At 31.9% G+C, this 72,089-nt stretch overlaps 4 protein-coding genes across 4 annotated transcripts in view; all 4 read right to left on the reverse strand.

Moving 5' to 3' along the window:
• Positions 1-19,639: 19,639 nt before the first annotated feature.
• On the reverse strand, positions 19,640-37,375 carry DEFB114 (defensin beta 114). The gene is made up of 2 exons (XM_036225315.1): positions 37,318-37,375; positions 19,640-19,785 (listed from the first exon to the last, which is right to left on the reverse strand). The coding sequence occupies exons 1-2, from the start codon at positions 37,373-37,375 to the stop codon at positions 19,640-19,642; spliced, it is 204 nt and encodes a 67-aa protein (XP_036081208.1).
• A 3,686-nt stretch (positions 37,376-41,061) lies between these two features.
• Positions 41,062-42,036, reverse strand: DEFB113 (defensin beta 113). The gene is made up of 2 exons (XM_036236342.1): positions 41,979-42,036; positions 41,062-41,303 (listed from the first exon to the last, which is right to left on the reverse strand). Exons 1-2 carry the CDS (start codon positions 42,034-42,036, stop codon positions 41,062-41,064), a joined length of 300 nt encoding a protein of 99 aa, XP_036092235.1.
• Positions 42,037-60,702: 18,666 nt separating this feature from the next.
• Positions 60,703-65,407, reverse strand: LOC118613644 (beta-defensin 110-like). The gene is made up of 2 exons (XM_036236419.1): positions 65,350-65,407; positions 60,703-60,836 (listed from the first exon to the last, which is right to left on the reverse strand). Exons 1-2 carry the CDS (start codon positions 65,405-65,407, stop codon positions 60,703-60,705), a joined length of 192 nt encoding a protein of 63 aa, XP_036092312.1.
• Positions 65,408-68,835: 3,428 nt separating this feature from the next.
• LOC107512112 (beta-defensin 110) overlaps positions 68,836-72,089 on the reverse strand; it is a 4,661-nt gene continuing 1,407 nt past the window's right edge. The window contains exon 2 of the mRNA XM_016147302.1: positions 68,836-68,990. Coding sequence (XP_016002788.1) covers positions 68,836-68,990 — 155 coding nt within the window. The remainder of the gene's footprint in view (positions 68,991-72,089) is intronic.

A 72,089-nucleotide genomic window follows, 5' to 3' on the forward strand; every position in this document is an offset into this window, starting at 1 on the left:
AGAAGACATTTATTTTTCAGGCAATAACAGTTTTGCAATATATTCTACTTCATTGTCAGTTCTTTCTCCAGGTTTTAGCTGGGCCAACTGTTGGTAAAACTTAGTTTTCCCTGAGAATTTCTAAATAGGTATCATTAGACCAGAGTGGTTTTGGAACAGATATCATATATCCCTATGGCTACCTACTCACCTAATTTTTTCCCCCTATATTTCAAAAGAAATTAAACTCTCAAATAATTTTGACTTTAGGATTCAAAAATGGAAAAATTATTTACGTTGTTTAAATTACTATTTTGCTTTTATCTTTAGGACTCTCTCTTATGAGAAGAAAGAAGAGAACCCTAGCAGACCCTGGGATAAAAAGAGATTTTTTGAACACATACAACAATATGAGGCTAGTCAGGGTAAAAAGCGGTCATTGAGAGTACTAGCAATGCCATTCATAGCCACCTTGAGACACACAGTGAAGAAGGGTGAACTTGGTCACCTGTGGTCAGCGTCTCGTCGTGTTTCATTTTCTTAGAATCCTCTCCTCTGTAAGTACTCAAGCCTGCATTATCACAACATATACCAATTAATGAACTCTTCCATATCAGGCACTGGCAGAAAAGGTGTGGAATAGTGTTCTCTCATTCCCCAGGATCTTGCCATAGAGGACTCAATTGTAATGGCATTGATAACCCAATATATTGATGCCCTCTGATTTCAGTAAAGTTTGTTAGCATAAAATTATTACTTTGGATAACTAACTACACTTTATAGAAAAAATGTTAAACCCATATTATATTGCCATATAATTGATTTTATTGTGATTGTTGTTCCACTATAAATTAATGATGTCTCCTTATTTGTATTATATAGAGAGATGTTATTTATTGTCTTTAATGCTAGAGGGAAAAGACATGATCTCAATGGCTTAAAAATGCATCTTAAAATTATACTGTCCTACATGAGGGGTGTGAAGCACATCTATATTGACTTAATTGGAATTTACAAAAAACAGAAGATGACAGCTGTCAAGCACCAGTTTGAGAAAAAGTAACGTTATTTAAGTGGAATTGTAAATTAGCATTTTTCAACTAGTAACAACAAAAATGACTTCTCTCTAGATAACAGCTATTGCATCATACAAAAATTCATATTTATGCATAAGAAGAACTTGCAAATTTTTCAACTTTTAGGTGAAACCATGCACACATACAAGCCTTGTACGTTTCTGAAGATACTGAAAATGTAATGAAGGTTTTCATTTTTTTTTTTCAAAAGCAAGTGACACTAGGGACACATGTAAGTCATAATAACTGGAGGTAATATTTTATTATCCAACTGTAGTCATCTTACATAGTAGTCTTCTCTATTTTAAGAATAATTCCCATTTGGGGTTAGTAAAAATAAAATCTGGTTTTAATTCAATTTGTCCTGAATTTAGAAGGATGTAATACAATAATCTACATAATTTTTATCTGAGAAATTTTATTTTAATTATAAAATAATAGAAACCATTTGAAAATTTTATTCAAAATACTTAGGTGTTTTATTTTTTAAATTTACTCAAAGATAAACTTATTTTTAGTGCACTTGATTTCATCTGTGCTACTAAAAGATTGAATTGGAGTTCGAATAGTAAACTATTGAAGTTCTAGTCCCCTCCTAAATTAGAAGTGGCTAGACTTTTCATTTCATATGTTTTGCTTTGGAGATAGTGAAATTATTTTCTTGGGTATATGTTTTAACAGTGTTCTTGCATACACAAGAAAAAATACTTTTCTTATTTCAAGGAGTCTGAAATGTGTCAAAACAACTCTTCTAATTATCCCCATCAAGACACATTTTTTTTTTTTTTGGCTACTAATCCAACCTAAGAGTAATGAATACACAGGGAGGGTGCACAACCCGAGTACATGCAATCCAACAGGGCAGATATTGCCTGCATTGTCTCCTATAATAGTTGTCAAAGAAGATAATCGTCAAAGAAGAGTCTCTTCCTCCTAAGTGAGGCACTAAGAGGTTATTTTCTAAGATATTTCAATACAACGTAAAAGTAATATTTATGAAGAACCTCATGTATCCATAGTCTATATTAAACATTTTACATATTCACTTTTTATTAATTCTCATGATCATTCTCTAAGGTATACTTGTTATATTTAATTAGCAAGCCCAGAAATTAATGTTGAAAGAGTTTAAATAACATGGTAGACTTATACAGCCAATTAGTGGCAGAAACCAATCTGAACTCAGGTATCATTAACTGCAATAACCATATTCATTTTATTATCTGGTTAATATTAATTATCATTTAATTAGACATAATGTAATAAAGTTATTAAAATGCTCTTAAACTCTAAATCAATGAAAACAGCAACTTTTTAAAATTAGAATTATCAAAGTCAATTTGCAACATAATATAGCCAAATTTATCATTATTATATATTAGTAGAAAACCCACTGTTATTGTACTACGCACAATGACCCATTATTTCTCAAGGATCCAGATGAATATACTTTGATATCCTATCTAGCTTGCCTTTCTGGACAGCCCACTCAGACTGAGCACAAAGCATTTGATCAAGTCCTTAAACTGTCTCCCATAATGATATGATTCAGCAGAAGCTCTTACTTTTTAGGAAGATCATAAGTCTCTTCTTGTGCTTTACTTCTGGGACCATCACAAACCACTCTTGGTAATTTAGTCACTCCTATACCTCCAGTTAACATCAACCAAGACTCCTCTCTCCAGAAAAATATTTTACCTACTCAATTAATATTTTACCTGGTGGCAATAGGGCCAAAAAGAAAAATAAAACAAAGAGAAGGACAGGAATCTTCATGACCGGAGAGAGTCAGTCAAATCAGCAGCAGCAGCTCTGGAGTCTTTCTGTAAAAAAAAAAAAAAAAAAAAAAAAAGTAGAAAGTGTGTCTTTTTATATTTTTTCCCTACAGTAGTATGAATTTAGTCATTATATTTATCAAAAGTGAACACTCTTGCTTAGCAGTGCCTGGGGCAAAAATGCTGGACATTGCTTTTTTTTTTTCTTTTCTTTTTTTGTTTATCTTAAGAATGTAAAGGGTTAATGAAATTCCCAGCAAATTATTATAATTTTTAATAACTAATTGTCTAAGAAATTTTATAGCTTTGGACATTTTCTATAGGAGGTTCGAGGAATACAAATATGAGAATTTAATCTTTCTCTTCTTTTTTCTATTTCTTATAAAAGCTATGCAAAGTAAATAAGCTTCTGAATTTTAAAAGTAGCAGAAATTCTTGTCTCTTAATTTATTTCTTTTGTCACTAGACTCCTTTTCCTCATGATCTATAGTCATTATTAAAACTCTCTCTACTCTTTATGAAATAATTTCTTTTCTCTCATATGCAATGTAGATCTTAGAGAAACAATAGCTACAAGAGAATTCCACAATAAATATACACACTCACACACATATACAAATAATAATGCATGTAATGTATTTGCAAGTGCCAAATGATGACACCTTCAATAAATAGTAAGTAGTTTTAATAAAAGAATGAATTATTTTGGTGTCCGTAAGGAGCTATTTTAGTTATGGTTATAAAAAAGAATGTTTAGCAAAATCCAAGTTAAATTTTGCTTTGTTTTACTTTGGGTGTTCCTTTTATCAGATTATTGGAAATGGTGGTTAATAAGGTCCATTAAAGAGAATAATAAAATGCCCATTTAAAGGTATCAGATTTCTCCATTATTAGTGAACAAGAAAATTTTTCTATGAAAGATAAAAAAATTTAACAAACCTCATTATGCTTAATTGCTGAATCAAAAACATGGAAACTGCAAGATGATTCAGTGGCTATTATATATTAAACTGTTAATTTCCTTAAATCGATCTCTGTCTGCAATTAATTTACAAATATTTGGGTCCTCAGAGCTATCCTTGCTCTTAGGTCAGGTTCGAAGCCTTGGTAATTATTCAGAATGAAGGTGGATAGTTCTAGATTCGATGTGACTCAGTTCAAAGAGTGCTATTAAACCTTTGGTGCTCGTCCAAGCTTAATGTTTTTAGGACATATTCCTCATTCTCAGCACACTAGTTATTGCAAAGGCTGTCTACACTGCTCCAGAGACACAGAAACAGGTTAAAAAAGGAAACTAGCATGAAAATTACAAAAGCTCTGTCCTTTTCAATACCTCCTCCTGTGGTAGGCTTCTTTCATGAACTGTGCAGCCTCTTATGTATCTGGGAAGAGTACTTGTCTAGGAGTTATGGTACCTGATATCTTTTCTATAAGCTACTGACTTGTGAAGAAACATTTTTATCAATTCACCTATCTGGGCTTTCCGTCCCTTTATCACTGAATAATAAGAGCTAACATTTGTTGATCATTTACTATGTTGGCACTGCTTTGAACGCTTTATGTACATTAACTGATTTAACTCTTATAACATCCTATAAAGTAGGAACAATTATTTATTTTTTTAATTAATTCTTTTATTAATTTTATTTATGGTGACATTGATTAACGAAATCCAATGTTTCAGCTGTACACTTTAACGGTAAGGCATATATATATATATTTATACTAAGTATTCACCTCTTATAGTTAGATTTCTTTCTGTTGCCACATATTTGACTCCCTTTACCCCGTCTTTCTCTCCCTTCTCCCCACCCTCTGGTAACCACTAGTCTATTGTCCATGTCCATGGGTAGGTACAATTATTATCTCCAACTTATATATGTTTCCACATATATATTGAAAACTTATGTGTGTTTCCACATATATGTCGAAAATATATTTTGGAAATAATAATTGTATTTACCTTATAAAATGTTGTAAGAATTAAAGGAGTTAATGTACATAAAGTGTTCAAAGCAGTGCCAATGTAGTAATTGATCAATAAACGTTAGCTCTCATTATTCAGTGATAAGGGATGGAGAGCCCAGATAGATGAATTGACCAAAATGTTCCTTCACAAATCAGGATGTTGGATACCAGAGTCCCATCTCTTGACCACTTTATACACTATACAATGAATGGTCTGATTAAATTATCTCGAAATTTTCCTAGTAAAAACACACTTTAGCTCTGATTTCTTTCATTGCTTCTGGTATGAAACATAGATAAAAATATTTGTAAATGTAAAATACTAGATAGTTATATGTGATATTATTACTATAAAATAGTTTAGATAGTTAATCCTGTTAATAAGATTTTCAAAAATAATTTCATAATTTCTATAATAAATTTGTTGAGCTCACTGAATATTTTAAACAATAATATCACATCACTTAAGCTGATATTCATAAAGTAAAACATTGCAATCATGTAATCATTTAATTGCCAGTCCAACGAATGTGCTAAACAAAAGTACAATAACAAAATCTCTATTCTTTAAAACAAAATTTTTTAAGAACCCAAAGAAGTGAGACTCGCTCTGTGTGATATCAGAGTTGTAGCATTGATTTCTGATACTAGAACAGATAGGATCGAGGGCATCTAATAAAGATTAACCTCAGAAACAACAGAAAAAGGATGTATCTTTTCAGGTGTCATAATATACTACAAAGTTATAGCAATAAAAATAGGATAGTATTTCTTAAAAATATAGGTAATTTGATCAACAGGCCCACATGTATACTCACAAGTTTAGTTTTTAATAAATATAGCATCTCAAATCAACTTAGAAAATATGACATATTCACAAATGATATTGGGATTTGCAACCTATTAGGAAAAAGTGTGTGAAAACAGCCGCATTTCCTAATATATACTAATTCCAAATAAATTAAATTATATACTTTAAAGTAAAAATAATCAAATGTAATGTAAAATATATGTGTGTCTGTGTGTATATGTATGAACATACATATATGTGTAGGTAGAATATATCAAAAATTTATAAAAACATTTTATAATCTTATCACAGGGAGGGCCTTTCCAAAAAGCTAAAAGCCTTAGAAGTCACACAAAGGATTATATGATTTAACTATATATGAATTTACAGTTCTTTATAAATGAAAGACAAGCAAAGTTGAATAAAATATTTATAACATATAATAGCCACAGGTGGATATAAGTATATACATAAAAAACAACTACAAAATTATTTTAAAAATACAAAGTCTTAAAGAAATTTAAGTGATAGTAATGAAAAAGAGTCACTAGAGAAGAAATACAAAAGTCTAATAAACATTTAAAATATTTAACTCACTGGGACTTAGGAAAATATAAATGAATATAATTATGAGTTCTTTCATAATCACATTACATTTTTTGTTGTTGTTGTTTAAAGAGCAATTATGAGTTGTGAGTCCCATGAGGAAAACCAGGAAAGTCAACCTGGCTGTGTACAAATTACAAATTCACATATACTTCCACCTGGGAATTCTGAAACTTCACATGCCTTCTTCAGAGAGTGTGCAGAAAACCATATATGAAAGTGTATGTACAGATGTCCAGTGCAACATAATGAAAAACTGGAAGAATTGAAATAAGCATAATTGGGGAGTGGTTAAAACTAACAACTTATAATGAATGGTTCATGCCTTGATGAGCTATGTAGTCACTGAAAAAAAAAAAGCGAACGTGTATAGAGAGAGAGAGAGAGAGAGAATCATTTGTAATATCTTGAGTAGTTTGTGAATTTGGACATATCAAAGAAAACTGAGGTCATACATAAATTTCTGTGAATAGTCTATGTCCCCAATATGTGTCCTACATACCTCAGGGGATATTCAGACTCCCTCTTGGCCACTTTTGTGTTTCCAGTCTTTCTACCTACATGTTTACTTTCTAAAAGTGACATAAAAAGTAGAGTGATATAGAAAATAGAGTAATATAGAAAAAAAAACAGTAGATTTTTAAAAAAGCGTTCCTTGCTTTTCCTGCTTTCAGATCTCAGATACTCCCCTGAAAGCAGTGATTTTACAGAATGTAAAGAGAGAAGAAGATAAATTACTAATTAGGAGTTGAAATACCTAGATATGGTGAAGATAAGTATAAATATAGCAGGTGATAAGTTTCTTTTGCCATATTACATTACACTAGAATTTAGAATCATATTGATATTGTGTCAAGAAAAGACCTGGCTCTGGACTCCCTCACCGCATTTGTACTTTGGAGTACCTTCCTAGAATATTTCAGAATCCCTTGGATCATTCAAGGCTGGAAAACAATCTATTGAGTAAGGTTCCCCACATCCTGAATGCCCCTGAGTAGGCACTGGTGCTGCTCCTTCTCTTGGGGCAGGTTCTTGACTCTCTGGCTTCCCGCATAATGCTTGGTGCTGACCAGATGTCTTAGGGAGCTCTGGATTTCATGCCTAAAAATCACTCATGGGACCACACAGTTAGGCCCTGTTTGAGTATGAGGCCTGAATTGATACTGCTGGTGGGTACAATACTTATTCTGCAAGATAAGAAGCAACTGGGCTGTTAGAATGGTATTAACACCCTAATATTGCACAATTCTCATTCAGGTGGTACATTAAAGAAATTCAGAGCTTAGAGCTACCCTTAGATTTGAGCTGCATATTTGGGCGTATGGGGTGGAGGCTTCTTTCTCTTCCATGTTTTCATAGCAATGCCAGCTCCAGTCTATAGCATCCAAAAGCAGCAAGAATGGTGGTAGATTTTCTTCGTGCTCCACTACTGCATCCTTCTCCTCTATCCGCTGATATTAAAGGTGATCGTTCTACTTCCTACCTCCCTCCTCAGGAGTACCAGTTATCAGTGGGTCCTGAGAACAAGTAATCTTATCTTCTGAGAATTTTCTAGATTTATGCTCCTCATTTTGAAATGCTGTTGGGTCCTTTGATCAGTAAATGTTTTTTCTTATTTCTAAAGGATGTGATGGCATCGAACTCCCCCTGGTTAGTCATAAGCACTACTGAAGGAGAGATAACATTCCTTGCTCAGTTCTTGTTCCAACAACAGACATTTCTTTGATCTTTTAATGCAGGGTACCCTAACCCTAGGCAGCAGACCAGTACTGGTACGTGGCCGATTAGGAACCATCCTCACAGCAGAAGGTAAACAGCAGACTAACGCGCAAAGCTTCATCTGTATTTGCAGCCATTGTTGGCCTCACCACCTCAGCTCCACCTCAGATCATCAGGCATTAGATTGTCATAGGAGGACCGGTTCCTGGTTTCAAACAGGTTGGGGACTGCTGTTTTAATGAGATTGCGATGTGTGGAAGCCAGAGGAATAGTCAAATTAAAACAGTTTATATTCTAGAAATGTGGTGATTGAGGCCTAAAACTTTCAAGAAATGGTTAGACAATGTGTTGTACAAACTACAGGCTATACAATTTGGAACAATAAATTTGACAAGACCAGAAAGCCAATTATTATTCACACTTTCCTTCACATTGTGGGTAAAACTTGAACTCATAACCACCGAAAAGCTCACAATAATATTTGGGATAGTCATTGGAAAACAGAATTCAATGGCAGCAAAATGCGTGATTCAGCATCATGAAATATTTATTTTAATGCAAATAGTTTCTGAAGAGTCATGACATTGTGCATTCCTGCCTTTTGTATATGTGCAGGAGACACAAAATTCATGAGAAACAGGTAATTGACAATAATGGATATGAAGAAATGTCACCTGAACACTATGAATAGTCTTCACAAGCACTGATTAGATAATAAACAAATCTATTACATTCTCTACTAATTATTATCAATCTTCATTGACATATAACTATACTTCACGTGGACATATGGATGTTGTATTACATTTTCAAATCAAATAATTATGTAAGCAGGCACTATGTAAGAAATATTTCCTGGGATCCTGCACGCACAATTAGCAGCTCTGCTAGAACATTGTTTTTGTACTTGAGATACTTCTCCTCAAATTCGATTGAGAATTATCGTATAGGAAAAAATTATTTCTAAGAACCAACATCAAATTTATGCATTATTTCACACAAACTTCTAGCCTCCTTAATTGAGTTAGAGATAACTACTCTCTTGTTTCCTTTATATTTTTAATGATTTTGTGCAATACTAGAAATTTTTATTTCTTATACATTTTGTAAAACCCACCAGTAAAACTATCTAGTCATTGGGTTTCTTTTTGAGAAGAATTTTAACTAAGATTCTATTTATCTAATAGCTATAGTATTATTCTTTAAAAATTTTTTTTTTATTTCTTCTCTCAGGTTTGTTGTATTTGTAAATATATATATATTAATAGCATAAATTTTCAAATTTATCAACATTAATATTACTTTTATGTTTTTTGTAATAGACTATAATTTTGGTTTTCTTCTAATCTTTTTTCATGTCTTACTGGAAGTAATGGAGGTTTGATGACACCGAGATAAAAAGGGGTGGAAGCATAGAACTGGACATCTAGATTTCTAGGCTTAATAATAGCATGAGTATATTCAGCCAAGGCTGCTTCCATACTACCATCAGTTTCATATTTTTTTCCCAGCTTGTTTGAGATATATTTGAAAAATAATATTGCATAAGTTTAAGATAAAGAACATGATGATTTAATTCATATATAATGCTTTTATCAGTATTATCAGTTAATATCTCCATTACTTCAGATAATTATTTTTTTCAGTGAGAATACTTAAGATCTGTCTTTCTTAACTATTTAAGATTCGTAATTCTTAAATATTGCAGCTTTCAAGTATATAATACAGTACTGTTAACTATAGTCCACACACTGTACATTGGGTACCCAGAACTTACTCGTATTATAATAAAAGTTTGCACCTTTTGACCAACATCCAATTTAACTCACCCTCTAGCCTCTGACACCTTTCATTCTACTCTCAGTTTCTATTAGTTCAGCTTTGTTGGATTCCATATATATGACATCATACAGTATTTGTCTTTCTCTGTCTGACATTTCATTTCGCATAATGCCTTCATGGTCCATCCATTGAAAATGGCAGAATTTCCTTTCTTCTTGTGGCTGTGTAATATCTCACTATATATATATATATATACACACACACACACACACACACTCACACACACACACATACATATATAATATCCCCTTATATATAATATATATTATATATGTATATATAATATTCCATTGTATGGTTTTCTATTTCCCTTTAGGGAACACCTAGCTCTTTTCTTGTGGTTCCCAAGACCTCCTAGTCCAGTCTTCAAGTCACTTCCTGTTGCTTATCCTACTCTAGCTTTGCTGTAATGTTTCAGTTCTCATGCACTCCCTCATCTCTGAGCATTGCATGTGCCTTTCACCTCTTTCAGAGCAACTGTAGACTTAAGATAAGTACTTCTCATCTTTCAGGAATCTTTTTCCTCTCAGAGACCCTCTTATCCCCTGCTCAGATAGGGACTCAATCATGCCGCAACTTGTTTCCCAAGTTTCCCAAATCTTAGCCCTCATGCTCCTATTATATGTACATGCTTGATGCCTTCACTACCTGCTAGGCAACAAGACCTGCACTGGATTTTCAGCTCCCAGCACAGGGCCTGACACACATACACACGCGCACGCACGCGCGCGCACACACACACACACACACACACACATAATTTTTTTTTTTTTATCGATTTTCTTCAGATGGATATGTGGGTTGTTTCCATATCATGATTATGGTGAATAACGTTGCTATGAACATGAGAGTTTAGCTATTTCTTTGAGAACCTATTTTCATTTCCTGTGAATGTATATCCAGAAGTGGGATTGTTGGGTCACATAGTACTTAAAATTTTAATATGTTGAAGAATTACAATACTGTTTTCCATAACAGTTGCATTTGTTTATATTCTCATCATCAGTGCACAGGGGTCCTTTTTCTCCCCCTATTTGCCAGTACTTATTATTTCTTGTTTGATAATAGTTATTTCAATGGGTGTGAGGTGATATCTCATTGTGGTTTTGATTTGCAATTCCCTGATGCTTAGTGATGCATAGTAACTTTTCATGTACTTGTTGACCATTTGTATGTCTTATTTGGGAAAACATCTATTCAATGCTTCTGCACATTTTTAGATGAGTTGCTACTGAGTTGAATAAATTCCTTATATGTTTTAGATATTAAGTGTTTATCATATAGATGGTTTGTAAATATTTTCTCTCATTTCACAGTTGGTCTTTTCATTTTGTTGATTGTTGCTTTTATTGTGCAGAAGCTTTTTTGATTTGATATAGTCCCATTTATTTCATTTGCATTTGTCGCTTATGTTTTTGCCATAATATACAAAAAACAAAAAGTTGCCAAGACCTGTAAAAAGTTTCCCCCTATGTTTTTTTCTAGCAGTTTTACAGTTTTAGGTCTTAGATTTCAGTCTTTTTTTTTAAAATAAATATCTATTTTATTTGAGCCATTGTACAATTTTGAATCTATCTCGTAATAGCTAGCATTGCCCTAACTAATACAACGTGAAAGCACATCCCTCCATATTCCAACTAGGGAATTTGACTCCCCGCCTTTTATTTTATGTATTTTACTTCATCTTTATTGAAATATAATACATAATTAGTTGCTTTCATTTACATTGTACAATTCGATGAGGTTTTTTTCAATTATAGTTGGCATACAATAATATACCAGTTTCAGTTGTACAGCATAGTGATCAGAGATCTACATAACTCACAAAGTGATCACCCCACTAAATCTAACACTCTTCTTCAGCCTTACATATTTATTACAATAATATTAAACGTCTTCTCCATGCTACACTCTACATCTTCATATCTATTCTGCAACTATCCATTTGTACTTAATCCCTTTGCCTTTCTTGTGTCCCCCCCAAACCCTTTCCACCTAGTATCTGTCTAAATATTCTCTGTATCTATGAGTTTATTTCTGCTGCTGCTGCTGTTGTTGTTGTTGTTACTTTTGTTATTGTTGTTGATTATGTTCTTCAGATTCTACATGTATGTGACATCATGTGATATTTGTCTTTCTCTACCAGACCCATTTCATTCAGCACAAAACTCTCTAGGTCCATCATGGCAATATCTTTTTCCATCCCTTTCCTTTTAGTCTGTGTGTGTCTTTAATCTGAAGTGAGTCTCTTGTAGGCAGCATATGTAGAAGTCTTGTTTTCTTATCCATTTAGCCACTCGATCCTTTGGTTGGAGCACTTAACTCTTTTCCATTTGAGGGACTTGATAAGAATGTAGTTATTACCATTTTTATTCCTGTTTTTGATACATGCTTTTCTTCTTAAAGAAGTCCCTCCAATATTTCCTGTAATATTGGCTTGGTGGTAATAAATTTCGTAAACTTAATTTCACCTGGGAAGCTCTTTATCTGTCCTTTGATTCTAAATGATAGCTTTGCTGGATAAAGTATTCTTGGTTGTAGATCCTGGGTCTTCATCACGTCGAATATTTTGTGTCAAGCCATTCTGTCCTGCGTAGTTTATTTAGAGTAATCAGCTGCCAGTCTTATGAGTGCTCTGTTACAGGTAACTAACTATTTTTCTCTTGCTGCTTTTAAGATTCTCTCTTTGTATTTAAACTTTGGCATTTTAATTATGATATGTCTTGGGGTGGGCCTCTTTTGGTTCCCGGTTTTGGAAACTATCTGAGCTTCCTGGGGTTGTATGTCCATTTCCTTCACCAGGTTAGGGAATTTTTCTATCATTATTTCTTCAAATATATATTCAACTTCTTGTTCTCCTCTTCAAGTACCCCTATGAGGTGTATATTTTTACCTTTAACAGTGTGCCATTCTATAGACTCCTTAAATTTTTATTATATTCTTGGCTTCTTTTTTCTTACTATTCTGATTGAGTGTCCTGGGCTTTCTTGTCTTCCAAATAGGTCAGTTGATCGTCTTCTTTATTCACTTTGTTTATTCCATTTAATACACTTCTCATCTCAGATACTGTGTTCTTCATTTATGAGTGGTTCCCTTTTATAATTTCTATTTCCATTTTTATGTTTTTTATCTCTTTGTTGAAGTTTTCACTGAATTCATCTGCACTTCCCACAAATTAATTGAGCATCTTTATAACTAGTGTTTTGAACTCTGCATCTGTTAGATTGCTTGACTCCATTGTTTCTGGATCTCTGTTCTGTTCTCTCAGATGGTTTCTGTTTCTTTGTCTTCCCACTTTAGCTGTCTTTCCATGTCGGTTTCTATGTACCAATCAAGGGTCTTAAGTCTCCCTGTCATATTAGTGTGGATTTGTGTGGTAGGTGTCCAGTGGCCCAGTCCTGAGAGGGGTTCAGCTGCCGGCCAAATTTAGTCCAAGCCTCTGCCCCTCCAGGGCCACCTGTTAAGAGTCAGCAAGCAATCCACAGATGTTGCACTTATAGTTATCTCAAAAGGCCACACCAGAAACTGAGGTCAGCTGTTGCCCGTGTGAGTCTAGGTGCTGCTCAGCAAAGGGCACCTGGTTAAGTGAGCACACACCTGGATGTGACTTGAATGGGACCCTGTGTTAGGGGAGGTGGAGTTTCAGAGAACCCTCTGGGCTGGGTAACCTCTGTTATCTAGTTTAATGACGTTTCTGCTATAACAGCACTGCTGCACACTGGGAGTAGGGAGGGTGCAACAGAGGAACAATGGATACTGCTGGCGCTTCTGTACAGAATGCGTCTCGTCTTGGCCCTCCCTCACTCTGACAACTCAGTGTTCCCCTGTAAGTCCCTGTGCTCCTCACGCAGCTAAACTGGCACCGGTGCTCAGAGAAAGTAGGTGCCACGGCGGAAGTCCACTCGCAGACACAGCCCCTTTAAGAGATGTCTGTAGCTGCCACAGCCTCCATCCCATTCAGTTGCTTCGACCAGGCAGCCTCACGTCCTCACCTAGACCTATCTTCTGCCATTGCAAGGTGATTTCTTAGATTTCTTCCTAATTGTATGGCTTATTCATCTAGATTCCAGGCGATTTTCCTTGCTGTTTGCCCCTTGTTTCTGACACAACTTTGATTTGGTTGTCAGTACGATACTGCTTTTTACTGCATTCCATAAGTTTTGGTATGATTTTCTGTAGTGACATGATTTAATTCCCTTCTCTTATATTTTGTGTATCTATTGTAGGTTTTTGCTTTGTGATTACCACTAGAGTTATAGTAAACATCTTATGAGTCTATTTTTATGCTGATAACCTTGATTGCATACAAAAACTTTATTCTTTTACTCTTCCCTGCTTTTATCTTTGCGATGTCATAATTTACCTCTTTATTAGTGAATTTGGGTATTCACTAATTATTGTAGCTATAGTTAGTTTTTGTTCTTTAATCTTTATACTAGAAGTAAATTATTTATGAACCACCATATTATAGGATTAGAGTATTCTGAATTGACTAAATAATATCTTTACCAAGTGTTGTATATTTTCAAATGTTTTCATGTTACTGATTTGTGCCCTTTCATTTCTATTTGAATAATTCTTTTCAGTATTTATTATAAGTCAAGTCTAGTAGTGATAATCTACCTCACATTGTTTGCGTATGTTCTTTTCTTTCCTTTACTTCAAAAGGACAGCTTTGCTGGATAAAGTATTCTTTGTTAGCAATTTATTTTTTATTTGGGACTTCGAATGTGTCATCCTACTCTGTCCTGGTCTTTTTCTATTGAGAAATCTGTTAATAGCCTTATGGGGATTCTCTTGTAAGTTACAAACTTCTTTTTTTTGCTGATTTTAGGATTCTTTTTTTGTCTTCAATTTTTGACAGTTTTATTATAATGCGTGTGTGTGTGTGTGTATGTGTGTGTGTGTGTGTGTGTGTGTGTGTTTGAGATTTCTTCAAGTTGAATTTGTTTGAGGACCTATAAGCTTTGTAAATTCGGACATACAAATTGCTTGGCAGATTTAAGAGGTTCTCATCCATTACTTCTTTAAATAAGTTCTCTGTTCCCTTCTTCCTCTCTTCCCTTTAAAGAACTCCAATAATATACAGATCGTTTTCTTTAATAGTATCCTGTAATTCACACAAGCTTTCTTCACTCATTTTCATTTTTTTTCTGCAGAATTTGAAAGTCCTATCTTTTACTTGATAGATTCTTCTATTTGATCCATTCTGTTATTGATGCTGTCTATTGAATTTTTATCTAATTCATTGTATTCTTCAGCTGCATATTTGTTTGGTTCTTTTTATGATTTATGTCTATTTAATTTCTTATTTTGTTCATGTATTACTTTCTGATTTTGTCTAATTGTATTGCTATTTTTCCCCCCTTATTGAGCCTTTTAAAAACCGCAATCTTGAATTCTTTATCAAGTAAACCACAGATCCTTCTCTTTGGAGTCAGTTGCTGGGAAATTATTATGTTCCTTCAGTGGTGTCATATTCTTTTAAACTTATAAGTTCTCACTTTTATGGACTCACAATGAAACATAATAGTTTTATTTTCACCTCTTCCCATTTATCGATCATTTTAAAAAGCTCAGTAACTCAACAAAGGTTTTTTATTACCATTTTGAAGCTATGAAAATGGGCTGTGCAATAATGACACCTAATTTTCCTAATCTCTCTTTCAAATATGCACCTGTTCATAAGTATTGTTATTTTGTGTCAGCTTGGCTTGATTTTCCTTGGGAAAGTCCTTTTTTAAGTGTATCTTCTTATTTCTCTAAAAAGATGAAGGTGTGATGAAAGTAAAACACAGAAAAATGGTTTAAGATTTTTGTTTCTTTTCCTAAGTCTGCCACAGCCATGTTTTATTGTTTTGTCACTCTCTGTTCCTCGGTTTCTTTAATGTAAGATAAAGAATTTGGATCTTAGTGATACTTTATCAGGTTTGTAGCAAAGAATTTAAGATACCTCTAAGAGAGATCTGGCCTTTGGTGTCTGAGAAGTAGTCTCTAAGCCCTTAGCATATCATGCTTGATAGGAGTCTTTTTCACCTTGGCATCTTGAGCCACACCAGAAAGTCTAACTGTATGATTTAAGGTAGGAGCTTTGGGTTATGTAGTATCAACTCAAACTGAGGGTCTGGATACTGAAATCATTAGAGAGACCTCCTCAGCTACTTATATCAATATAATTTCATTTCTGCTCTGAATCCAGTGATTCAACAATCATTGACTGACCTAGATTTGACAATGAACAAACCCTTTCTCAATCCATAGTACTCTCTGGTAATCTTATTACATTTTCTGGTTTGTTCAGTCTTCTACTCTTTTAGTAGATTATTTCATCTCTCTTCACTTCTGAAACCCCCAGAGCCTTCTCCCATCTTCTAAATCTCAACTCATGACCTAGCTTTCTACTTCACTAAGAAAATTTTGGCAGTCAGTAGAGAATTTTATCAACTTCCATAATTAACTCAGTTCTATTCTATGTTCTGAGTGAACTCTGAGCTCCTGTGAACCCAGCAAAAGATGACATCTTTGTTTTTACATTAGACTTAAATTTTGCCTACTGAATAATCAATTTTCTCTTCTCTGCTAGTTCTTTTTTACTGTTTAAAATGTGTTAAATTTTCCAATTATAAATATTGAAAGAAATTTCTCTTGATCTCATTTTATCCTCTAGCAATAACATTTTTTCCCTCCATTTATTGCCAAGCTCTTCAAAATAATTTTTTATATATTTTCTCTTAAATTTCCATCCTCATTCTCTCTTGAATCAGGTTTTTGCCTTTCCACTCATTTGGAATTGCTTTAGTAATGGTCTTCAAACACTTTCACAGGTTAATCCACTGGTTATTTCTTGGTCTTTATTTTACTTGACTTATTAGCAACAGTTGATGCACACTTTTAAGTGGGGTTTTAGGATACCATGTTACTTAGTTGTGTCTTAACTTTCCAGTCACTTCTTATTAGTCTATTATATTAGTTTCTCATTTCATTAATCTTCCAATATTTCTTTCCCTGAGGTTATAGGGGTTAATCCTAGAAATTTTATCTGTACTTATTTCCATGAAGGTCTCATTCAATCTCATGTTGTTAAATGCCATCTAGAAGTTAACAATTCCAAATTTTTAATCTCTACCTAGAAGCTTTATTCTTGAACTTTAGACAAATAGCCAACGGACTATTTGACATTTCCAATTAAATATCTAACTTAAGTTTGTCCAAACTGAGTTCCTGACATGTAAACTATTGCTAAACTTATACTTCCAAAAGTTTTCACTACTCATTTAATGGCAACTCTATTTTTACAACTAAAAACAACAACAACAACAACAATAACGACAACAACCTAAGTGAATAAATATGTAAATCACATCTTCACTTTCTGTTGCCAGCAATATTTTTGGCTCTACCTTCAAAATTAATTGAGAATTTAGTTATTTTTCATCATATCTACTCTCACTATCATAGAGAGGAAGTCTCTCTGGAGTATCAGAATGACAGAAATTTAGAGAAAAAAGGAAATGGGAATTGTGTTGCTATGAACTGCATATAAGGATCACTTTAAACAATTGGGATATATATATATATATATATATATATATATATACATGATTTAAATTCCCATTTGGGGACTGAAATAATATAGATCATAGCTTTTTTTGTATTTAATGATGATATATTGTCATTACTCTTTATAAATAATCAAACTTACAGCTAGTTTAGTTGCTTGTCCAAGATTGAAGAGTCAATAGTAAATTCTGTAGTATTAAAACTAGAAATACCTACTTCCAGAAATTTCTGTTTTTCAGCTCAGCACTGAAATGAATTCAAAACCATAAAATTTCAAATAAAATGTTTTCTGCTTAAGACAGATAATGTGTAGGATAAATTTTTCATTATTTTCCAACATTTATTAATATCTACAATACTTTAAAGCCTGTTATGGGTTTGAGGAGAGATAAAGGAAAAGGATATAATACTTCATAAACCCTTATAGTTTACCAGGACTCTAGCTGTGGAAAAAGCATCTATAAAAGCCATAGCACAATGGAATATAATATAATGAGCAAGTACATGATGCTGCCAATATCTCAGTGAGAACTCTAGGACTGAGTATTTTGTACACTGTTCTTTGTCTCTTATTAACACACTAAATTGGGATATTGGGAAATGAAGATTGTGGACATAGGTCTATCCCTGACAGTAGACATAGGCAAAAATTTGGTATCTCTTTCTTCATTTTCATAGTCCTGGTCAATTTTTTCCTCTACTGTAAGTTCTGTCTGGTCAGTTTCAGGTGTTCAAAAGAGTAGACTTCCTCAACCCTGTCAGTCATTGCTAATTATCACTTCATTAACCACTATCAGACCGGAAAATCCCTCCCAGTTACAGCCGCTATAATTAAATTGTACTTCTATCTTTCCCAGTGAATGCTATTGGCACTGTGGGGATCTTCTATTCTCATATTCATCAAAAGGTTGCTTTTCTTCATCTAATTTCTCCTACACAGATACAAATGCCACAAAGGCCTTTAAACTCTTGGTATCCCTCACTGTTCCCCATCTATGTGGTTAAGGTATGTGGGGCTATCTTGTCACCTAGTTTGTTCTAAATTTTTTATTGAGTTATAGTCTTACTATTTAGCTGCTCTTTTTTAACCTACTATATTGCTACTACTATGTTACTGCTGCCACCTCCAAAATACCCTTTCCTTAAAGTTTTATTGTAAATCTTGAATGATTTTATCTTATGTCTTATTGAATTCAACTTTTCAACTGCTTCTCATCCCTGGAGTTCTTGATTTATTTCTTTCTTACCTTCTCAAATCTTTTAATTTGATCCTCATATCTGAATCTTGACCCTGCAGAAGTACAGACCTTGGCTATCCTTATTGCTTGTGGATTCTACATGAATTAAACATTTTTTTTTGAGGTACACATAATTTTAATACCTGGTGGCTAAATGATGCCTTTAAGTAGAAATTTCCATTAGCTTTAACAGATTTCCAATTTAAAAAAAAAAAGGCAGTGATCTTGGATTGGTAGTTAAGTTAATTTTAAAGAACATGATAATTAACAAATATGTAGAATATTGCTAAGAACCTTGTAGAATATTGATAATGGGTTGATTTATCTTTCACTTTTAGCTGAAAAACAAAGTCTAGTCTCCATATTCCTTCCCTAGCTTCAACATTACAGAGACTCATTGTGTTGTTTAGTCTTTAGAGTGAGGCTGAAATAAAAGATCTTCATACATTTTCTTACCCATCCAGGACTAAGAAAATGCTGAGCTAATGTTTTATGAATCTAAATTCTTTAGCCAGAGTTAAAATTGTTTTCAACTCAGTTTAATAGTATTAGTATTAGCTAGTATTAGATTAATATGCATTTTTGCATGAGCAGAATCTTGAAAGAAGAGAGGAAACACCAACAAGTATCTCCATGCTCTGCTGTAGCTCATGCATTCATTTCATACTTAGGTGTCCTGTCGTTTAACATCAATAACATGATTATAACATTTAGACAATTGATAAGCCTATGGGTACTAATTTCCATGAATAAATTTTCTCATGAATCATGATTAAGCTGGAAAATGTTCAATTGTGTAAGCATGGGTGAACCATGACACACCAAAAGTGGTTTTAATTGTAGCAAACATGGTATCCATATGATAGTAAATTAGCACCAGATATTGCCTTGACAAAAACATTTAGCTTAAAATAAGAAAGGTGCTACTTCATTCCATTGAATACATAATTAGCACCTACAAAGGAAGATATCAACATTGGCTTATATGTTTGTTTATTTATTACAGAAGTTCTACTTATATTTCTATATCTCTGCATTGGTGCACGCATGACTTCTTTGGTCAGAGGTACATCTTCCTTTCCAAGATTAATCCTCTTCATAAAACCTCTCAAAGCAGCAAATCTTATTTGGTGAGAAACATATATCAATTTGCTTTTCCTCTTTAAGACAGTGTCTCCTACAGCGACCAAAACGTTTCGCGCACATATCAGGATCCACCAAGGTACATGCGGCTATAGTAAAAGAAGAGTAACTGAAATTACTGATCTCTTATTTAAGAACATATAATTTCTGATTACCAAAAGTACTATGTACATTGTAACAAATTTGAAAAATATCAAAAAATAAGAAGGCATTAAAAATATTATGTATCACCATATATATAAAATTGAAATTTGTTTTTGATTAATACTTGATTAAAGGTTATTTATTACTCTTCTCAACAAAATTGAACATTTTTTTTAAAGCTACAAAATATTCCCTTGATATTATAAGTGTCAATTTATTCAATCTTTTAGCTAGGTCAATTTTAAAATGTTAACGTTTTAGAATTGTAATAAATTTATAATCGATATTTTAATAATTATATAATACATATTTAGGTAGTTGTGAAAGAGATAGATTCTAGGGTTCTTAACTACTGCCACCAACAAGGTATATCAATTTTGCCCCCAAATAAAATGGTATTCATTCAATTTTAATTTTATGCCTTTGATTATTTGTATTGAAGTTTATCATTTTTTCTCTATTTAATTGTTTCTATATTTTACTTTTTATGTTATTGGTATAATGTTTTTATTGTTCATGAATTATTAAAAGTTTTTAAATTTTTATTTTTTTAAAATTTAATTTTTTAAGGCAGTTTAAGTTTACAACAAAATTGAGAAAAGGGTACAGAGATCCTCCAAATATCTTCTTCCTCCATTCATATATGTTCCCCATTATCAACATCATTCACCAGAATGTTACATTTTTACCAAAGATAAGCTCACACTGATACATCAGAATTATATAAATTCTATAGTTTACATTAAGGTTCACTCTTGATATTGTACATTTTATGAGTTTGAGCAAATATATAATGACATACATATCATGCAGAGTTTTTTTATTGCCTTAAAAATTTGTGCTCTACCTATTCATCTCTCCTTCAAATCATCTGGCAATCATTGTCTTTTTTTTATTATCTTCATAGTTTTTCTTTTTTTAGGATATCATATAGTTGCAATCATACAGTACATAGCTTTTTCAGATTGATTTATTTTCACTTAGTAATGTGCACTTAAGATTTCCATATGTCCTTTAACTGCTTCATTGCTCATTTCTTTTTAGCACTGAATAATATTCCATTGTTTATATGTATCATAGTTCATCCATTTACCTACAGAAGTACATCTTCGATATTTCCAAGTTTTGGAAATTATAAATACAGCTTCTATAAACATCCATTTGTAGGTTTTTATGTGGACATAAATGTTCAACTCTTTTGGTAAATACTAAGGAGTACAATAGCTAAATCATATAATAATGGTATGCTTAGTTTTGTGAAAAAAGTGCCAAACTGTATTCCAAATTGCTGTACCACTTTGCAAATGTATGAGTTCCTGTTGCTTTATGTCCTTATCAGAATTTGGTGTTGTCAGTATTCTGGATTTTGGCCATTCTAATAAGTGTTAAGTGGTATCTGACTATTGTTTTAATTTGCATTTCTCTGATGACATATGATGTGGAGCATCCTTTCATATGCTTACTTGCTATCTGCATATCTTGTTTGTGAGGCATCTGTTAAGGTCTTTGGTTCATTTTTTAATTGGGTTTTTTATTCTATTATTGTTCAGTTTTAAGAGTTTTTGTATATTGTGGATAATGATCTTTTATGATATGTGTCTGTTGCAACTATTTCTCCCAGTCTGTGATTGTCATTTCATTATCTTGGCATTGTCTTTTAAAGAGCAGAGGTTTTTAATTTAATGAAGTCCAGCTTATTAATTCATTTTTTCATGAATTATACCTTTGGTGTTGTATCTACAAAGTCATCGTCATACACAAGGAGATCTATGTTAATACTACGTTATCTTCCAGGAGTTTTATAGTTTTGCATTTTACATTCAGGGCTATGATTGATTCTGAATCATTTTTTTTGTGTAGAGTATAAAGTCTGTGTCTAGATTTTTTTTTTTTTTTTTTTTGCATGAGGATGTCTAGTTGTTCCAACTTCACTTGTTGAAGAGACTATATTAGCTTTTGTTCCTTGTCAAAGATCAGGTAATTGTATTTATGAGAGTCTATTTGTAGGCTCTCTAACCTGTTTTGTAAATCTGTTTATCCCTTTTTACACCAATATCACACCATCTTGATTACTGTAGCTTTAAAGTAAGTTTAGAACTGATCTCTTGAAAATATTGAATCTTCCTATCCATAAATATAAACTTCAATTTTTTCAGGCCTTTAATTTCATTCATCATAATCTTGTAGATTTTTCTCATGTAGATCTTGTACATATTTTATAGATTTATTCCTAAGTATTATATTTTGAGGGTGCTAATATATGGTATTATGTTTTTAATTTCAAATTCCATTTGATTATTATATAGGAAATCAATTGACATTTATATATTAACCTCACATTCTAGAATCTTGCTATTTTTACTTATTAGTTCTAGGAATTTTATTTGTCAATTCATTCATATTTTCTACATAGATAATCATGTTGTCTGTGAACAATAACAGTTTTATGTCTACCTTCCCAATCTGTATACCCTTTATTTATTTTTCAAGCCTTATTGTATTAGCAAGAACTTCTAGTATGATGTTTGAAAGAAATAGTGAGAGTAAATATTCTTTCTTGTAGCTATTTTATTGCAAAAACTGAGTTTCTTGCTATTAAGTATGCTGTTAGGTATAGGTCTTTTTTTTTTAATTAAATATATTGAGGGTGACATTGATCAATAAAATTATATAGGTTTTAAATGTACAATTCCATAATATTCATCTATATATTGCACTGTGTGATCCGAACCCAAAATCAAATCTCCTTTTGCCACCATGTATTTGACCACTTTTACTCTTATTTACCTCCCCTCTACTCCACTTTTCCTCTGGCAATCACTAAGTGGTAGGTTCTTCGTAGACAGTCTTTATTACCTTGAGAAAGGCCTCTTGTATTCTTAGTTTACTAAGATTTTTTATCATGAACAGATGTTGGATATTATCAAATAATTTTTCTACATCTAATGATATAATTATGTGTGGGTTTTTTTGATATGATGAATTACTTTGTTTTTTTAAATGTTGAACTAGTCTAGCGTACCTGGAAAATATCTCATTTAGTTGTGGTGTATAATTCTGTTTATACATTATGGTTTTCATAGGCTAATTTTTTTCCGAGGAATTTTGCATCGAGGTTTATGAAAGAGTTTTCACAAAATACTTTTGTCTGATTTTGGTATTATCATAATGCAGGTCTCATTGAATAATGAAGTATTCCTTCCACTTCTATACTCTGAAAAAATTTTGGAGAGTTGGTATACTTTCTTAATTGTTTGGTAGAATTTACCAATGAACCTATATGGGTTGGTGTTTTCTATTTTGGAAAGGTATCAATTATTGATTCAATTTCTTTAAAAGATATAGACTTTTTCTATTGCTTATTTCCTCTTATGTGAGTTTTTTCATATTTTTTCTTTCAAAGAATTAGGCCATTTCATATAGGTTATTAAATTTTTTACCTACAATGGCTAATAGTATTCCTTCATTATCCTTTTAATTTCCATGAGATCTGTAGAAATGTCTCCTCTTCATTTCTGATATTAATAATTCATGTCTGCTTTCTTATTTGCTTAGTCTGGCTAGAAACTTATCATTTTATTGATCTTTAAAAAAACAAGATTTGATTGTACCGATTTTCTCTATTGGTTTCCTCCTTTCAATTTTAATGATTTTGGATCTAATTCTTACCTTTCTTCTCTTCTACTTACTTTATATTTAATTCGTTCTTTGTTTTTTAATTACCTAAGATGACAAATTAGATTATTGATTTTAGATCTTTCTTCTTTACTAATATATTCATACAATGCTATAAATTTCCCTCTATGTACCCCTTTCACTATACCATAAAGTTTAATAAGTTTTGTTTTCATTTAGTTAAAAATATTTTTTGTTTTTTATCAAAATATAATAGATGATTAGTTGTTTGCATTTCCATTGTACGATTCAGAGGGTTTATTTTTTTCCACTTATAGTTGACATACAATAATATACCAGTTTCAGTTGTGTAGCATTGTAATCATAGGGATCCATATAACTCACATAGAGATCCATATGACTTGCAAAGTGATCACCCCACTAAATCTAGTACCCTTATTCCTCCTTACATATTTATTACAACATTAACCATCTTCCCCATGCTACATGCTACATCTCCATGTCTATTCTGTAACTATCCACTTGTACTTCTTAATTCCTTTGTCTTTTTTTGTGTCCCACAAACCTCTTCCCATCTAGAATGCCTCTAAACATTCTCTGTATCTATGAGTTTATTTCAAATTTTGTTATTGGTCTTATTATTTATTTTGTTCTTTAGATTCCACATGTATGTGAAATCATGTGATATTTGTCTTTCTCTGCCAGAGTCATTTCATTCAGCTCAGTACCGTCTAAGTCCATCATGGCGATATCTTTTTCATACCTTTCCTTTTAGTCTGTGTGTGTCTTTAATCTGAAGTGCAGGGGTCTTGTTTTCTTATCCATTTAGCCACTCGATCCTTTGGTTGGAGCACTTAACTCTTTTCCATTTGAGGGACTTGTTGATAAGAATATAGTTATTACCATTCTTTATTCCTTTTTTTTGATACATGCTTTTCTTCTTAAAGAAGTCCCTCCAATATTTCCTGTAACACTGGCTTTGTGGTGATAAATTCCGTAAACTTAATTTCGCCTGGGAAGCTCTGCATCTGTCCTTTGACTCTAAATGATAGCTTTGCTGGATAAAGTATTCTTGGTTATAGATCCTGGGTTTTCATCACGTCAAATATTTTGTGTCAAGCCCTTCTGTCCTGCATAGTCTATTTAGAGTAATCAGCTGCCAGTCTTACGAATACTCTGTTGTAGGTAACTAACTACTTTTGCGGCTTTTAAAATTCTCTCTTTGTATTTAAACTTTGGCATTTTAATTATGATATGTGTTGGTGTGGGCCTCTTTTGGTTCCTGGTTTTGGAAACTATCTGAGCTTCCTGGGGTTGTATGTCTATTTCCTTCACCAGGTTAGGGAATTTTTCTATCATTATTTCTTCAAATATATATTCAACTTCTTGTTCTCCCTCGTCAGGTACCCCTATGAAATGGATATTTTTACCTTTAATAGCGTCCCATTCTAGACTCCTTAAATTTTTATTATATTCTTGGCTTCTTTTTTCTTACTATTCTGATTGAGTGTCTTTGGCTTTCTTGTCTTCCAAATAGGTCAGTTGATCCTCTTCTTTATTCTCTTTGTTTATTCCATTTAATATACTTCTCATCTCAGATACTGTGTTCTTCATTTATGACTGGTTCCCTTTTATAATTTCTATTTCCATTTTTATGTTTTTTATCTCTTTGTTGAAGTTTTCACTGAATTCATCTGCACTTCCCACAAATAAATTGAGCATCTTAATAACCAGTGTTTTGAACTCAGCAGCTGTTAGATTGCTTGACTCCATTATTTCTGGATCTCTGTTCTGTTCTCTCAGATGGTTTCTGTTTCTTTGTCTTCCCACTTTAGCTGTCTTTCCATGTTGGTTTCTATGTACCAATCAAGGCTCTTAAGTCTCCTTGCCATATTAGTGTGGATTTGTGTGGTAGGTGTCCAGTGGCCCAGTCCTGAGAGGGGTTCAGCTGCTGGCCAAATTTAGTCCAAGCCTCTGCCCCTCCAGGGCCACCTGTTAAGAGTCAGCAAGCAATCCACAGATGTTGCACTTATAGTTGTTTCAAAAGGCCACACCAGAAACCGAGATCAGCTGCCGCCTGTGTGAGTCTAGGTGCTGCTCAGCAAGGAGCACCAGACTCGCTGAGTATGTACCTGGATGTGGCTTGGTTGGAGCCATGAGGTGTGGGAGGTGGGTTTCAGGGAACCCTCTGAGTGGAGTGACATCTGTTACCAGTTTGATGACTTCTCTCTTAAAGCAGCGTTGTGTCTGGCCCACTGGAGAGAGGGGAGGCTCAATGGATATTACAGGCATTCTGTACAGAGCAAGTCTCACCTCAGCCCTCATTCTGACAACTCAGTGTTCCCCTAAGTCCTCTTGTGCAGCCGAAGTCTCTGGTGCTCAGAGTAGGCAGGTCCGTCACCACAAAAGTCCGCTCACAGACAGCTGCCACAGCTATAGCCTCCGTCCCACTCAGCCCCTTGGGACGGGGCAGCCTCACAGCCTTACCTCGACCTACCTGCTGCCATTGCAGGGTGATTTCTTGGATTTCTTGAATTTCTCCCTAGTTGTATGGCTTGTTCCTCTAGACCCCAGGAGATTTTTCTTGTTTTCTCCTTGTTTCTGTTACAACTTTGATTGATCGCCAGAATGATGAATAGAGACTCTATCATCTATGCCATTTTTTTCCCACTCCCCCAAACTATTTTTAAATTTACATTGAGATTTCTTTTATAACTCACATGTTATTGAGATGTATGCTGTTTAATCTTCATATATTTCGGAATTTTTCTATTTTAATTCCATTGTGTTCTGACATCTATTGTATAATTTCCATTCTTTAAAATTTTAAACGTGTTGTATGGTTCATTTGTGGTCTATCTTGATGAATGTTCCATGTGAGCTTGAGAAGAATGTGTATTCTGCTCTTATTGGATGAAAAGTCTATAGATAATGGTGTTCTTGAGTTAACTATGCTTACTGATTTTTCTGCCTGCTGTATCTGTCTATTTCTGAGAGAGGAGTGTTGAAGTCTCCAGTTATGAAAGTTATTTTATCTATTTCTCCTTGAGGTTCTATCAGTTTTTGCCTCTTATAATTTTATGCTTTATTGTTAGACACACATATGTTAAAAAGATTTTTATGCCTTCTTGGAGAATAACCAAGAGATCTTTTGATATTAAGGATAATAATTTTATCTGTCATATTTGTTACAAATTGTTCTCCACAGTTGTTTTAATTTGTTAATGGTGATTTTTAGACAATAGCAATTTTATTGCAAGATAATGCATGATAATTTTTAAAAATTAAAAATCATTATTTTAACATGCAGAAATATGCTGGAGTTATCAACTATTAATGTATTAGTCCTCACTACAAGATATTTTTGCATAAAATCTTTTATTTTTATGTTTTATTATAATATTTTTCTCTTCAAATAAAAGATAATTTTCAAATACACAGTTATTTGACAACCTTATTCTTTCTAAATCAAATAATTATCTCTTACTATTTTTTGAAAAATTCTTTCCATGCCTTGAAATAATTTTCATTGTATTCTTAATTAATATTGTTATATTCTATATTCTCATGAACTTTAGAATTGTTTTACATTATCCATTCTATTTTGTGAATATATATGGATTTTGTGAACAAAACAGATAATGAAAATATATAATATAAAATTATGTGATTTATTGTATTTTATGTATATTTATTTTTTAAAAGAAAGCAAAACTTGCAGAAGAGTGCTCAACTGAGAGTATTTTTAAAAATTAAGACCTTGTGTAAATACCACCCAGGTTAAGAAATAGAAAGAACTTCACTGGCATCACATTCGTGCCTTCTCTCAATCATATCTCATTCACTCTTTAGTTTTCAAAATAAGTATCTTATAATTATAATACTTATAAGAGTTGTGCAATATAACAATATATGACATATATTTTATATTGGTTATAAGTCAATAGTGCATAATATGTAATTTATTTATATAATATAATAATTATTATATTTGCTTATTTTAAAACTTTATGCAAATGTTACTGTACAGTACATGTATTTTCATGTCAGATTTTTTTACCTCAATTTTTTATGTTTGAGATGTATCTGTTTTGTGCAATTGTAATTCTTTCATTTTCAATATTATGTAGTATTTTGTTGCATATACATATTACACTTTGTCATTATGTACTGATGAATATTTAGTTTGTTCCCAGTTTGGGAATACTTTCATACTTGATTCTTACGATTGCATTTTGTTGCATACATATATTACACTTTTTTATTATCTATTGATGAATATTTAGATTATTTCCAGTATAGGGACACTTTTCTACTTAACTTTCAGGGTATATGCTCATACATTTCTCTTGAGCATATTTCTAAGGGTGGAATATAAGAACATAATATCTACACAGCTTCAACTTTAGTAGATAAACATGATTCCAAATCATTTGTGCTACTTTAATCTCCCATCAGCATTATATAAATTGCAATAATTCCAAAACCTAACAGTACTTGATAATTTTAATTTAGTAATTCAGATGAAATGGTAATGATACTTCATACACAATATTTCATCTCATATCTCATAACAATTTATTTCCGATAAGTGAAGAATTATAACTATTTTGTGTATTTATTGACTCCATAAGTTTATTGACTCCAAAGTGATCAATTTTTGCCTGTTTTTCCCCTGGTTTGTCTATCTTTTTAAAAATATGATTTGTATAAGTTTTTTCAAATGCTCTAATTTTGTACACTTTGTATATTAAATGTATTATCAATATTTTTCTCAGTATAGATAGAACTTTTTACTAATGATTTTGATTTTTTTTAAATTTCTAATTTTAATGTAGTCAATACTATTCTTTTTACTGATTAAAAAATATTTCTCCACATATGCCTAGTTTATTAATAAGTTATTCTATATTAACTCGTATGAGTTATTGTTTTCCCTTTTATGCTTACATCTACAGTTCACTTGGAATTGAGTTTGTCTATGGTAAGAAATGGGGGTCAAATTTCATTTTTTCCTCATTTGGATGTGCAATGAAATTAGACCTACTTATTTAAAGTTTATTTTTCCCACTGTTTGCAATACAAACTTTATTATTGTCAAGTGTCTGTATGTATGTGGGACTTTCTCTGTATTCTCTATTCTGCTACATTGATGTATTTTCTCTGTAACACAATAGAAAATTATAGAGTGAATTGGATATGATTGAGAGGAGGCACGAATGTGATGCCAGTGAAGTTCTTTCTATTTCTTAACCTGGGTGGTATTTACACAAGGTCTTGTTGCTCAGTTCTTCTTTTGACAATGATATCTCAATAATTATTATTTAATGCTTTACATTTCCACACAAATTTCAGAATCACTCACTATGTCTTTTTATAAAACAAAACAAATGAAAGAGTATTTTTTTGGAATGTGATTAGGATTACATTAATTATAGATTAATTTGAGAAATAGTGACAGTTTTGTGATGAAGAATCTCCTAATTCATTAATATAGTGTATTCTTCCTTGAATTTAGGTCTTCTTTTATTTCTCAATAATTTTTTAAAGCTTTCCTTTTCAGCCGACATGTTTAATGCTATTCTAAATTGTATTGAATTTATAGTAAACTTTTCTTCTAGTAACTAAAATATAAAAATTCAATTGATATTTTATCCAAAAATCTGGCTAAACTTACTTAATAATTTTTAAAATGTATCCGAGGATCGATCACTTTGCTTTTTCTACATATATGATCACGGAAATGGAATAACAACAGTCTTTCTGTTTTATTCAAGTCTTTATAAAATTTGTAACATTATTTTCTTAATGCACTGGCTAGGACTCTTTTGCAATGCTGATTGAAATTAATGATACAAGGCACTCATTTATTTCTGATCTCAAAGGATAAATTTTCATTACATTGCCATTTAGTAGAATGTTTATTGTAGCATTTTTTTGTAGATAAACTCCATTAGATGCAGGAACTTAATTATATTATTTGCTGAGAGTGTTTAAAATAATTAGAAATTTTACCTAACAATTTATTTATTAAATTGATCATATAAATTTTCTCCTCTAATCTGTTCATATGGTAACATCGATTTTATAAATCTATACTAATATTGCAATCCAGGAATCTGAGCAAACTTTTTCTGACATTTCTGGATCTTGAATTTATTTTTTTTATTTTTTAAAGATTTTTTACACCCATATACATGATTGTTGTTGGTCTTATTCATTCATGCAATGCCCTTATCAGTTTTACCATCAGGTAATATTTATCTTCCAAAATGAGTTAGAAACATCCATTTATTTTATATTCTCTAGAACAGCTTGTGTGTAATTGGTTTTATTTTTTTCTTTAAATGTTTGGTAAAATTCAACACTAAAGCCATTTGTGTCACGTTTTTTCTTTATAGGAAGCTTAATTGTTACAGATTCTATTCCATTCATGGATTTAGAGGCATCTAGATTTTGGTTGTTTGCTTGTTTGTTTTAGTTAGATTGAGTATGTTGGAATTATCCATTACATATAAATTTATTATGTTAGAATTATGCATTACATATAAATTTTGAATGTATTGTCAGAAAGCTGTTTATAACATCCTTACATGGTCATTTTGATACCTATTGTAGTGTACTAACATCTCTGATGAAGTTTATTTTTGCCTTCTTTTTTCACTTTTATTAAAACTTTGTTAATTTATTTGATCAGATATTTTAAGATCTACTCTCAGCAATTTATATATATATATATACACACACTATACAGCATTAACTATAGTCATGATGCTGTATATCTATACATTTAAAAATCTTTATTAATTTTATTAGTCTTTTCAAAAAATAAAATTTAACATTTTTCATTTTCTCGCGTGTGTCTTCTAATTTTTTAATATATGCTTATGTATTATGTCCTCGTTATTTTGGATTTAATTTGGTTTCCTTTTTCTAATTTCTTGAGTTAAATTTTTAGTCACATTTTAGCTTTAATTCTTTTCAGATATATAGATTTAATGGTATAAATTTCTCTGTAAACAATACTGTAGCTGTATTCCATGAACTTTGATTTACTTCGTTTTTATTAGCATTCATTTTTATTAGCACTGATATTTATTCTTTGAATTAGATCCTATTTTATTAATATTTGTGTTTAAATTTTCTAGATTCTTATTTCTATGTTGTTTGTTTTAGTCTGTTTTTTTGTGTAACTAAGTTGTGTAATCATTGCCCATTATTATGATGTTTTCTATTTTTCTTGTATTTCTTTTTTTTAACATATTTTGAAACTAGATTATTAGTTGCATTAAACTTATAATTGCAATAATATCCAGTTAAATTGAGTCTTTTATTCTGAATAATCATTTTTGTCTCTAGCAATGCATTTTTTACTTATGTTTACTTAATATAATATTAACAGTTACTTACCATGCTTTTTGTTTTTATATTACATCTTTTCCTATCCTTTAGGTTTTACAACTTCTATTTCTTTGTGTGTTAGATGGATTTTTTATAAATTATTCACTACATTCAAAACTATGTTTACTACATCCAAAAGATTTCCTCTAAGTTTATTTATTTAATTCTACATTTATATTTATGATAGTAGTATATGTTAGCTGAAATACATCCTGTAATTTTTTTTTCTTTTTCTCCTTCCTGTATTCTTTTATACCTATTGGTTGTCATTTATTATTCTACCACCTAATTTACTATTTTACAGTAATATTATATTTATATTATTCTTCCACTGTTCATGTTAGAGGTTTCAACTTACCAAAGTTCTATTGAAAGTCATTGTTTTTATTTTATTTTTTTCTGTTTGTAGGCATCCATGTGAGAAGATCATTTTCTTTCTGTAGAAACATAAGAATTTCCCTTAATATAGGAGTCCTGATGTTGAATTCTTTGTTTTTGACCGAAAATCTCTTTATGTTACCTTCATTCCTGGAAGGTATTTTCATTTGATACACAATTATAAATTGTAGCTATTTTTTTTTCAGGACTCTGGAGATATCATTGCATTGTCTTCTGACTTTCTTCTTTGTTCTCATTGAGAAATCAGCTCCCAATTTAATATTTCATCTGTTGAAAGTAATCTGTTGTTTTCCTTACCTCTTCCTTTGTTTTATTTTTTTGTTTTTTTTTAGCAGTTTGCCATGTTCTTCTTTCCTTTCTTCTTTCATTTTTCTTTTCCTCCCCTTTTTTTTCTATTTTTCAATCTTTAGATTTTCCCTTGTTTCATTAAAGATATTTTCTTTCAATTTATCTTTCATTTTTATTAAATATCTTGCCAATCATGTATAAAATAATGCTTAACACACTCATTATATATTTAATCTTCCTTTATCTTTCAGTTCTGAAACCTTATTTTTGTTTTTTGTTATAGTTTTCATTTCTATGCCAGGTTTTTAATCTTGTTTTTATTTATTTAAACAAATTAAACAGTTATTTTAAGGTTTGAGCATGATAACTTTATTATCTTTTGTTAATTTATTCTTTTCTGTGTTGTTTTCTTGAATTTTGATAATATAGTTTTGTTTTCATTTGTTCTTGATTTTTTTTGTCACATACATTGTTAATTAAAAAATTGAAGAAATAATTCTGTCCTAGGATGTGATTATATTTCTCCAGAAATTATTATTGTTTTCTTTTCTGGTGGCTAGAACTACTATTCAACCTCTTGGATGATCTTAAACCACTTATGAAATTTGAAATAATTTGAAAATAAGCATCAGTCTCTGGGAGATCTGAACTAATGTAATATTAACTTAGATCTAGTTTATAGATTTTTGAAATCCACATCCCAAACATGCCATTCTTTCTGTAGTTCTTTCTTAGGCTCCGAATTAATTTTTTTGTCCAGATATTAGCATAAGGCTATCAGATTGATGTGTTTCAACTTTTCTCCTGCTTATTAGGTGGATGCTTGTAGGGAGAACTGCCTTTAAGATTGATCTCAACCAGACCTTTTCTCTGTATTTTTAACTGACCTGATAACTCTACAATGCCTTTGAGCATTTTTTTTTCCTTTTAGTCTATCTATCTATTTTTCTCTGTAAGGGTTATATCAAAAGAAAAACATATAATTGTATAGTATAGTTTAACGTTATGTTGCTGTGTGAAACAGACTGCTATAATTTTATAGTATGTCTATCTTAACATCTGGTAGAGCAAAGAAAAATTTAAAATTTTTTTTCTAATCTTTGTATAGTATAGATCAACTGGTAGTTCTTTCTAACTGCAGACCGAAGATGGGTTCATAGTCATGAACTTTGAACTTGATTTTTAATTCTGTCATTTGCTAGTTATGTAACTTTGGGCAAGTTGCTTAATTCAATGAGCCTTAGTTGCCTCATTTGTAAAATGGAGGCAATAGTATCTATACAGAGTCATTCTGAAACATAAGGAGTCAATATGTAAAAACGTTTACAATAGTGTCTGGAATGTAATAGTTTCTCACAGATTTGAACTATTATTAATTAATGGTGAACAAAAGACTATAATTGACATTAAACCATTATTGACTACAATTATTTGACCAGGCAGTGAGCTTTATCCTGAAGATAAAACAAAACATTGAGACAAAGAGTTAAATACACAAGCATGAACAAAAAGATAGATTTAATTATGCACCACGATAAAGAAATATATTGAGTTTAATGTGCGAATAGATGAGTGCTCACTTTTTGTGGTATGGTATCAAGGGAGAGCGATATGAACATGTAAACCTTAAAAAATAAGTAAGAGTTATTCAAATGAACAGGAAGAATATAAAAAGAACATGAATCGGGCAGAAAAAGTAGTATGATTTTCAACTAAGAGTTAAACACAAACATGTTATATTTGAGTCCATAATCAAAATAGTTTTCATTCATTGCAAATCTATATGTCAGGTATTGTTTTAAATATTTTGCATACTTTATCTCATTTAACTGTCATAAAAGTTTGAACTAGTTGCTGTTCAGATAGAAACCCGAAGTTTTAAATGACCAAATAATTTGCCCAAGTTTGTAAAGTTAGTACATGCTTAACCCAGGATTCAATCTTAAATTATTCAAATTCAGAATCCACATTTTAATATTTAATCCATGGCTTCTACATTAAAAAATTGGACATTTACACATGAAAAGCACTCTGTAGGTATTTGGATATTGTTTTAAATTAGATACTGTTTACGATAGATTTGGCTGTGTCTAGGAGACTTAATTATTTTGCGGCTACAGGGGAATGTGAAGATGTGAAAAATAGAGGTTGAATGTTTTGTGAATGATAATTTATAAGATAGAATTCTATTAAAATGAATATTTTTACATATATAAAGAATCATGAGTAATATATACTTGATAATGTACTCTATATATGATTAATAAATGGCGTTCTGGACTATAAACTAAATGTAGGAGAAATTTTACTTTATGCAAATTTAAATAAAATAATTATAGCCACTCTATTTTAAATTATTTGTCAATTTCCTTCACTTTAATACATCTTAAAGTTGGTTGATAATTGAGAATTTAATATAACTTTCTGTTTCCCTTCTCTTATCCACCTCTTATTCAGATCTTAGAATTAAATCTTTTTCTTTTCTATTCCTGAAGCATTGTCAGTTTGGTAAGGGTTATACTGATCTCTTATGCTATGGCTGGCATCCGAATCTCTACTATTAAAGAGATTTCATATCAATTAATAGTACCATCATGTAAAGGTCATAATAGGTCATAAATGGTTCTAAAGTATTAATGTCTGTGTTTTCTTTGTTTCTTAGCTTATTCAAAACTATTTAAAGGGTTTAAAAATTAAGACTATTTAAAGATATAATTCTTTAAGTCAAGTGGGTAAATATTTAGAAAGAAATTACAATTAATTTGTTATCCTTAACTAATACAATTAATTAATACAAACTAATCATTGCCACAGGAGTGGCATAGTGTTTGTCATAGTGAATCTTTCTGGATTGGTTGAGAAGTTATTTAGCTAATCAATAAAATCCTGGTCAATTTGAAGAGGGTATTTATTTTTATGAGCCCCACTCTTCCAACATTTTGTTAAATTTCTCAAGTAACCAAATTGCCTTGGTGACTGACTCACCTTGATTTTAAATTTAACAAACCTAGAACATCAGGACTGATGCTGTCTTCTTGCCAATATTTCAACACAAGTGAATGTTTTTTCCTCACTATTTTAGACTCAGCTCTCATTCACCACACAATATGTCATAAAGCTGCCAACACCACTGTATTGCTGCCATCTTCCCTGGGGGGAATTTTATGACATAGTCTGAGACATCTTAAGAACTGGCGACAGCTTAAGAACTGGCTATACAGGAATACCTTGTATTGTTCCACTTCTATTTTCTCTCTTCTTTTTCATTCTACTTTTATTCCTCTTCTTTCATTTCTTGAAATATTGCAACATGATATTCAATATGATAAACACTTTATTTACATTATTTCTTTTAGTCTTTGCACAAGCTTATAATATTAATGATATTACCATCCATTGTTGAGGTAAGAGAACTAAAGCTTCCTCCACAATTACGAAGGAGGCTCAGTTTCTTAATATAAACCTAGTTTTATTTGGTGGCAAGTTCACTCTACAAACCACTATAGTATGCTGTTTTCACTATTTCTATGGGTTATCTTATGATTATACTTCCTTAAAATATAGCCCATTCCTTCCTCCTTTAACCATCATCAGCATTGATCTCTATCAATTTTCTACCATTGGTCTCTTCGGCATGGACCAAGCATTCATCTCACATCTTCACAATAAAAGATATCTTTATTGCTTCTTTTGTGACTTTAAGATTTTATCAACTGCCAAACCACACCATTGTGCAACTGATATATGCTATTCTTTGAACTCCTTCAAAGCCGCCCACTCTGACATCTTGTATTATCCTTTCTGGTTTTTAATTTAATTTTTTGGTTGATCAAAGCCCCAATATAGAACATTCTGTCCATTCCAGTAGACATTATAATTTAATATCTGTTTGAATAATCCAAAAACAAGGGAAGCTTGTGGTCATATTCATAGTGTTATCATAGCCTTATTTAAAAGTTTTCTGCAATGCTCAGAAAATATAAAGTTTGATGGTACATATGCTATACATCTGAAGTTTAGCCATTTTCCCATGGGACCTTGCTGTTTTGACTGAATTATCTATTCAGTCTTTTCTTTAAACCCAGTGACATCTATAGTAAGCATAATGAAGTATAAGGAACAAATATACTGGAATTTCAAAAACCTAGATTTGTATTCAATATATCACACATAGTCATATAAGTGTGACCTTGAAAAATTATCTTCTTTAATGTAATTTTCCTCTTCTATAAAAAGAAGCAATAGCAGTCATCTCATATGGTTATTTAAAAGATCAGATTAGACATCTATATTCATAAAAAGTTATGAAATGGTGTTTGGCACATACTAGACACATATTTATTTCTTGTCTTCTCTTTACTTCTCTCACTTGCTAAGGTTTAAATACAAGTGACTTATCTCCAATTTCAAAGCTCTTCATCAAAGGATTAAGAATATTTTCCCATACCACCACCATTGCTATAATTCCACCATTCTTACTATTTAAAACATACTTATATAAAACTTTTAAATCAAGAAAATTTATTGACTTATCTGAGTTTGTTCAACTAACTTATAAGTATGCCTAGAGAATTAATGTCCTTTATTTCTGTCTTCTCAGTGTCTAGTATTTTGCTCAATGCACTCAATGTTAGAAGGTTATTGATTGACACACCAACATCATGTGCCCCAACACCTTCCCTAATCATACTTGAGGTTCTCACTTACTCAGACCTCTTTTATTATTAATAACTCTAACAATAGCAACAATTATAATGATAATAGTACCTATACTGATAGACTAATTTTCAGTTTGTAGGGCTACTTTCTAATATATCATTTCACCAAAACCTAATGGCATTTGAGGTATATATAATTAACAAGCACAAAATATTATATTAAAGTTTTTATTTTTTTAAATTGTGGTTGTTATTAATTCTGCTTGTATTCCCTTTGTTTTTTGTTAAAAATATTGACAAATCACTTAAATTCTCTGAGCCACAAGATTCATGAGCTATTGTAGGAAACTAAAATCTAGATCTTCTAAGTTTGCATTCATTTCTATTTTTAATACATATTGCATTTCTTGAATTTTTAACTCTAGGGCTAAATTAGAATGCTTTTGGATATAAATTTACATCTTCATTGCTAGATAGTCCAAATTGCCTCAGAGGCTACACCTATAAAAAGTATCATACAATCACCATCAAGGGCTTCATTGCAATACATTTTTTGATAATTTATTTTGATTGATTTATAAAGCCATTACTATGTTCCAATATTAATGCATTAACTAGTTCAACAAGGATTTTCGATGTACTATTTCTTTACTTGTCTCATTATTCCTATTGCCCAGTATATTTTGAGACTATATTCTTAATCATCTATTATTGATATCCTAAGAGATATATACTGTTGTTCACAGTCCATTTATCTTCCCTGGGAAAAATTTATTAGGAAGCCTTTAATTCTGAATTCTATAAATTTAATAATTATGATTTTCTTAATAATTTGTATATCTAAAAATATCAAGACCCCAAAAAGACAAGGGATTATTTCATTTTATCTGCATATTAATTTTCTAAATGAGGTTAGTAAAATACATTAGCATAACACTATTCCAAATGAGGAAACCAAGATTCAACATAATGAAGAGACATTCTTAATTGAAACGATTGTGTTAAGAACTTGTATTTTCCAGTTCATAATCTAGTATTTCTATTTTTAGTTAGAAGTTATATGTTACATACAAACATGCCAAAAACATCTTTTACCTGGTATAATGAAGGTCACATAACACAGAAAATGGAAGAGGTAATAAAAGATCTTCATTCTGTAGAAAGAAGCTGTTGAAAGATTTGGTAACAAAATCTGGAGACTAGAACACTTTCCAAAAAGCCAAGAGATATTTACTATTTATAGTTTTCTAATGAAAGAAAGTCTCTTTATCCGGAAATTGTTTTACTTTTGTATACTTAATCTCTGCTCCATTGACTAGGGCTGTGGGCAGAATTACACAAATTAAAAACACTTAAAATTAATTGATCTTTAGGGAGGATTCTCTATGTAGAAGATAGCTGTAAACACAACATCCTTGTATCAGTAGTGATTGATTAAACATCAATATAAAGGGGAATGCAGAGAGTGAGTTTAAGAGAAATATTTATTTATCATTTTAGATGTAAACCACTTGAATGTTACCATGTCAGTTAAACTCCTGGTTACTTTTTGAAATATATTCTAGTCATTAATGTGGTATATAAATGTATCAATATGTCCATATATCCAAAATCTTGGTTTATATAGCTAGTTATCTCATTAGTTTTCTCAAATTATTCATTTACCAAAGTCCAGATATTCAAAGTGTCACTTTTGTCAGTAATTTTATTACCTTTTTAAAAATGTAACAAATATTTATGGAGCTCTACATATTTTCTAGAAAAGCCCAAGTATTCTGTATTTAGTTTAAATTTTTATCACAATAATATATGCACACAATAAATATTGGGAAAAAAACCTCGTAATGAATAGAAATAATTTTCTACCTCAATTTCCCAATTTCAAGTTATTTTGATTACTATTAGCATAAGAATTAGAATCCAGCTTATATTTTGTTTTTCCTTGACAACCAGACTATATCTTTGGGTTTCCAGTGTGAGAAATAAAGATTTAGATCACTTACACTCTCTCCTGTGTCCTTAAATACTTGAAAGTCATATTAATATTTGAAAATTCCTGTAAGTTATCTTCACTTGATCTAAGCCAAAAGGTTAAGAAGAGATTGTAAGTTATATTCAAACTTTTAAATAATTCTTTTTTTTCCACCAACTTTGTTCACAACATTAACCCTTCTCTACTTAAAATGAAAATATCAGCCCTCTTGCCATTCATTCCAACATTCTTTCCCCTTTCCACGTCTCATTTACTTGTTACATACTTCCTTTTATCTTGTCTAGGATTATATTTGCACTTTCTGTGTAATCAGAATTGAGACACTCATGCTCTATATTTAGGATTGTAATGCAATAAGCCATATGAAATGCATTGCCTGTTTTCCTGTTTTTATGTGTCTAATGTGACAAAACATGCTAATCAAAGACAGGTGTCCTTGGTTTCAAAGTCAAGTGGATTATTTTACTATTATTTGTGACAATTTGTGACTGCTTTTACTTATAATATTTTCAAGGTTTATCTATGTTGTAGCATGAATCATTTTATGGACCAGTAATATTCTATTATATGAATGTAGGCCACACGACATTTATCAATCCATTAGTCTCTGAACATTTAGGTTGTTTCGACCTTTTGGCTATTATCAGTAATGCTGCTATGAACATTTGTGTACAAGTTTTTGCTTGACATATGTTTTCATTTCTCCTGCACATATGCCTAAGTATGGGATTGCAGAGTCAAATGAAAACTCCATTCTTAACTTTTTCAGGTAGGGTCAGATTGCTTTGCAAAGTGTTTTCACCACTTTATATTCCTACCAATAGTGTGTGAAAGTTCCAATTTCTTCATACCCTCACCAATATTTGTTAATGTCTGTTTTTTCATTATAGTTCTCTTAGTGAGAGGGAAGTGGAAACTCATGATGCTATTGATTTTCATTTATTCCCTTGATGGCTATTGAGGTTAAGCATCTTTCCATGTGATTGTTGAATATTTGCATACCTTCTTTGCAGAAATATATATCCAATCCCTTTTTCTATTTTATAATTGAGTTATATGGCTTTTATTATTAAGTAGTAGATATTGATTATGTATTCAGAGCTACTTTGATTTGGAGACTGCTAATTTTAAGGCTACTGTAGAACTGAGGGGAGTTGGACAGTAATAGGGCAGTTAAAATGCCACAAAGCTAGTTGTTTTTATGGAAATTCAGCATTTTTTCTTGTACAAATTCTCCTTGGATTTGTGCAAGTCTGTGGTTAACTTGCAGAGCTCTTAAAAAGTTAATTTTGGCAATTCTTGTCAATTTTTTTATTGCTCTTATGAGAAACAGATTTTTGGAGTTCTTTGCTTCATCATTTCAGAAGTCCTGCCTATGATTCATTATGTATTTTTTCTTTTCTTTTTTTAACTTTTATAGTTTTGAAGTTATAGACACTTTTGGTTAATATTACTGTGCAACAAATTATACTGAAACTTGATGGCTTAAAATAAAATCTATTCTACTATGCCCATTGATTCTGTGGGTCAAAAATTAACACAAAGCAGAGTGGGAATGGGTTACCTCTTTTCTTTCATGTTTGGGACCTCATTGGCTGCCTGCTTCTTTATCTTCTTTTGTTGAGTCTAATTTTTCTTGACATAGATAAATGTTATTCCTTGGGATTTTAGCCTTCTTTTTTTTTCTTCCCAATCTGTATTCTTTCTTTGGGTGATTTTATCTCATTGTTTCAGTCAATGGCTTCTCAAATCTATATTTACAACACATTTTCCTTTTCTGAACTTTACTCATATAGATAGCAGAGAAGTTTAAACTCAACATGTCCTAAATGTTCTTTTCAAATCTACACTTCTTACTATACTCCCTAATGAATGACTGTTTTGTTCAGCAATTTTTTTTCAAATAAGACAACAAAACTGGAAATTATCCTTCCCAATTCACTGAACTTCTTTTATTTCCTATAAATCAGAATGCTGACCTAAGTTTTTATATTGTCCAAATCTGTAGTTATACACAGAAAAAAAAAATCATTCAATGAATTTAAATCCTGAATATCGAGCACTTACTAATGGAAAGCTTTATAATTTATAAGAAAGTTTATATTAACATTAATTCAACATTATGATAGAATTAGTGTGGACTGTGGAAAACTGAAAACACAGTGAGTTCATTGGGAACAAAGACAAGGATGGAAGCATTAAATGTTTAATTATAAGATGAAGGAAATGCTTAAGGACCAGGAGAGAAGACTCTTGGATTGGCTACCTATGTTCAGAATTGATTATGGTAGGTAGTTCTAGGTGGTAAAATTCAAAACAATTTTTTCTTTTTCTTTTTTGACATTTCCAAATTTTCTTATTATTTTATCAGAAAAATACCTTTAAAACATTTTTAACTTGTTTTTATCCTCATCACATATTACTCACTGTTAAGTTTTGATTGCTTTTACTCACATTATTAATACTGACATTATGTGATTAAGATAAATATAACTTTGTGTCCAAGACCCAAGCACGTTTTTACTGAAACATGGAAAGGTAGCATAAACCATGATTGATGATTGATACTTATAAGATCATATGAAAATAATTAGGCTACTGCATAAGGCAGATAAATAGGCCAGAAGTAAAGAGAAGTAGTAAGGATGGAGGATGTTTGTAACATGGGTGGAAGATAACTTCTGCCAATTTAATGAAGAGGCTATTTATTTCTCTTCTTTATTTCTCTTGTGCTATCCCAGCATTGAACTCATTAGCTATCATGATATAGTTATGAAATCCAGAAGGCCAGAGGAGGCACTTGTTAAAATAAATGTATAGAAAGTTTGTTTTTATTAAGAATATTCTTACAGTGTAGTGTTGTATGCTGTAGTATAATTATAGTTTACATCTATATAAGCCATAGCAGCATTGTATTTAGCATCTGGCTTTCTGTATTCCCGTATAACACAGCAAGGCTGAATATCGCAGTGATTATATACGTATTCCCAGTTGTTGCATGAAGTCTTGCAAACACCACGAACAAGGTAACATTCTCTTTTTCTCTGTGTAATTTCTCTTGTTTTTTCTCTTGTTCTTCTCTGTAAAACTAGGAAAAAGTAGCTCTGATCATAAATCCAGGTTTAATCTCCTTGTGCAAATAAACAGACAGATGGATGAGTAAATAAAATTATTTAAAATATAGAAATAAACTATTTTGTTTTTCAAATCATGCCCAGGCAACTGTATTAAAAAGTTGGGATTTTATCCTTTATAAATTCATCCAACAATATTTTCTTTGACACTAGCATTGTTTTTTGCTAAATAGACTATCTTTAAATATCTAATTTGTGCATGCTTCCTCAAGAGTCAAAGAAAAAAGATATGAAAAAAATAGTCTACGTGATCTGTGTTTTAAATGGGCATCCACCTCCAACATCCCTCTCCCCCACCACAAATTACTGTGCTAGTTATAGAAAGCATAATTTTGACAACAGTTACAGTATTAGTTCATTATATTACATTTAAAAAGAGAAAGCAGTAAGAAACTCCTAAGTAGTTTTAGTCTTATCGAACAAAACAACAAACAGATTTAATTCTACATCCTGGTAATTACCTCTGCCCCCTTTATCTTCTCAAGTATCGGTTTCACTTATTGTTTTTTATATGCAACATAGAGCGAAATGTTCATATGAAGTCTCCTAATTGATTTGTTTTTCCAGAGGAAAGCATTTATTAAAAAAAAAAATTGTCCTTTCCTCCTTTCCCTATTAACAAGCATTACCTGATGGACCACAAGACACAGTGAAGAAAAAGGTCAGGAAAATACAAAGTATCTTCATTGCTGACATAGCTACTTGAGTGAAGTTGAAGTACAGCTCAAAATATTTGAGAGTTGTGCTATTCTTTGATAAAAGAGAGGTGACTTCTTGTTTTTATAGCCTTCTCAGGGTTATTACTATTCTGATTAATGCCGCCTTTCAAGATTGAGACAATATTCATGTTAAGTATTGTGAAATAGCAACAAGCAGATTAGAGGATTTAGTTGTTATGACCTCAAAGAGGCAAATGTGAACTCATCTGCAGATATATAAGCAAATAATAGGGTTAAAGACTTCTTCAATTCTTTAACTAAAAGCACATAATCAGCATCCTTACCATGTTAAACCATGTGCTTTTTCAAGCATTTATTATATCCTAAGCAGTGTTCTAAGCACTTTATGTAGATTAACTAGTTTAATCCTCATGACAATTTCTATGACACAGGAACTTCTTACTTTCCATCCTAGGAAACTGTGGCACAGAAGGACTATATTTGCCTCAGATCATACACGTAGCGATTAGTAGGGCTGAGATGGACTCTAAGGTAATGTGATGCCAGAGTCCATCTTATCAATCTCAACCTTCTTCACTCTAATAAATCACTAATGGTTGTTCTACATGTGAAGCTATCCTCTATACACATGGCCTGAACCAGACACTGTTTCTGGAACTCGATTTTTCCACAAACAGAAAGTATTCCTAGAACATAATTCTAGTACTGTCATATTAAAATTTTTTATAGTTATTCTGTAAGAATAATCAGTATAATTCTTTATATACCATATAATAACTCAGTAATAGGGTTACCTCATTCATAGGTGAAAGTCGTGTGTTAAAAGTTGAAAGAGCACTGGATTTAGATACAAAAAAACTAATCTTGAGATCTGGCTCCTCTGTTTACTAGATGTTTATTTGGGATTAATATTCATTAATAGAAGTCTCAAGATTCTCTTCTTAAAGACTGGACGGGTAGGACCACCTATACTTAGAGATTTATAGTAACAATTAAATAGATAGTGTATGTGAAAAGTAAGTGATAAGTAATTAACACATAAACACAAACAATTTGGCCAGGTATGAAAGTCCGAAAAGATGTATCCTTACAACTTAATGATTTGTGTTCTAACTCCATCACTGAGGAAAAACAAATTATAAGGGTATTCTATGATCTTAGTTTTAAAAGCAGTAATCTGGACTTCCTATTCTTTGCTTTATTTCCTATTCAAAGGTGCCTATATATTCTCAGCCAAACAATGGAAAATTTATTTTCTCAATATCCTCTTTCTAAAAACACCAAAAGAATCCTTTAAGCTGCTGGAGATTTAATAAGACCTATTACATATAAGCAGAGAAAAACAGCACGTTATGAAGATTAACTAATTTAATTTTTTAGAAAATTAAAAGGCTGGGCATTAACTTAGTGATGGCATCGATAAGAAGATGACGTAGAACAAAATGACCCATTTTTGCTTACAGAAGCTGTGTTCGTTCCATCTAAAATAAGCTATTTTTATCAGGTCGGACCATCAGCTAAACATTTATAAAATGCATTATCTTTTCCTTTTTTGCTTAAATGTGAGGTTGAGACTAGTGACACCTGAATCATAAAGATAAGTGATTATCATCTCAAATCTCCCAAAGAAGCAACACAAGTAGAACCAAACTAGATGTATAAAAAGAGAAGTTAATATATTGACTTATTGCTTAAAATTGATATCTTTGAGCTTAATTTCAGAGATCTAGATTCTAGATTTCTATTAATAAAAACTTTTTCTTTTCAGAGGAAAAGACAAAGAAATGAATATGGTCCATTGTCACAGCCTACATTCTTAACAATTATTTTTACTACATACTCAAATCACCTGAAATATTTGTCTTATAGTTCCAAAGGAACATATAATAATGAAAGCATGTGGTTTCCAAGGTAAAAGAAATGTTACAACTCATTTGTTCTCACACTTTACCTTTATATTTATAGCTGAAGGATGCTTCTTAAGTAGAAGGGTGGTAAAGGCAATGACATAAACCTTGAATCTTAAACCATCCTTAGGTAACTATTAAAATGTATGGTCTGGTGGGAAATGTTGTTCAACATCTTTTGGCTTATGTGTTTTGTCTTGATTTTGGTGACAAATTTTGTAGTTTATGAAATGTGATTTTCTATGATCCTATTACTTGTGAAAAAATTACACATAAAAGAATTGATCCTGAGCAATTTGCTGACATTTATACCACATTGTATTGCAGTGTGAAACTTACCTGCCTAATCGATACTACTACTAATTTTATAATAATAGTAATTTAAAATAACAATAAATATGTTTATTTAACTTACTTGTTTTCAATAATTACCTGGTCCAATATGTGAGAAGATATCTACCTCCTGCATTTTCAAGTCTCCTTGAGCTTAGGGTTATAGATTTTGGTTGCAAGTGAAGAAGGATAGGTAGTAGAAAAGAGGAAGTGAGGGCAAAGGGCAAGACATTGAAGTGTACACATTAATAAATGGTGAGAGAGAATGTAAGAGAAAGCCATAGCAAAGTAGGCAGGGCCTACTTTAAGTTTTACTTTTCATACAGTGTCTTAGAGATATTAATCTTAAAATATCTCCGTTAACCATTGCTTAATAGATGTTTAAGCAACATCTATTTAATAATATATATTCTTATTGTTACTGAATCATCTCCTAATATGTTTGTTTGTTAAACCATCACTTAAGTTGGTTTGAGGAAAAGTGGAATGATGTAACTATCAAAATACATTTATTACCTTTTGGTATTACATATCAGTGAGCCATCTCAAGCTAAGGAAATTAATGGGGTGATCAAAGTATTAAGTTTTAATTTTGAAAAAAATATCAGTTATCTTTTGTGATACATGTTATTATTTTCTTCTTCTTAAGTCTGACTGAATTTTAACTTATGGATTATTAATTCAATAGTTATTAAATATTCATTTCACATGTTTTACATATGATTTCCTTCTGTGGGTCAGTTCAAATTTTACTCAGAAGAAGACTCATTTTCTCACTCAATACAAGTTACTTTAACATTGCCCAACTTTAATCTTCCCTTTTCTTCAACACATTTTGGATGTGTGTGTGTGTGTGTGTGTGTGTGTGTGTGTGTGTGTGTGTGACAGAGAGAGAGAGAGAGAGAGAGAGAGAGAGAGAGAGAGAGAGAGGTGATATTTGGGCATCATTATTAAGCATTTCAATTACATTGTTTCTTTCAAGTTGTGGTCCTTCACTCTTTACCCAGAATCACAGTTGATTTTATTGTTGTTGTAATTCTGGTCTCTGCCACTCCATGTCATCAGAGAACATTTTGAAAGGGATTTTCTTTGGGGGGGGGGGGGTGATTATTATAATAATAACAGTAATCCTTGATTCATTAAAATTTTTTTTTGGTGTTTTACATTTGTCTTTATTTTAAATAAGCTTTGTTCATTATTGGCTTGTTCTATTATTTCTTAAAATAGTTTGATATTATTATTATTATTACTACTATTATTATTAATTGCCTCATCTCATTAGATGTGCAAACTCCATGAAGGCAGGAGTTTTGACAATTTTACATCAGAGCCTCAGAAAGAAGCTTTTAACCTACTTACTGAATGGAGATTGATATAAAGTTACAATAGCAATTCTGGTACCCGTCATTCACCTATAAAAATTGAGAAAATGGCACTTCTGAGAAAGTGAATGTCAGAATACACAATTTAGTTTTTGATTCTAAGGATTAAGAGATCAATTCATAAAAAGTTGTTATCTCACTAAGCATAATACCCTCTAAGGTCATCCACATGATAAGATTTTATGTTTTATGGCTGAGTAATATTTCATGAGGGTATTATGCTAAATGAAATTAGTCAAACAGAGAAATATAAATACCATATGATTTTGCTTATATGTGGAATCTAAAAAATAAAATAAAAAAATAAATAAAAATAAACTCAGATACAGAAAACAAACCAATGGTTGCCAGATGGGATAGAGGTAGTGGGGAATGGGTTAAAGGGGGAAGAGATTGAGAAGTACAAATTGGCAGCTACAAAACAGTCACTCATATTGTAATTACTATGTATGGCATAAGGTGGCTAGACTTACCGGAGAATCATTTCATAAGTTATATAAGTGTCTAACCACTCTGCTGTACAACTGAAACTAATCTAAAGTAGAATATCAACTATAACTGAAAAAAATGTTTTAAGCCACCAAAAAGAAAAGAGTTGTTATCTGTTATTTGTGTATGCATTATGATGAGGAAGAATTAATCTGTCTTCCTAAAAAGTAATTTAAAAAAGTAATTATGATTTTCCATTCTAAATATGGCTTGTGTAGAGGATAATGATGAGAGAACTGCCCTGACAGGATGTACAGACTGTATACCAAGCATATTCTTCACGATTCCATTTTCTATTTTTATTTTTTATATTTACCAAAAGCTTGGTTCTGCTGAGATGTTCAATAAGTAATAGCAAGTGTTTATTGAACATTTACTACATATCAGTTATTACCTGAACTGATTGGAATAATATACTTATTATTCCAATTAGACATAACAATAATTTATGAAGTATATATTATTTATTGTCATCAATGCATAATGAGCTAAAAGAGGCTTAGAAGTATTCATTTAATAACATGGTCAAAGTCACTATATACTGGTAATTACTGTTGCTGACATTAGATCTCAAAGCAGCCTTATGCTTGAACCCATGTTCTTATCCACTACACCAGAATCAATGAATTTATAAATGGACTAATTTCTGAAAGATAATAATGAGTTTTTCTAATTTCTTGGTATCTTTTTATAGCACAGCACAAAACTATGTAAGTTTTAGTAAGTGACAGGTGACTGACAGACCCTAAAAATAAAAGGTGAATTCATGCCCAGAAGCAGCAGATTTACTAAAATCAATGTTTCTCTGAACTTCACAATTTTTAGAATCAACTGAGATAATTAAAAAAACACACTCCTAGTCACCACCCATAAATAATTTGATTCTGTTATTCAGTGATGTGGTTCAGAAAATCACACTTTTAAGTAAATACCCCCAAATCTTTCTAATGCTTACACAGCTCAAGTACCAATGATTTAGTCACACCCTCTGCTCTTGCCAGGCTTATCTCTGTAATTTCTCCCATTTGTATTATCATTTGCATCACTTCCTTTGCTCTCATTAACTGATGCCTTGAATGCAGAATGAACCATATTTTTCTCCCCAACAAGCCCGGAGAGCATGAATACTCCACAATGGGTAGATCTAAATCCTCTTTAAAGGCATATTGTAATATCATGAATGGACTAAACTGAGTGTGACTACCACTTTTTGGCCATGTGCTTGGGCAAAATGGGTTTCCATTCTGAATCTCAGCTCACTTAGGGGTATTGGGAATAAAATTAGTCATCTTACATAGATTATGTATAAATCAAAAAATGTAAGATTAGTGCTTACTCTGATCTAAATTACTGCTTCTCCTCTTCAGTTTTTTACCCTCTACATTTTACTGTGCTCCAAGTTCATAAGCTACTTTTCCACCAGAAAATTTTGACCTTTGATATTTTACATGTTTCATAAGTCAGGAGACCACCTACGGAGGAAGAAATATAATATAATAAATATAATATAATATGATACAATATGATATGATATGAAATGTATGTATACATACATGTATATTTGTGTGTGAATATATATGTATATATGTTGACACAAATATATTTGGAGGTGAAAAGAAAAAAATCAAAAGAATAAAGTAAGAATAAAACAATTGAAAAAATTAAATCATAAAATCTGAGAATATTCATCTATATTTTTCATAGTCCTTATAGAAATATGTCCCTTGATAATGTCACAGGTAAAGTCCAATTTTTCTTTACTTCTCTACCATGCAAAAGCCCTACTGCAAAGTCTCTATGTTATTAAAATTAGCACAATGCATAGTACATCTGAGAAAATAGCTTCTAATCTAAGGTCACAGAGGTAAGAATTTATTTTAGAAACTAAAGTAAAACTAAAGAATATAGAGAGCTCTCAAATGCCTGCTCACATCCATTTGAAAGTTGTTCATAGACTCTCAAAATAAAAAAAGAAAAAACAAGACATAAAGTATTTTCAAAATTCATTTAATACAGTTCCTTACTTCTCAGCATCCATACCCTTGACAAAGTCAGTTTGATACCCCGTGACTAGACTGACTGGTTTCAAGATATATAATGAGCCTATTTTTTGATGGAAAAAACTGGAGTTGAACCTTAAGCATGACTTCACTAGAAGATCTTTTGAGATCCAGTTTCTTTACCTATAAAATGGCGATTTTAATATCAAAATTATTGAACTGTATTGTGTATTAAATGAGATAGTGCAGGAACTTGACAAAAAAGGTACTCAATACTTTTAAAATTACTGAATTCTTACTATGTATTGTCATAATTCAAGATTCTAGGATAGAGCAGTAGGCAAGAAAACAAATCACAACCAAGCCTGGAACTTAATTTTTACATATGACTCAACACAGGCATTGTACTAAGTGAACAAGGATGAATTCTGCCATCCTGAGAAAGGGGTAGCCAACAAAGGGTGTCTCACGTAGAGATACATAGTTGAATATTTCTGAGACAACAATGTGTGTGAGAGACATAAAGCAGACCGGTGAGCTGAATTTAGTGGTAGAGGGAAGGTCAGGATGTGACAGCGGTTTCATTGCATTGGGCTTTTTAAACCATAGTGAAGTGGTGGATTTTATTACGTATTTAATAAAAGCTCTTTAAGAATTTGTGAATTCACTCTTGCTCCTAGTAGAGATCAATCTGGAAGGAAGTAGGGACAGAGTCAGGAAAGGACTTTTCAGAGACTACTATACTGGTCTATGGGGAAAGAGATGGTGGCTTAGATAAGACATCTCTCTGAGCCGCTAATACATTGTTTTCCTCACTTTTTACTCTCCCCATGGTTTTACTCAATCCTCTTCATTTTGAACCTACCTACACTTGTACCTCTCAGGTCTGAAGGCAGATGAGGAGAGCCTGTCCCTGATGTTCTGACCTATTGTCAGGTCACTAATCATTGATATGTATCTGTCCCCTCCTCCTGGCTTCTGGTCAGGCGTGGGTTGGACTCTCTGTGCTTTCTTAAGGAACAATCTGATAACGCGATATACTGAGCCATGTGGGAGTTTAGAGAAGAGGGTTTTTCTTTGATCTTATAATGTATGTGCACTTTAGGGGCCATTCATGTCCCCCAGTAATGTTACTATCTAATTCGTAGAAGAAAAAAAAAATGTTTCAAGTTAATTGAGGATAAATGCTTGAGAGAGAAAAGGGAGAGTGGGAGAGAGGGAAGACACAGATCGATTAGTAGAGGGATGCAGCTCTGAAGTGTTGCCAGAACAGTGTTTCCTGAACTCTGTTGTGCATATGACTCACCTGTGTCCTTGTTAAAATGCAGATTCTAGTTTATTGGGTAAGGGACAAGGCAGAAAACTCCATGTCTTGTAAGCTCACTAGTGGTATAAATGCTCTTGGTTTGTGGAGCACATTGTGAGTATGGAGGCCCTTGAGTATATTACCTAAGCCATCAGAGCTGTTCTACTGGCCCTATCGACCATATCATCATAGGAAAAGGAGATCCCCTTGCACAAGAGTGTGGCGATAATAATAGATCACAAGTGCATTGTTGCCGTGATGATTGTTCTTTGACCCATCATTAATGCATGTTTTGTTGTGGTGGAAGTTGATATAGGGAACTGGAATATAAACATGAGTTTTGGTTGCAGGGTTTTCAGGAAAATGAAATTCTCTAGTTAATCTCTTTTCCAGGCAGTGAGGTAAGTAGAAGTTGAGGGAAAAAAATTAGTCAGGGAAAGATACAGATCTCATCAGCATTTTTTCCCTGTAAGATGCAAAGGCAAGCACTTAAAAAGAATATGTATTAAGGAAGAGATATTCCCAGTAAAAATAAAGTAGTGAGGTAAATTTAAGTTTATATTTTATGTTAGGGCTAAAAATATAAAGAGTTAAACGATTACTGTTCTGCTTGTAATCTCAGGGCTAGCAGTTATGCCTTCCAAATTCTTTCAATCAATGTTCTTCATCACAGATTTAGCCATGTCCTGGTGATTTAATCCTGGATTCTTCATCTATACTATTTTACTAGCTCTATATTTACTTAGATTATACATAGTAATCTGGACAGAACTTCAAAAATTCACTTCTATAGCTTTCAAGGAAAAATTCCAATAAATATGTTTTTTTGCAGGAATGTGTGTCAAAAAGAAGAAAAACATTAAAAATAACAATTCCCACTGATGGTAAGCTTCTTTTTAAAGCAAGAACAATGAGATTATATATAGGAAGCTCTCTAGACTTTGGGATGAAGGCATATCCATATTTATAGTTCACCGTGTGGCTCATAGTTTAGTTTACTGAATTTAGAAGATCACTGAATCTAAGGCCAATGGAGTTGGACTATAGCTGAAACATTTCACCAATACACCTCAGAAAAATGAAAGAGAACCTTCATGCTCTCATTTAAGGCTTAGTAGTTTTCAGTGATGTTGTCTGTTAATGATTCCCTTGCAGTCTTTTGGGTAGTGACTTCAAGTTTTTGATCTCTGAACCTCCAGTTTTCATTTAGAAAACTTTATTGCCCTTGTTTTTAAACTACTTCCCTAGCTTCCACAGATATCCATGGAAATGCAATAAAATTATGTGGGTGTGAGTTATTAAACAATTTGTCTCCGAGCCACAGACATTCTACTTTCAACCTTGCAGGCCGCAAGTCTCTCCTGTCTCCTACAGGGTCCTGCTGTGCCTTCTGTGTTGTGCTTGATGGCCAATATGTTCTCTTTTTAAGTGGCCTGTCAGTCCTCACCACCTGTGAGTTTGCTTACAACTCTGCTGTTTGTTTATGGCTTTGCTTTCCATTATTATTTTAGTTCCTGGCAGGGGTTACTTCTCTCCCATATTTCTATTGCTATCATGCTGCTCCAACTGAAGTCTGGGCTCTTTTTTCCTGACCAAATCATTACTCATTTTTCAAGGTTCCCAAATGGGATGCTCATGAAATCTTAATTTCCTACACCTCCCTCGTGTGACACTATAATGTTTCATGTTACTATCATAAACAGTTTTCCCCCAATTCTCTGCCTTGCGTAGAGCTATGACTATGTTTCTCACATCCTAGCTATAAAACCTCAAGACTTTTTCTAGATTTGGCTGTACTTTCCCTACCTCTTCCCTACACTGGACTGTCTCGCCTCTTGCCTATAACACTCTAGCTTTTGGGTTCTTCTTTTGTCTACTATGGAAAGCTACCTTCTAATAAACATAATCAGATAATTAACAATTTTCAAATTGCATTTTGTCTAAAAATTCTGTCTGTTTATAGCTATAAGAAATCTGAATTTTTTCTCTCTCTGATATATTACCAGAACCAGCTATCTCTGAGGTTTTTTGTTTGTTTTTGTTTTTAAAGTGTCATTTGCCCAATGATATGAAGTCTCAAACATAAATATGAGAAAGAAATCTAATTAAAAACCCAAACATATACATGAAACAGTCCTGAAAGACATAAGAAAAGGAGTATAAATTTATAATTTTTTTATTATCTAATACATTAACCAGAAGCCAAAGCAATAATAATATTCTTTTCTAAGTCTGTTTTTCTTAATAATTGAATGTCATCATCTCAATAATTTGCATCCATACTTTGAACAATTTTGTGACTTGATCTTTGAACTGGTGTTTTTCCTTTCTGAGTATATGATGGCTGCTGTTGATTGATCTGATTATCATAGGTAACTGAATGCAACATCTTATACATGTAGGTTGTCTGCCAAGATGTACACATGTACACATACACACATAAACACTGAGAAATGTGATCAAAAGTTTGTCTCCATTCTGGTTTAAATTATTATTTTCGATAAAGAGTAAATCACTCTATATAGATCAAGAAAAAAAAAAGAATTTGTTTTAAGGCCAAAAAACATGTCAAATGCAAATTCAACAAAATCTGATTTTGAAAAGAGGTGGCTGGAATGATGAACTGTAACTCACATCAGTTGTTTGGTTTATTACCCTAACTACTCTCTTCTGCCAGTTCACCTGGTCCATTATCCCTTTTCATAACTAACTCCCTTTCATCCTTCGTGCACACATAGCATGATATCAGCCCCAACCTGATTTGACATAAACTTTCAACTCATATATTCAACATTGGTTGCAATATTTTTTCCCCTGAAACATAGGGTAAACAGATTGTATATCTTTAGTAAAATAGAAGATATGCTGTCACAAAGAAACAGAAATTATGTCCAATAAGAAGTAGGTGATTAAAATCTGATTTAACATAAGCATTGACTTTTACATTGATATACACACACACACATACATATGTGTATATACACTTGTGTGTATGTGTGTGTGTGTATATATATATATATACATACCATGTATATATATACACATATATATATACATGCATACCAGTCACTATGCTACAAATTGGAAAACTAAGTGTTGCCATCTCTATTTTATACTTAAGGGAAACAAAACTTAGACAAATTAAGTAACTGCTCAAGGTTATACAACTAGCAAATATAAGACTCAATTTGCCTAAACCATCTGACTCCAGACAACATGACATCAAGACCTGTGTCTAGACAATTTGCCTACTCTATATAACAAAACCAAGTTAACCAAAACATATATACTTAGAGGTCAAAGTATAGAAGAAGCAAAACCATATGAGACAAAAATTAATCATGCCTGTCAAATAAATTTTCTGGGAAAAATAGCTTTCTAAGATAATATATGTTGGTATAAATATTGCTCCTATGTGATAGCAGTAAACTTTTCTAAATATGAAAGCATCAGGCCTTCATTTTGATGCTCCTTAACATTCAACCCTCCCTTTTAATTCCAGCTATTCTTATTCTTTGCTCAGAAGGAAAATTCTTATAATTTGGCTTCCCATGTAAATTGCCCATAGGGAAAATATACATTTGTCAGACCAATACGTATGATTAAAATGCCCAAGAATATAATTTCTTATTATAGTTATGAAATTAGCATGCTGTATTAAACAATGTAAGCTCATATTGCAGGCGAGTCTCTTAATCCAATACATGTTATGGCACTGAGAAAATAGACTTTGTGGTAAAGCAGAAGTTCAGAGAGAACCATAGTGGAACTGTGCAGGGTAATGGTTGCTTTTGAAGATCTCTATGGAATCAACCTGCAGGCCTTCATGACAACAGCTCCAGCTTGGCAACCAAAGACAGAGCATCACTAAAATACTTGGTGTAGGTCTGTTTTGCCTTCTGGGGCAGTGAAGCACTTTTGATCACTGTGCAACTTATTTAGGGCATTATTAGGAAAAATTCAGCAAGTATATGAAAGAAAAAATTGGAGATAAAAAGAGAGGATTTTTTGAGAGTCAGAGTCACTGAGTTGCTATCAGGAAGAAAAGGAAATATTGTTTATCTTTCATAGCATTAAAACTTTACATGTACCAAAATTTAGCCTGAACCCAGGCCATCTTGTGTATTTACAGCTGTGTATGTATATATGTATATATGTAGAGGGAGGAAAGGGTAGAAATATGTGCTTTTAATCACACTACACACTTCTTATGACAAAGGGAAATTTTTCACCTTATCTTTTATATTTATATTATGTTGGCTCATGTTATATCCTTTAAAGCACTTATTTTATCTTCATTATCTTCTTCTCTTTGTAAATTAATCTCAAGTTCCTGAACTAGATGACTTAGGAGTGAAACTACAGATGTTTTTTCTTAAAAGTGATCTTAAAAATGGAATCACAAATCTGAAAATGGCAAAACTATAGAGACCATAAAAGGATTAATTGTTGCCATGAGAGAAAAAGTTAAATAGGCAGAGTGCAGAAGATTTTTAGAGCAGTAGAACTATTCTGTACGATGTAAGAATGAATACATGTCATTGTTCATTTGTCAAAACCTACAGAATGCACAACACCAAGAGTGAACCCTAATGTAAGCTATTGACTTTGGGTTATAATAATGTGTCAGTATAGGTTCATAGATTGTAATAATATACCACTCTATTGAGGGATGTTGATAATGAGGTGCCTATGTATATGAGAGGTCAAGGGGTATATGGGAATTTTATGTACTTTCTGCTCAATTTTGCTGTGAACCTAAAATAACTCAAAAAATATTTTTTTTAAAAAAATGGAATCACAAATGAATATTAAAACAATTTATAGTTTTAAAGACAAAATATTATTTCTACTTTCATATTTTAAAAATGAGAAAACTAAAGCCCAGAGTATATAAAAATACTTTTCCAAGTCACCATTATTTAAATAATATCTCAAAAATGTTTTATTTGTTAATCTACCTTTGTGTGATTCTTCAACACTATTCACATGGAATCTCTGAGTTATAGGTTTTATTTGAAAGTAACAAACATCTAACTCAAAGTAGCTTAAGCGTTATTGTATAGATGTGGACTTTAATGGATCTCATACAAAATCAAACAACCAAACAAAAGAGGAAAGCTAACTGTGGGACCTGCCTGAGGAAAGACTACAATGAAAACTTATTCCTAGTGATATTCTTTTTCAGTAATTCTCATATCTATTTATTTGTGTATTAGCTTCATATTGGTCTTATTTTAACCTATCAGAGAGTTGAATAATGAAGAAGTTTATTTGATTGATAGCAACACCAAAGCAATTTTATAATGACAATGTAAATAGAGAGAAAGTTAACTAATTCCAGGTAAAAATTGTGGGGTTTTTTTTGAACCATGGTTGTCAGAAGCTGAACTTTAAATGTTATTATGGTCAGAAGGCAAGAATTATAAGAAAACATTGACCCTTAAGTAAAACTTGAGCTAGAATGATGGGAGAAATTCCACCCAGAGAGGAAGTATAACACAGACATGGCACAAGGGAACTTGTTATAAATATAACAGGTAAGTAAATTTGTGTCTATCTCAAGTAGGAAGGATTCACACTGTCCTCATGTGCTTTTCCATAGCTAAGAAATTTTTTCTGCCTTTGGATTACTTTTCATAATTTCCTATGAATTCTTTCCTCTTCACATAATTTACTTAAGGGCAGAGAGAATGTAGACTAAGTAAAAAAAATATATATATATATTTTTTTGATTTTTCAAGCTTGTGTGAAAGATAAAAAACAATTCTAGACTCTCAGTTGTAACTCTCTACTGTGTTTCTTATTTTCTCTCCTATTCTCTCAGTTAAATGGGTGTTGCAGCATAAATACATCTGAGAAATTAAAGTCCTACGAGAAATGACTAAAGTTAGTGGCTTCAGGTAAATTGAAGAAACTGTGTCTCTTTAACAAAACAGAAACTACCATTAAAATTTGAGTTACATTAATTAAGCCAAAACCAAAGAAGAAATTGATATCTTGAATGCTATTTGATATTTTAAACAGTTTTTTTTTTTTTTGCTCTTAGAAGAGACTCTTCCATTTCTTAACTTTTTTTTTTTTCTATACACACAGTATATATATAATTAGGATCCTAAAAAAAGTTTTTAAATTTGTAGTTAAAAAACTTCATAAACTCATTCCCAGATGTCACTAAAAAATTCTACCTAACATTTAATGAAGAAAAATATCAATTTAATATAAACTATTCCAGAATATAAAAAAATATGTAATACGAAAAAATATCTTATGACCAAATGAAATTTATCAGAAATGTAGTTTGGTTTATCATTTGAAAATCAATGTAATTCGCCCTTTTAACTGAATAAAAAAGAAATATATAAGATGATCTTGATAGATGTTAAAAAAATTTTTTTTGACAAAATCCAAAAGCCATTCTTGATAAAATCTCTCAGGAAATTACAAATGAAAGCATTTATTCAGCCTGAAAATATCATCTATAATAAAACAGAAGTTAATATTATATTGAGTGGTGAAAGCCCGAATGTTTTCTGCCTAAGATGAGGAAGCAAGCAAACATATTTGCTTTCATCACTTCTATTCACCCTTACACTGAAATCGTCTTAGGACAATAAGGTAAGAAAAAGACATCCAGATTGGAACAGCAGAAGAAGTATAATTATCTTTATTTTCAGATTATATAATCAAATATGTAGAAAATCCTATAGTATATATAAGAAAGTTACTAACAAATAATTGAAGAAACAAAAATTTTAAAACATGATTAAATATCATCAGAAATATGAAATAGAGATAAATCTGATAAATGACGTGCTAAGACTTATGCATTGAAAAGCATATAACAATGCTGACAGAAATTTTAAAAGACTTAAATAAATGGAAATTTATACCATGTCCATGGACTGGAGGGAGGATTCGATATTTTTAAGCTATCAATTCCTCCCAAATTTATTTATAAGTTCAATGAAACCCCAATTAAAATTCCCAAAGGATTCCATGTTGGCAAATGTGTAGAGGAATTGTAATTCTCTTTCCTAATGCTGGGTGTACAAAAATTTACAAACACTACGAAAATAGTTGGTAGTTTTTTTTTAAAAGTTAAACATATACCTGCCATATGACTCAGACATTTTTTCATAGGTATTTACTCAAGAGAAATAAAAACAAACATATGTACAAATAAAGACTTTACAGGAATGTTCACAGTACTTTTATTGGCAATAGCCAATGTCTGGAAACAACCCAGATATTCATCAAGAGATGAATAGAGAAATAAATTATGGTATAGTCATACAACTGAATAGTCCTCTACAATCAAAAGGCATAAAATATTGATAGACATAAAAGAGTAAATGAACCTCAAAATAACTATGTTGAGTAAAATAAATAAGTTTTTAAAAGTACTAAATGCATGGAACCTAACATTGTTGCAAGATTCTTGAACAGAGAGGGACACGGAGGTTATACGCAGGAAGCAGCACTTATTGATGCTAGTGGCTCAGCAGATTCTCATCCAAAGGCTAAGCCCCGATTGTAACATGGTGGGTAGTTTTAAACAATCTTGTACTTCCGCATTTCTACACAGCTACGGATATCCCAGATAAGGAAGGAGAACATAAGAACTTCAGTTGACTGACAAACTATAAGGAAACCGGCTCAATTGTTTAAATAGGTTTTTGGACTGCCCCATCAGCTGGAGAGTCCTGGGGAAGGAAGGGTGCAGTCAGGACCTAACTCCTTAGAGCAGGAAATGGTCAGACAGGGTCAGGCTGCCACAATATATAATAACAAAAAGCAAGCAGTTCAATGGTTGCCTGGGGGGATGAAGAGACAAGAAGGAGTGAGAGGGATGAAATTCTGAGAGGCATAAAGAAATTTTTAAGGGGTGATTGGCATATTCACTATCTTGATTTCATGGTTTCATGGATACGTAATACAGCAAAACATCGAATTTTATCATTTAAAGATAACGTTTTATTTTATGTCAATTTATACCTCAATAAAGATGTTTAAAATGTTTTAAAAGATATGCAAACTAAATTTCCAATCTAGACAAAAAGAAGTTACTACCAGTAAGACATTTAATTAAAAAGTATAAATAGAAAAAAATTGAATGAGCTAAAAATTAATGAACGTTAAGAAAGCAAAAGAAGATCAATAACATCAGCAATATGACATGAAGGGTTTAAGGAATATAAATGATTGAAAGAAACTTGGCTACTAGCATTTTTCAGGAGCTTTTTTTTGTTGTTGTTGTTAATATGTCTCAATGATAAAGGACTAGCCTGGCAAAGACAAACATAGAATTCAATCAGGATTATGCCATAAGATGAGATTTTTTTTTTTCTGAGTATTAACATTTATGCTCTCTCACTGAAATTTAATCCTTTTGTAAGCAGATTTTTACAATAATTTATATAACTATATGCTCACTTTATTCAAAACACACATCTTCAAAGGTATTCTATATTATTTAGCATTATCTATGACCACTTCTCCTAAAATGCCTTTCCTAATTCTTACTGTTTTTCAATCATAACTCTGAAAACTCCTTGTCTTCTTATTTTCAATGTTATTCTCTTAACTGTGAGTATTCATTAGGGTAGGGTTTGGGGCTCTTCATTATTTATATATACATCCATCTATCCATTCCTTTACTCAATAAAAATGTATCAAGTGTCTACCTGTGTCAATCTCTGTGCCAGGTCCTACAGATATCCGATAATCTAAATACACATAGTGGTCCCTAATTTCAAATATCATCTCCTACCTTTAGTCTTCCCTGCCTCCTCACAACATGCATATGTATAATTTCATTATTCTGCTATCAAGAAAATTTCTCTAAATAATATCTTTAGTTCTGATTGATATCAGAACCATACTGGGAAGGATATTTCCTAAACAAACTCTTCCAACCCACGATCCCAATAATTTATCACTTTATTTATCAAAGTAAAAATTACACCTGACCAAATTAAACTGTCAAATAAGACTTTATTCAAGACTATTGTAGTAGGAGAGAGACCAAACTCAACTTTAATGAAACAAAAGGGGGGAAGGATTTTAAGCTCTGGTGTAAGCAAGTAGAAAAGCCCTGGAAGATATAAGGGAGTGAGGATGATCTTGAGCATACTGAGTTATCAAATGCATTTCTCTGTGATTAGGTCATCATTGTTTGATAATAGCTACCCTTCGAAGTTAGGTTCTTTAGTCCACAGAGACTGAGAGATGGGAGCTCTATGTCCTTTGAAATATACATTTCAAAGGGATGGTCCTCAGGTCCTTGAGAAAAACTTTTCTTATGTTGTAAAACCTTAAGAGGGTGGGAGAAGATTTACATATATTTCAAAAGAAGAGATAAAAATTTACAATTGCAAATTTTCTGAAGTAAATTCAGTAAGAAAAGTGAAGTCTGAGGCCTACAGTCAGAAAGAAATCTGTCTGAAGTTTAGTCAAAGCTGAGAGAAACTTTAAGGCTGTTTTGATTATATTTATTCAGTTGACCATTATATCATTCTTGGAATCAGCAAGAAAATCAGGACTGCCATTTCAGTACAACATGACCATATTCTGAGTCCAAACTATGTGTGAGAGTTCAGGAAAAGTGGTTATTAGTACATATCTTTTTTCCACTTCTAAATATTTTGAATCTTAAAACTCCCAAGAGAAAGTAGGAGGAGAGTAAGGGGAGAAGGGAAGAGGTTTGGGGTGAGGGAGAGGGAGGCAGAACAATATTTGTATGGAAATTTCCACTCAAAGAAAATGTAAAACATTTTCATAGCCAGCTTTACTTCATATAACTCTCCACGTATGATTAAAATGAGCTTTTATTCAGGAATTTTTGTCTTCTAGAATACTACAAAATCAGAGATAAGAACAATTGAAGGAGTAAAAAAAAGACATATGTTGACTGAATTTATTTTTACTTAATTTAGGTCAAACAACAACTTGCAAACCATTCATTATACATGACTGAATCAAATTTCTTCATCTAAAAGATTCTTTTAACATTTTTCTTTTGCCCATATCTTCTCTAAAGAAAGAAATATGTTACTTGGCATTTTTTATCTCCTACTTGAGTATGTTTTGTTAGTAATGTCAAGGGATCTCTAGAAGTTTGGTCCAAGTTCACTAAAAAATTAAAGGACCATGATTTTGCTTCTCAATACAATAATTAAGAGTATTTTTATACTATGGTTAACAAATTTTTTTGTGCATAACAATCATCTGTGAGGCAGGTTAAATACAGATAGCTGGGCCCCACCTCAAAGCGTTATTGATTCGCTGTCTAGACCCCAATAATTTGCATTTCTAACAAGTTCTCAGGTGGTGCTAAGACTGATGTTTCAGGAACAACATTTTGCTCCTAGAAACTTCACTGATTCTTTTTATATAATAGTCAGCAAATGTTTTCTGTAAAAGGCAAATATGTCATGCTTTGCTGGTCAAGATGAAAAATTAAGAATGTCATGTATGAACATAAATAGAAGAGAGAAAACAAATTTTCATAAATTTCTAATTGACGAAAATGTAATACATGTAATAATAATGGTTGTGTAAGCCCTAAATTGCTGGGAAAAGAATACCTATTATTGAGCTTCCTTGTGGGGTTTTGTTGGAATAAAGAATTGCCTGGATATAAGAAGTTCTCTTTACTGTGCTATGGAGAGCTTCTCATTGTTTCTACTGAAAGAATTATTAAACTGTGTCATCCCAAATCGTCATCTCACAGGAATCGGTTAAACGCATACAAAAAAGCATTAGGTAATCCAAGATTGGAAACTTTCACTTTTGAAAGGGAGAAAACACTTTCTTTTAGAAAGCATTAATCTCTATTCATATATAGAGATTTTGTTGTGTAACAAAAGGATATGTGAAGATAGGCCTGATTATCATATTAAAGCTGGAAATATGGTCACATACATATATTTAGAGAGGAAGCAGAGCATCTCAGATAAGTAGCATAAATGACTGGGTGGCAAAATGACCATAATGAGATTATAAACATAAGAGTCTGTTCTCTTGCTTAATCAGTATGTTCATCCATCTGAAATACAAATAGGGTGAGCAGTGCATGAATAGAAAAAATAGAGACTGGAAAATATTTTTATTTATGTAAACAGTGGTATTTAGGATTTAACAGTGCATATCTCCATTTAACATTGCAAACATTTTCTTTTTACCTACTCCTAAGTGGTAGATGCATCTTTGTTCCAGACTTCGATGCTCAATAGTACTTCTGTTATCCGGAGTTTATATACAGCACTGATTTCTCCATTTAATGCAGTATCCGTAATCATACTCATCATCATCACAAAATGTTTTACATATTCCTTTCACTTTTTCGCATCTCTGAAATCTATACTTTGGTTCAAAGTGACTTCTGGCTGCAATTAATAAAGACAAAGTCATCAAACAGGTGTTTCATTTGGGGGCCTTCATACTATGGGGAGAAAAAAAATATGTTTCAGTCATGATATCATGTGTATAGGAGATGGAGATTTTAGAATTTCAGGTTCTTTTATAGCACAATTTATCCATCATTTTAGAAAGTGACCAAGCCACAAACATATTACTTGCACAAAATGTATATGCCCTTATCTTACATCTCACATCAATACTAAACTTTAGCTGGCTCCTATGGACTCTGGCCTTCCTATAATTTTTTCTGACTTTATTAAGACCAGATTTACCCTCCCATGCTTTTTTATTTTGAATAAGTCATTTCCTCTATCTATATGACAATATAACAAACCTAGCTATCACAAATACATTCTGAATATTAAATTTTGCATGTGTATCAGGAAAAATAGAGGAAAACAATTTCATTAAAATGTGGATAAAGAATTGAATTGAATTTAGATTAAAATAATATAATGTCAACTCATAGAACCTAATTGCCTGCCTAGAACCTAAATGAAATTCAGAATGGTTTCATTTCAATCCTATATGTCAGGTGTTTATCTGAGTAGCTAATGTTCTTTGAGCATTAGGTTGAGAACTGGACAGAAACTTCAAATGTATAGATTGTAAGGAGGATTTCAAATGTACTTACTTTATAATTAATAAAGTAGGTAAAAATGAGAAGTTAAGCTTACAGTGCAAGAAATTGTCAGGAAGGTTTTGACATATCAATACATGTATTTTCTTTGGGAATGGGAAGCTTATTCATGATGACAGAATTCCTAGCCAGTGATAAATTTTGGTGAAATATAGTCATTTCAGAGCTATATTTGATATGATTTAAATAGTGAAGAGGCTAATGCATAATTGTCTTTCATTTTTTAAAAACTTTTACTGGGATAGATACTTTTTAAGCTAATCAACATTCCAAAGACCCTAATATTTTGTCAATTCACCAAATCCATGTTGATTTTTAAGGTATATTGAATTCAGAAAAGAGAAGTATGGGTTTATAATAATCATTGCTAACATTAAATTTATATTAATATTCTTTCTACTTTCTCATTATTTCTAATTATAGAAGTGCTTTAAATCGTGAAGGAATCTATAGAACTGTATCATATGGAAACAAAAAGTACATGTAGAAAAATCGGTTCTGTTACTTTTTAGTTATTTGCAAATAATATATCATTTTAGAATCACAGCTATGTCACATGAAAATTGTGAATGAGAAAAACACAACCTCTCTGTTGCTGTGAAAATTGGTAAAGTAATGTTAGAAACTATACAATTTTATATAAATGTCATCCATGGGTGCGTAATTATTTATGTGAAGTGATTGAAACTATTTGCTATATACCACATAAAAGCAAACAAAAAATGAACAATTATTTGGAGGAAGGACATATAGCAACTCTTTCATCTACTAATGCCTCTGCACATTTTAAACATCATTGGAGAAATGGGGCCTATAACTAATTTTCATGCAAAGAATGGAAACACTAATTTGGGGGCCTCATAAGAGGGGTATATATTCTGGCCAGGTTTCTGGGAGTCTGGGCAAAAGTGAAGTGCTACAAATATGGTCATGTACTATGGTCGGTTACCTGTAACAAGTAAAGCACGCACATGCAGAAGAAAATCTCTGTTAGGAAATCAACAGTTAAAAGCTCAGTGGCCCTCATACGGTTGGTTGAATTTTAGTTTTCCTAGGCTCTGTGGGGGATTCTTCAACTTCCAAAGAGAAATGTCTGACATATACCTCCCCATCTCCTAGCAAATAAATTATCTGCAGATTACTTTTTTGCCCACCTTATGATGTTCCTTATAAACAGAGAGGCTGAGTTGAAAGTTGGAAAAAGGTGGGCTTAGAAGATGTCTACTTTTAGTAGGTCCAAGTTGAAATCAAGGTAGGAGCAAAGCCATGGGTCAGTTAGAAGTTTGTATAAAATATCTGAAAGGATATGATCTTACAGAGTCAGATGCTACTAGGTTTCAATCCTGTATACTTTATTTTTTAGCTGTAATATATTGAACAAATAATTTTATTCACTGTATTTCCATTTCCTCATGAAATTGAGATTTCGATAAAATTTTAAAAGTTATAAGATAAAATATATAAATTTCTCTTACAGTATTAAAAATTAATAACCTTAAGAATTAGGTTATTCTCATGCCCTCTATTTTTACTTCCCTTTTGGAATTGTACTTAAAACTGACCTTAGTTGAAGCATATTGTTTATGTCCTGCTCTAGTGGAAGCACAAATTCCTAGTCTTAAATCATTAGATCTAGTCCACTGTCTGACTTGTTCACTGATTTATTTCAGCATATAACAAAATACTTGAAGCTTAACATAATAAATGTGCAAATAACTGACAAAATGACTTAGTGAATAAATATGTTATCAAGGATAAGAATCTAATTGGTGTTAAATACTGAAAAACATCTCCAAAATGTATTACAATATCTCTATCAGTTATTTCCTATGTCAACTGAGTAAATGACTTAATTCCTTTACTATTTTTTCAACTGTAAAATGTATTTAATAATAACTCCATACTTCAGAAGGTTGTGTAACCATCAAAAGAGATAATAGATATAGAAATATTTTCTAGCCTGCAATTAATAAAGTAAGTTTTCATTGTTACCAGTATGAGTGATTTGTGGCAGAACAAGAAAAAAAATTTAATCAACTCACTGATTTTTCTTCATTTTCACTTTTGAATGAAGAGAATACCTTCTTTTGTGATTCCTATAACAAATATTTAGTAAGCAACTATGTTGTAGTTGGCCCTGCACTGGATGCAGATGCAAAAATGAATAAAATAACTAAGCTCCTCACCTCTAAAAGACAGCTAATATTTGTTGAGAGATGATAACATAGAAATAAAAAAAAATACATTATCACTTGCAAAAGCAATTATGGACTATAAATAAAATGACCTTGCAGGATAAAATAGTTATAAACTCTCCATGGAAAAGTTTATTTAACTATTGCTACTACACCTACTGCCATTATTAACAGCTATGCTTTGTTACTGATCATTAGGTTTCAGGTTCTTTACTAAGCAATTTATACTCACTATCGATCAAATTCTCTGACAAACTTATAAGATCTATATAACCATTCTCATTTTACCCATAAGAGGAACTAAAGTTAAGAACTCTGCACAAGGTTTCAGAGGAAGTAGGAGAGGAGAAAGGCTTCAAATTTAGTTATGTCGGACTCCAAATAAGTGTATGTTCACTCACTTCACTGAAGAAGTAACCTTTGCTAGTATACTGAAAAGTCAATAGCATATTTTCAAGGAATTGAGGGGAAGCCCTTTCAAAGCAAGATAGGTAGGTAGGTAGATAGATGATAGATAGATAGATAGATAGATAGATAGATAGATAGATAGATAGATGATAGATAGATAGATAGATGGATAGATATAGAGAAATAGATGATAGGGTGTTTTGAAAGAATTTGTGATCTATGCAGAATGGTGTGACTTTTAGCATGACTGAAGTAATATGAACTAGAACCTCAGAAAATATAGAAAAGTCAAATTTGGCATAGGTGACAAAAGACCTACAAAATTGAGGAGATGGATATTATCATGATGAAGTTAGGAAACTATAGAGATTTTAAGCACCATTTTCCCTTTAAGGAGGGGAGTAGAGAAATTTTGTAGTAGAGAGGCTACATGGAAAGTTGTTCGAGCATTCTAAATAAGAAATAATGAGAAAAATAATTAAGCTAATAGGATTTAAAATAAAGAGGAGAAAGTGAATTTCAGAGATAGTTATGAATTGGAAGCAGTCCAGTTTGGTAACTTTTGGATTGGGAGGAAGAGTACTGGGAAGTAGAGCAGCAATGATATCAAGTATTTTAGCCCTTAGTAGTGTGTGGTTGAGAATAGAGAATAAAAGAAATGGAACAGATTATAGCCTTTATGAGTAAGATGAGTTCCATTTTGGACATTTCAGGATTAAAAATTTGGAAGTCAGCCAGATAAATAAGTTTCATAACCAGTAGTAAATGCAGCTTTGCAATTTGGGAAGATTGAGAAAAAAAAATATTTGCTGATAGAGGTTATTTTAGTGAACAAGATAATCTTAGGATAGTACCTAAAACAAGAATAAAAGAGATTCAAGGACAAAACATTAGAGTCCTCTGCCTTTAAGAGACTATCAAAAATGGAGAAGACAACTAACAATTCTCAAAACAGTAATGAACTCTAGCAGTGTTCAGAAGCCTATCAAGGTAAAGAATTAAAGTAGGCTTTTGGCTTTGCTTTTTGGAAAACATCAGCAAGATTTTCAGTCATGATGTAGGTGAATGTATTGGGGAGAAATGTGTTATAAGATTTGATAAAGTGAAAACAATGAGTCTAGGCTGCTTTTCAAGAAGTTTGGTGAAGGATTGAATAAGGTAGATCAGAAAATAACTTGAAGGAAAAATATCTCTTATGAAATCTAACTGTTCATATAACATATCCAGAATCCTTACCCCACAGGCATACGTCACAGATCTCAAGCTGCTCCCATGGCCACTTTGCCCTTTTCATTATGTTGCTCAAATGTCATTTTCTCTATAAGTGTCCCTTGAAAAATCTTACTTAAGGTTATTATAGCCTATAATTATTGTCTAGCATAATTTGCTCATCTATTATGTTTACTGTTTGTATTTATCTCTACATCTAGATTATGAGCTCCACAAAGATAGGGAATATTGTCTATTTTGCTTATTGATATGTTCCCATCTTATTACATTATGGCTAATACATAGCAAGTTCTCAATGAGTACTTATTGAATTGAAGAATAAATAAGAAAGGGAGTGTTGAATGCAGTATCTAATTTATGTATTGTCAGTGTTATGAACTGATATTGATCTAGGAGAGAAATCTCATGTCTAATTTATTTTTTAACTGTTGTTTGGATAGTACTTAAAGTTCAGTTTGTGATTAATAAATATCAGTTCCTCTGTAATTTTTTTTTATATTCCAATCCCAAACTCATGATGTCATACCAGAAAAGAAACAAGTCATTAATCAAATGTTGTCTGGATAAATAAATTACTAATTGGAATTGGATTTTGTTCTTGCCCCCGGACACTGAGGTGAAATAAATCTTGAAATAGATTGGGTTTGAACACAAGGTATCAGGTTGGATTCTAATTCTCTTCCTAGTCCTGTGCTGGCATTTGGTGCTTTTAACTGATTTGGTATGTATTGAGGTACTAACAACAAAAATACTGTTATCTGACACCTGGTGGTGGCTATTCCATCAGAAACGATGCTAAAAGTGAAGAGAAATACATAGTGCTATGGAAATTTAGATTCTGAGCCAAGGAAGGAAAAATATAAAAGTTTCAGCTCTGTAATTTAACTAGTTTAATTTAAGATCATCTAGTCTTGTTTTTTTTTTTTTTTTTTTGTCAATCAACACAATGGAAATTACAGTGTATGAGCAAGAAATTCAACAGAAATTTTCCCATTTGTAATTATTTGCCTTTTTTCTTTTCTTTCTTTAAAAATTTGTTTTTGTTATTTCATTCTGAGGGCAATATGAATAGTGACAACTCTTTCTCTTTAAGGAACAGACAATAGAACTTCATCAAAGGGGCTTCTAGAACTTTTAGTGGCTATCATACACAATAAACAGTTAAAAGATTTCTGCAGGAAATGATATTAATTTCATAGTTGATGATCATAGGTTTACATTCTTTTTCAAGTTTGTCACATTTATTCCTTTAACTGGAGGCAGAGGCTGGTGGCTTGGATATACACTGGACTTCGCATGAAGAGACCAGCTCAGACATATAAATGGGTATAGTTTTCTATGTTAAACACTGAAGGTTGGAGGGTCTACCAGTACAGACTAGTTCATGTGCATTGATGCTTCAAGTGTCTTTAGAATACTTCTCACCATTTACACTATGCGGTGGCCACTGAAAACCCAATTCTTATTTGTTCCATATTAATAACATATTAGGTTTCTCAATTCTGCATGTTAAGTCTTGATATAATGATGGCCTAGTGTCCAATTGAGTAGGATAAATAATAACCAAACTTTTATTTTAAGCATTTAATTTTACTAATCTTTCTCCACATAACCGATGTATTTATTGTCCAAAAGTTAAGCTAATGTTTTTTCCTGGGCCACCAATATATCATCTCTAGTCCATATATAATAACATATGAAAAGTTCAAATAGAAATGTGTTCTCACATGACATAGAAAATATATTGACTACCTGAAAACATCACTGATTTATTTTTATTGTTGTTTTCATTTTCGTTTTTGTGTTTCTGTGAAAATGGGTGCTTAATTATAAACTAGTGGTTCTAAACCAGTGTTTCAAAATCAGGCTCCTCAAAGAGGATATTTAGCAATGAAGGTAGAGATTTTTGATTATCACTATTAGTGAAAGGAGTGCTATTGGCATCTGGTGGGTGAAGGCCAGGAATGCTGAGAAATATCTTGCAGCTCCCACAACAAAGAATTGTCTGGACCAAAATATCAATAGTGCTGAAGTTGAGAAATCCTGTTTAAACAAATATTGTAAAAATACTGTCGAGGATATTTATACCATAAGGGAACCCATTAGCAATCAAAATCTTTTTTATGTTATTAAAATACATAAAAGATAATACATGTAAGGTTCCAATGTATGCTTAGCAAATAATTGCTTCATAATGGGAACTCATATTTATTAAAATAAAATTGAAAATTAAACAGTTCCTCGTGATGAAAATACATCTAGAAATGCTATTAAAATAAAAAAAAATTGTCTCTGTGCACATAACTATGATAGTAGTTATTAGGAACACAGACCCTTAGATCTCATATCTACATGTAGAAAGTAAAATGAGATGCCATAATAAAAAATATCAAGGGAGTAGCTGGAGACTGGGAATTCTTTGGCTTCTCATTTGCTTCTGAGTCTGTCTTGTCCACATGTATGTATTTAATAAATTTTCTTTACTTTAGTTAAATTACCAAAAAATGATTCAATTTTATGTTGGGAGAAGACAAGTTTCTGTTTTTATTACTACATTGTGGTATTGATAATTATTTTAAAAAATCTGAATTAATACAAATTACTAAATTATATTTTTAAACTCATAAAAAGATTTTGCATTTTTAATAGAAACTGTATGATACAGAGGTACGATTGAGAGTATTGTGGGGGAATGCTGTGTACCTTCCCAGGAAACAGTAAGACGAGTTTTGGTTTAGTGGAGCCAAAGAATAAAAATTACTCTTTCTTTTGCTACCTCCTCAGACAAGGTTAGTTCCCAGGACTGAGGAGCTGCATTCTTAGTTTCTTAGTTTCTGACTTCCTTTGTCAAAATATTTAATTATGTATAGCCTCTTCTCCTTTATGAAATTCTTTTCTTCCTTTCTTACTCCCTCTCTATTTCTTGATACATATTTTTTCTCCATTACATATAAATAAGGATAGAATTCGGGGTTCATTGTGATTTTCCTCTGCTCTTCTGTTCTTACTTTCTGGTCATTCTCTTGCATGGGCTCTGTCTCTCTCGAGAAAGATCTGCACTCTTAGCATCTAGTCTCTCAAGTCCGTTGGATTTGTACTTTTTTTCCATAGTATTATCTACGGAGCACTGTTTAACAATAAAATAGCAGCATCTTTCTATTGCAGGCTTGTATCTCAGAAATCTGTTACTCTCATTTCTTTGACCTCAAGTTTCTCAGAACATAACTTCCATTGACTCACACAAGGCAGATAAAACTTTGACCAACTTCCATAAAATAAATTCTGCTTATTCTGGTACCAGGAGATCAAGAGAAAATGCAATGCAAAGGCACCAGATACATGTGTGACATGAACCACTTCTGAATGGTTCAATATTAAATTTTATTTAATTCTTTGTGTATTACAGACATACACAGGCCTTGAAGTTTGTGCTGGGAAGACTTAGTATGACTGTTCCTCTCTCTTCTTGGACCATGTGTCTCTTTTCTTCTGTCATCTGTATTTCTGCAAGCAGCAATGTGTTGCAGGTCTCATGCAGTAAGCAATTCTAATTTCATTTTCATGGCACTCAAGTTTACATCGACCATTACCCTTTTTGCACTCTCTCCTTAAATCCAAGCTACCATATTGGGGATATTTCTTTCTGGCTGTAAGAAGGAAAGAATGACTGAAATTAGCAACCTAGCTATGACACATCCATATTTTAAAAGGAGAAAGATCAAGAACAAAAGATTGTAGAGTAGAGCAAAAGAAAAAGCCCCCTTTCTAATTTCTGACAGTGAAAATCTTACTGAAGAAAGTTTAACTAAATGTAACATCCCTTGGTGCAAGGTTAATCCTGGAAATTAGAAAGTGTCTTGCACCTAAGTGAGCTGTGCTAGCTTGTTGCTTTACAAGTTACTAGATAGTTCAAGGACAGTTCCCAAAGTTAACATGAAAAAAAGATTTTACAATTGATCTTCTGTCAGACTCAGTCTCTACAGTTATGTAATTGTATTTGGGTTCCCCCTTTTCTGCTTTCAAACGCATTATTTATACTGAATATGCTTTCTGAATTCTTCTTCAAGAGGTTTCTACTGCAGCTTAATTTTACTTTTCTAAAATATCGGATGAGAGACAATATTAGGGAATTTATCTGAATTCTTATGACTCCCCCCTGAATATTTTGGGATTTACTTCCCCAAAGAAATGATCTAACTTAGACCCATGTCTGATCACAGCACTGATTTTTAAAAAATGGAAATGTCTACAAGGAGTGGCCATTGTTGGCCATTAAAAAATTTCTAAACTTACCAGTGCCCCAAGCTACATGTATTATCTTGTAGCTTGGTGATTGACACTCACTAGAAGTTTAATTTTTAAGATAGTTGGCAATAGTTGGGAAATTGTGGGATGTTGGTCCGATAGACTGTAAGGTCCATTCCAAGCAATACATATTTTGACTTTATATTTTACATTGTATACTGGCTGTCACTTGGTGCAAGGTCAATCCTGGAGATCAGAAAGTGTCTTGGACCTAAGTGAGGCCTTTTGTTTTGGAGTCCTAAACATCACTTTTGATATGTAACAGCCTTATTCATATGGTGAGATAAAGGGCAACTGGTATAGGAGAATTCTAAATTTCTCAGATGCCCGATCAAAGGGCAGACTCAAGTATTTTCATATATTTGTGGTATAAAAGCAAGTAAATTTTACCACTAGTTTCTGCCATTAATTGAGGTTCAGTGTCCCAATCAGTCCCTTTATAGGCCAGGTATTTCTTCCTAGACATTCTGTCTGCATTTTCAAAAGTTGTTAGAAAGTAGTGATACTTATTGAATACCAAGACTCAAGCTACAGTTATCTACATTGGTGTAAACAGCTAATATAAAAACCTTGCTCTTCCATTAAAATGAACTCTCTTCTCACGATAACTGAAGTAATTTAGAACATGGCTTAGAGCAGAAAAAAAAAAGTTACTCTGCACAGATTAAATGTTAATTTCTAAATATTTACTCTATAATTTTTGAGGAGTTATGATTAGTAAACCTATATATAATTTGCTAGTGACAGATACCTAATTTATACTCACTTTAGGCAGAGTTCTGCCACATTTCACACTATTACCCAATATTCCACCTTAAATTGATCTCAACCCTTCTTTTATTAGTTTTTTATCTTATAGCACTTTTCTAAAAATATTGTCTTCCTTCTCCTCAATCTGACCTCTAAATATAAGTATTCCACAAACTTGTGTCTTTGGATCACTAATATTCATCTTTCCAAGTATTTATCCACTCATTTAACTATTAAGAACAGTTGGCTCTTCAACAATGTGGAGCTTAGTTAGGGACACAGACCCCCTACAAAGTTGAAAATCTGCATATAATTTTTGACTCCCTAAAAACTTTACTAATAGCCTACAGTTTGCCAGAAGCCTTACCAATGACATAAAGTCAATTGACACATATTTTGTATGTTATATGTACTATGTACTATATACTTACAATAAAGTAAGCTAGAAAAAAAGTGTTAATAAAACAATCACAAAAAAAGAAAAATAGATTTACAATATTTTTTTAAAAAATTCATATATAAATGAATCCACACGGTTTAAACTTGGATTTGTTCAAGGGCCAACTGTATACTTCTTGTTAAGCTCTATGCCTATGCCAGTCTCTAGAGCAGGGTTTTTCACCCTAGGCACTATTGACCTTTTAGTTTGGACAATTCTTTGCTGCTGACCACTTTCAGGAAAGTAATCTCTCTTTCCATAGTTCTCATAAAACATTTCATATGTAACATTCATATTACATACTAGAAAATTTCTTTAAACAATATATAAAGTTCTACTTAATATATAAACTAGAAATTAGCAAAGTCATTTCATAAAATATTTTCAACTGATAATTTCTTTTCATTTTTACTTATCTGCTATTTTACTCCATAGGCTACCATTCACTTTCTTGGTAACAGGAGAAAATCATGACTACCCTTTCAGTGCAAAAATATACTATCTGTTTTGTAATCAAAATACATGCCAGATTTTTTAAAAAGTGATTATTGGCAACAGTACATTTTTCATTTTGACAGATAAAGTGAAAGAATAGGTGAGAATGAAACAATGCCTTATTTCTAAACATTCAGTGCATTTATAAACTCTAGAAAATGAGAGAAAAACTAAGTTACTTCACTGAAAATTTCCCTGCATAGGAAATTTAAGGACTTTTACCTAGACTTTTTTTCATCTGTAACTGCTTCTATTCAAACTCATGTTTGAATAAAAAATTTCATTACTTGAAAGTGAGGGGAAAAAAAGTTGAGGAACTCTTAAAAAGTCATACAAATGTCGTTTAGTTTATTTTGGGTTAGTTCAATCACCATATGCTATTGATCATACTAGAAGATAGAAGGCAAGATTCTTACTGCTTTTTTACTTTCTAAAATGCCTGTATTCTATACCACGCCTCTTCTTATTTAGCGGAGAAAATATATATCTTGACATCTTTTTTTTATTTTGAGATTTTTTGGGGGTCAATAATAATAGGAATGTTTTTTGTTCCATGTGTAATTAACAAGTTCTATGACTTCATTTTGAAAATATAAGAAAAAATATACAAAAAGTTAACACTGATGTTGTAATCTACACCACTCTTTCTCCAAGTGGGATAATTTCTAAGTCTACAGGACACATGATTTTTAAAATTTGTTAATAAATGCATGAATAACCTTAGTTATGAGCATGGACATCTGATAGAACTGTTAAT

The sequence above is a fragment of the Rousettus aegyptiacus genome, unplaced genomic scaffold, assembly GCF_014176215.1.
Source record: "Rousettus aegyptiacus isolate mRouAeg1 unplaced genomic scaffold, mRouAeg1.p scaffold_m13_p_1, whole genome shotgun sequence".
Classification (NCBI taxonomy): Eukaryota; Metazoa; Chordata; class Mammalia; order Chiroptera; family Pteropodidae; genus Rousettus; species Rousettus aegyptiacus.

Bases quoted from the DNA above. Each gene is read 5' to 3' on its own strand.
- DEFB113 (XM_036236342.1), bottom strand. From the start codon at position 42,036: ATGAAGATACTTTGTATTTTCCTGACCTTTTTCTTCACTGTGTCTTGT. The intron at 41,304-41,978 runs GTAATGCTTGTT...ACTTTTTCCTAG, and splicing joins TGTGTCTTGTGGTCCATCAG to TTTTACAGAGAAGAACAAGA.
- LOC118613644 (XM_036236419.1), bottom strand. From the start codon at position 65,407: ATGAAAAGGGCAAAGTGGCCATGGGAGCAGCTTGAGATCTGTGACGTA. The intron at 60,837-65,349 runs GTAAGGATTCTG...TATTAATTGCAG, and splicing joins CTGTGACGTATGCCTGTGGG to CCAGAAGTCACTTTGAACCA.
- DEFB114 (XM_036225315.1), bottom strand. From the start codon at position 37,375: ATGAAGATCTTTTATTACCTCTTCCATTTTCTGTGTTATGTGACCTTC. The intron at 19,786-37,317 runs GTAAAAGATGTT...CTTTTACTATAG, and splicing joins TGTGACCTTCATTATACCAG to CCGCATGTACCTTGGTGGAT.